Raw genomic sequence first — 52,653 nt, forward strand, 5'->3', positions numbered from 1 at the left:
ACACAGACACACAGACACACAGACACACATGGCTGACACATCACACACAGACACACAGACACACATGGCTGACACATCACACAGACACACATGGCTGACATCACACACAGACACAAACACACATGGCTGACATCACACACAGACACACAGACACACATGGCTGACACATCACAGACACACAGACACACATGGCTGACACATCACACAGACACACAGACACACATGGCTGACATCACACAGACACACAAACACACATGGCTGACACATCACACAGACACACAGACACACATGGCTGACACATCACACAGACACACAGACACACATGGCTGACATCACACACAGACACACAGACACACATGGCTGACACATCACACAGACACACATGGCTGACACATCACACAGACACACATGGCTGACATCACACAGACACAGATGACTGACATCACACACAGACACACATGGCTGACACATCACACACAGACACACATGGCTGACACATCACACACAGACACACAGACACATGGCTGATACATCACACACAGACACACATGGCTGACACATCACACACACACAACACACACACACATGGCTGACACATCACACACACACACACATGGCTGACACATCACACACACACACACACAGACACATGGCTGACACATCACACACAGACACACATGGCTGACACATCACACAGACACACACATGGCTGACATCACACACACACACATGGCTGACATCACACACAGATACACATGGCTGACACACACACAGACACACATGGCTGACACATCACACAGACACACATGGCTGACACATCACACACAGACACACATGGCTGACATCACACACAGACACACATGGCTGACATCACACAGACACACATGCCTGACATCACACACACACACGGCTGACATCACACACAGACACACATGGCTGACACATCACACACAGACACACATGGCTGACACATCACACACACATACCACACACACGGCTCACATCACACATATACCACACACGGCTCACATCACAGGTGCACACAGAAACACACCCATAGTTCACATCACATGCACACACATGCCACACACATAGCTCACATATCACACGTGCACACAGACACACATAGCTCACACATCACACGCACACATGCCACACACAGCTACACACCTGTGTCACACGCCCCTCTCACGAGTCCACACCTCCTGCAGTAACCGCGATGCTTGCTGGGTGTGTTAGCACACTCCTGTAACCGCGATGCTTGCTGGGTGTGTTAGCACACTCCTGTAACCATGATGCTTGCTGGGTGTGGTAGCACACTCCTGTAACCGCGATGCTTGCTGGGTGTGTTAGCACACTCCTGTAACGGTGATGCTTGCTGGGTGTGTTAGCACACTCCTGTAACCGCGATGCTTGCTGGGTGTGGTAGCACACTCCTGTATCCATGATGCTTGTTGGGTGTGTTAGCACACTCCTGTAACCGCGATGCTTGCTGGGAGTGTTAGCACACTCCTGTAACCGCGATGCTTGCTGGGTGTGTTAGCACACTCCTGTAACTCCAGCACTCAGGACGCTGAGGCAGGATTGGGACTTCCAGGCCATCCTGGAAGCCAGACTCTGTCTCAACAAAACAACAGAAAAATAAATCAGCAAATAAGTTTGCCTTGGATTTCCTATAGATTCCTAGATGTTTCTTTCTGCTGAGGATTGAACCCAGTATCCTAACTCTTAGTTTGTTAATTTTTTAATTTACATTTAATTTTATTGTTAAGCTAATGTACAGAGGGTTACATAATAAAGCAATTGGCACATTTCTTTTTTTATTTTATTTTTATTTTTTAATTAATAAGTTTTTTATTGTGAGAATACCATACGGAGGGGTTACAATTACATGGGCAAGGTAATGAGTACATTTCTTTCTGTTTATTTTATTTTATTTTTTGGGTCCGGTCGTGGGGCCTGAACTCCGGGCCTGGGCGCTGTCCCTCAGCTCTTCAGCTCAAGGCCAGCGCTCTACCACTGAGCCACCTTCCCAGCCCTGTTGTTGTTGTTTAGGAGACAGAGTCTCAACTATTTTCCCCAGGTATGCTATAACTGCTAGCACGAGTGATCCTCTTCAACTTGGGGACTGTACCACCAGCTGGGTTCTTTTAATAAATTGTATATTCGAATTATTTAGTCTATCTTCCTTTAATTCTTAAAAAATTATAAAGTTGGTCTGGGAAGGTGGCTCAGTGGTAGAGGGCTTGCCTTGCATGCATGAGGCCCTGAGTTCGATTCCTCAGCACCACATAAGCACAAAATGCTAGAAGTGGTGCTGTGGCTCAGTGGTAGAGCGCTAGCCTTGAGCAAAAGCAGCTCAGGGACAGCACCAGGCCCAGAGTTCAGGCCCCACAACTGGCACAAAAAAAATTATATATATATATACACACACACACACACATATATATATATATATATAAAGTTTATTTGTCTCTAGAGCTGATATCTGGTGCCACCAAAATCCGTCATAATTTTGAAGCAGTCTCCCAGTGCCTGTGCTGCCGCTCTCCATTCTTCCCATGACTACTTTTGTTTTACAACGCACTCATCCCACCGAAGACTGGCACAGGGACAGGAGCCCCAGCACGTGGCGACACCCCGACCCAGTCACCACCCCCACAGGTGTCCAGCAGAGCGCCTCACTCTGCTCCCGTGGAGGAGGGTTCCTGCAGAGAACCTCCCCATGTGTACGGGGCAGAGTGGAGGCTCAGGAAGGCGGCCGGGAGCGGGCTGAGTGGAGGCTCAGGAAGGCGGCCGGGAGCGGGCTGTGTGGAGGCTCAGGAAGGCGGCCGGGAGCGGGCTGTGTGGGCAGATTGAAGCAGATTGAAGCAGATTTCTGCTCAGCAAGAAGGGAACGCAGAGAGGAAGTGGTGCTGTGGCTCAACGTGGCACAGCACTGGCCTTGAGCGAAAAGAGCTCAGGGGCAGCACCCAGGCCTTGAGTTCAAGCCCCACCACTGCCAAAAACAGGAAGCAGAGGACCCTAGGACAGCATGGCCCTGCTTCTTCACACCTCCTCCACACCTCCAGACCTCCAGACCTCCAGACCTCCACACCTCCAGACCTCCCCCACCTCCACACATCCACACCTCCACACCTCCACACCTCCACACCTCCACACCTCCACACCTCCACACCTCCCCTCACCTCCAGACCTCCACACCTCCAGACCTCCACACCTCCACACCTCCACACCTCCACACATCCACACCTCCACACCTCCACACCTCCAGACCTCCAGACCTCCACACCTCCACACCTCCACACCTCCACACCTCCCCTCACCTCCACACCTCCACACCTCCACACCTCCCCTCACCTCCACACCTCCACACCTCCACACCTCCACACCTCCACACCTCCACACCTCCCCTCACCTCCACACCTCCACACCTCCACACCTCCCCCCACCTCCACACCTCCCCCCACACCTCCACACCTCCACACCTCCACACCTCCCCTCACCTCCACACCTCCACACCTCCACACCTCCAGACCTCCACACCTCCACACCTCCCCCACCTCCACACATCCACACCTCCCCTCACCTCCACACCTCCACACCTCCACACCCCCACACCTCCACACCTCCACACCCCCACACCCCCACACCTCCACACCTCCTCCACACCTCCACACCTCCACACCTCCCCCACCTCCACACATCCACACCTCCCCCCCACCTCCACACATCCACACCCCACACCTCCTCACCTCCACACCTCCCCCTCACCTCCACACCTCCACACCTCCACACCTCCTCACCTCCACACCTCCACACCTCCCCCTCACCTCCACACCTCCACACCTCCACACCTCCTCACCTTCACACCTCCACACCTCCACACCTCCACACCTCCACACCTCCACACCTCCACACCTCCCCACACCTCCACACCTCCACACCTCCCCACACCTCCACACCTCCCCCCACACCTCCACACCTCCACACCTCCCCACACCTCCCCTCACCTCCACACCTCCACCTCACCTCCACACCTCCACACCTCCCCCCACCTCCACACCTCCACACCTCCACACCTCCCCTCACCTCCACACCTCCACACATCCACACCTCCACACCTCCACACCTCCCCCCCACCTCCACACATCCACACCCCACACCTCCTCACCTCCACACCTCCCCCTCACCTCCACACCTCCACACCTCCACACCTCCTCACCTCCACACCTCCACACCTCCCCCTCACCTCCACACCTCCACACCTCCACACCTCCTCACCTCCACACCTCCACACCTCCACACCTCCCCACACCTCCACACCTCCACACATCCACACCTCCACACATCCACACCTCCACACCTCCCCACACCTCCCCTCACCTCCACACCTCCACCTCACCTCCACACCTCCACACCTCCACACCTCCACACCTCCACACCTCCACACCTCCACACCTCCCCCCACCTCCACACCTCCCCCCACACCTCCACACCTCCACACCTCCACACCTCCCCTCACCTCCACACCTCCACACCTCCACACCTCCTCACCTCCACACCTCCACACCTCCACACCTCCACACCTCCACACCTCCACACCTCCCCACACCTCCACACCTCCACACCTCCCCACACCTCCACACCTCCCCCCACACCTCCACACCTCCACACCTCCCCACACCTCCCCTCACCTCCACACCTCCACCTCACCTCCACACCTCCACACCTCCACACCTCCACACCTCCACACCTCCACACCTCCCCACCGCCACACCTCCACACCTCCACACCTCCACACCTCCACACCTCCCCCCACCTCCACACCTCCCACCCCCCACCCTCCCCCACCTCCGCCCACCCCCCCCCCACCTCCACCCCTCCCCACCTCCACACCACCCCACACCTCCACCCCTCCACACCTCCACACCTCCCGACCTCCACCCCTCCCCCACCACCACCTCCCCCACCTCCACACATCCCCCCCACACCCCACACCCCACCCCCCCCACCCCCTCCTCCACCCCACCACCACCCCACCTCCACACCTCCACACCCCCACACCTCCACACCTCCACACCTCCCCCCACCACCCCACCCCCACACCCCCACCTCCACACCTCCCCCACCACCTCCACCCACCCCCCCACACCTCCCACCCCACCCCTCACCCCACACCTCCCCACCCTCCAACCCCCACCTCCACACCTCCACACCTCCACACCTCCCCTCACCTCCACACCTCCACCACCCCACACCTCCCACCTCCCACACCTCCACACCTCCACCCCCCCCCACCCCACACCTCCACACCCCACACCTCCACACCACCACACCTCCACACCTCCACACCTCCACACCTCCACCTCCACACCTCCCCACACCTCCACACCTCCACACCTCCCCACACCTCCACCCTCCCCCCACACCTCCACACCTCACACCTCCCCACACCTCCACACCTCCCCCACACCTCCACACCTCCACACCTCCCACACCTCCACACCTCCCCTCACCTCCACACCTCCACACCTCCACACCTCCACACCTCCACACCTCCCCACACCTCCACACCTCCACACCTCCACACCTCCACACCTCCACACCTCCCACACCTCCCCACCTCCACACCTCCACACCTCCACACCTCCACACCTCCACACCTCCACACTCCACACCTCCACACCTCCACACCTCCACACCTCCCCCACCTCCACACCTCCACACTCCACACCTCCACACCTCCCCACCTCCACACCTCCACCCTCCACACCTCCACACCTCCACACCTCCACACCTCCACACCTCCACACCTCCACACTCCACACCTCCCCACCTCCACACCTCCACACCTCCACACTCCAAACCTCCACACCTCCACACCTCCACACCTCCACACCTCCCACCTCACACCTCCCCACTCCACCTCCACACCTCCACACCTCCCCACCTCCACACCTCCCCTCACCTCCACACCTCCACACCTCCACACCTCCACACCTCCACACCTCCCCCCACCTCCCCACCTCCACACCTCCCCCCTCACCTCCACACCTCCCCACCTCCACACCTCCCTCACCTCCACACCTCCACACCTCCACACCTCCCCACCTCCACACCTCCCCCACCTCCACACCTCCACACCTCCACACCTCCCCCACCTCCACACCTCCCCCCACCTCCACACCTCCACACCTCCACACCTCCCCACCTCCACACCTCCCCTCACCTCCACACCTCCACACCTCCACACCTCCACACCTCCACACCTCCCCCCACCTCCCCACCTCCACACCTCCCCCCTCACCTCCACACCTCCACACCTCCCCCCACCTCCACACCTCCCCTCACCTCCACACCTCCCCCTCACCTCCACACCTCCACACCTCCACACCTCCACACCTCCACACCTCCACACCTCCCCCCCCACCTCCACACCTCCACACCTCCCCTCACCTCCACACCTCCCCCTCACCTCCACACCTCCCCTCACCTCCACACCTCCACACCTCCTCCACACCTCCACACCTCCACACCTCCACACCTCCTCCACACCTCCACACCTCCTCCACACCTCCACACCTCCACACCTCCCCCCACCTCCCCACCTCCACACCTCCCCCCTACCTCCACACCTCCACACCTCCCCCCACCTCCACACCTCCACCACACCTCCACACCTCCACACCTCCACACCTCCACACCTCCCCACCTCCCCACCTCCCCACCTCCACACCTCCACACCTCCACACCTCCACACCTCCCCACACCTCCACACCTCCACACCTCCACACCTCCCCCACACCTCCACACCTCCACACCTCCACACCTCCCCACACCTCCACACCTCCACACCTCCCCCCACCTCCCCACCTCCCCACCTCCACACCTCCACACCTCCACACCTCCACACCTCCACACCTCCCCACACCTCCACACCTCCACACATCCACACCTCCACACCTCCACACATCCACACCTCCAACCTCCACACCTCCACACCTCCACACCTCCACACCTCCACACCTCCACACCTCCCCCACCTCCACACCTCCACACCTCCACACCTCCCCCACCTCCACACCTCCACACCTCCCCCACCTCCACACCTCCACACCTCCCCACACCTCCACACCTCCACACTTCCACACCTCCACACCTCCACACCTCCACACCTCCACACCTCCCCACACCTCCACACCTCCACACTTCCACACCTCCACACCTCCACACCTCCACACCTCCACACCTCCACACCCCACACCTCCACACCTCCACACCTCCACACCTCCACACCTCCCCACACCTCCACACCTCCACACTCCACACCTCCACACCTCCACACCTCCACACCTCCACACCTCCCCCACCTCCACACCTCCACACCTCCACACCTCCACACCTCCCCCACCTCCACCCCCCACCTCCCCCACACCTCCCCACACCTCCCCCCCACCTCCACACCTCCCCTCACCTCCACACCTCCACACCTCCACACCTCCACACCTCCTCACCTCCACACCTCCACACCTCCCCCCACACCTCCACACCCTCCCCCCACCTCCACACCTCCACACTTCCACACCTCCACACCTCCACACCTCCACACCTCCACACCTCCACACCTCCACACCTCCACACCTCCTCACCTCCACACCTCCACACCTCCACACACCTCCACACCTCCACACTTCCACACCTCCACACCTCCACACCTCCACACCTCCACACCTCCACACCTCCTCACCTCCACACCTCCACACCTCCCCACACCTCCACACCTCCACACTTCCACACCTCCACACCTCCACACCTCCACACCTCCACACCTCCACACCTCCACACCTCCACACCTCCCCACACCTCCACACCTCCACACTTCCACACCTCCACACCTCCACACCTCCACACCTCCACACCTCCACACCTCCACACCTCCCCCACCTCCACACCTCCACACCTCCCCACACCTCCCCACACCTCCACACCTCCCCCCACCTCCACACCTCCCCTCACCTCCACACCTCCACACCTCCACACCTCCACACCTCCCCACCTCCACACCTCCCCCCACCTCCACACCTCCACACCTCCACACCTCCCCTCACCTCCACACCTCCACACCTCCACACCTCCACACCTCCCCACCTCCACACCTCCCCCCCACCTCCACACCTCCACACCTCCACACCTCCCCCCACCTCCACACCTCCACACCTCCACACCTCCCCTCACCTCCACACCTCCACACCTCCACACCTCCACACCTCCACACCTCCACACCTCCCCCCACCTCCACACCTCCCCCCACACCTCCACACCTCCACACCTCCACACCTCCTCACCTCCACACCTCCACACCTCCACACCTCCACACCTCCTCACCTCCACACCTCCACACCTCCACACCTCCCCCCACCTCCACACCTCCACACCTCCACACCCCCACACCTCCACACCTCCACACCTCCACACCTCCACACCTCCACACCTCCACACCTCCACACTTCCACACCTCCCCCCACCTCCACACCTCCCCCCACACCTCCACACCTCCACACCTCCACACCTCCTCACCTCCACACCTCCACACCTCCACACCTCCACACCTCCTCACCTCCACACCTCCACACCTCCACACCTCCCCCCACCTCCACACCTCCACACCTCCACACCCCACACCTCCACACCTCCACACCTCCACACCTCCACACCTCCACACCTCCCCACACCTCCACACCTCCACACCTCCACACCTCCCCCACCTCCACACCTCCTCACCTCCACACCTCCACACTTCCACACCTCCACACCTCCACACCTCCACACCTCCCCCACCTCCACACCTCCACACCTCCCCCCACCTCCACACCTCCACACCTCCCCACACCTCCACACCTCCACACCTCCACACCTCCACACCTCCTCACCTCCACACCTTCACACCTCCACACCTCCACACCTCCCCCCCACCTCCACACATGGCTGCCTCTTTTTTTTTTTAAAGTAAGATTGTTGGGTTTTTTTTTTTTTTTTCTTTTGCCAGTCCTGGGGCCTGAACTCTGGGCCTGGGCGCTGTCCCTCAGCTCTTCAGCTCAAGGCTAGTACTCTACCACTTGAGCCACAGCGCCACTTCCAGCTTTTTTCTGCTTATGTGGTGCTGAGGAATCAAACCCAGGCCTCAGGCATGCAAGGCAAGCGCTCTACCACTGAGCCACCTTCCCAGCCCCATGGTTTCTTTCTTCTTCTTTTTTTTTGTTTTTAAAGCTGGGTGCTGGTGGCTGATGCCTATAATCCCAGTTACTTAGGAGGCTGAGATCTGATGATCAGTGTTCAAAGTCAGCTTGGGCCAGAAAAGCCATGGACCACCTAAAAACTGGATGTGGTGCTGTGGCTCAAAGTGGTAGAGCTCTAGCCTTGAACAAAAAAACCTCAGGGACAGCACCCAGGCCCCGAATTCAAGCCCCATGACCAAAAATAAAGATGTTTTATTAGTATATGTTAATTGAGCAAGGGAGTTTCATTGTGATATTTCCATTACAAGAATTCAGTGTGCAAGCCAGGTGCTGGTGGCTCACACCTGTAATCCTAGCTACTCAGGAGGCTGAGATCTGAGGATCGAGTTCAAAGCCAGCCCAGGCAGGAAAGTCCATGAGACTCTTATCTCCAGTACTCCACCAGAAAACCAGAAGTGGCGCTATGGCTCCTGTGGTAAAGCGCCAGCCTTGAGCTGAAGAGCTGAGGGACAGCGCCCAGGTCCAGAGTTCAAGCCTCATGACCAACAAAAACAACAATAAAAACAACAAAAAATACAGTGTGCCCCTGCACCCCCCCTGCACCTCCCCCCCTGCACCTCCCCCCCTGCATCTCCCCCCCTCCACCTCCCCCCCTCTACCCCCCGTAACTCCCCCCCTGCACCTTCCCCCTCCACCACCCCCCCTGCACCCCCCTGCACCTCCCTGCCTGCACCTCCCCCCTCCACCCCCCCTGCACCTTCCCCCTCCACCACCCCCCTCCACTACCACCCCCTCCACCTCCCCCCCTGCACCCCCCCTCTGCACCCCCCCTGCACCTCCACCCCCCCGCACCTTCCCCCTCCACCCCCCCTCCACCTCCCCCCCTGCACCTCCCCCTCTGCACCCCCCCTGCACCTCCCCCCTGCACCCCCCCACACCTCCCCCCTCCACCCCCCCTGCACCTCCCCCCTCCACCCCCCCTGCACCTCCCCCCTGTACCTCCTCCCCACTCCTCCCCCCCACACCTCCCCCCTGTACCTCCCCCCTGTACCTCCCCCCCACTCCTTCCCCCCACACCTCCCCCCTGCACCTCCCCCCTCCACCCCCCTGCACCCCCCCTGCACCTCCCCCCCACTCCTCCCCCCACACCTCCCCCCTGCACCTCCCCCCTCCACCCCCCTGCACCTCCCCCCTGTACCTCCTCCCCACTCCTCCCCCCCACACCTCCCCCCTGTACCTCCCCCCTGTACCTCCCCCCCACTCCTCCCCCCACACCTCCCCCCTGCACCTCCCCCCTCCACCCCCCTGCACCTCCCCCCTGTACCTCCCCCCCACACCTCCCCCCCACACCTCTCCCCCTGCACCCCCCCACACCTCCCCCCTGCACCCCCCCACACCTCCCCCCTCCACCCCCCCTGCACCTCCCCCCTGTACCTCCCCCCCACACCTCCCCCCTGCACCTCCCCCCCACACCTCCCCCCCTCATTTTCTCTCACCCCCTCCCAGCCCTCTCAGCTCTCCTGGCTCTGTGTCCACACATGCACAGAACGCTATTTCAGCATACTTGCCCTCTTTCTTTACCCCCTCACCTGTAGGGGTTTGAACTCGGGGGCTCTGTCCCCACTGGTCCTGCTCCCGGCTGGCACTGTAAGGATCAGGATGGACAGCTCTAAGATGTGGCTGTCAGGGGGAAGGTTTCTGCTGTCAGTGATTTTCCATGAAACACTTGAGCCATGCTTCCATTCTCCCTTTTTGCGGGTTAGTTGGAGATAGTTTCTAGAACTTTTCTGTTGTGACTGGCTTTGAACCACAGTCCTCTAGGTCTCAGCCTCCTGCATAGCTGGAGGACTGGCAATAAGCCACAAGCACCCAGCTTTCTCTTTACAGTATTTTTTTTTTTTGGTCGGTCGTGGGGCTTGAACTCTGGACCTGGGCAATGTCCATGAACTCTTCAGCTGAAGACGAGTGCTCTACCACTTGAGCCACAGCACCACTTCCTGTTTTCTAGTGATTAATTGGAGATAAGAGTTCTACCTGGGCTGGCTTTGAACCAGGGTCCTCAGATCTCAGCCTCCTGGGTAGCTAGGATTACAGACATGAGCCACCTTCCCAGCCCCTACAGTAATTCTTTAAACATGGTTTCCTTTAATATTGCTAACTGGACCCACTAAGAAATAGTCTCTAGTATCTGGTTTATTCTTCCTTCATATTGGTCACGTTGTTTCTTTGCAAGGCTTGTAATTTGGGGTTGAAAATAAATGTTTTAATGGGGTTGTCAATAGTAGTGAGTGAAGAGTATGAGCTGGAAATGCCCAGGGATGCGCATTCTGCATTTCCCACTGGGCTCATCTCTGCCCCCAGGGCAGTCTGCTGACATTCAGTGGAATGTCTTCACGGTGGGTTGGTTATTCTCTGGTCTGTCCCTGCCCACAGTTCTGCCGACACTCAGTGGAATGTCTTCACGGTGGGTTGGTGATTCTCTGCCCACAGTTCTGCCGACACTCAGTGGAATGTCTTCTCCGTGGGTTGGTGATTCTCTGGTCTGTCCCTGCCCACAGTTCTGCCGACACTCAGTGGAATGTCTTCACGGTGGGTTGGTGATTCTCTGCCCACAGTTCTGCCGACACTCAGTGGAATGTCTTCTCGGTGGGTTGGTGATTCTCTGGTCTGTCCCTGCCCACAGTTCTGCCATGGCTCTGCCTGCCAACCCGCCTCTCCGCTGGTCAGGGCTCTGGGCCTGTCCCAGAGGAACTGTGGGGAGCGGGTGCGGCTGTTCTTTCCCAGGATGTCTCTCACTTCTAGGCACGATTGGCAGATGGAAGGGGACAGAAGGAGGGTTGGGGAGGGGAGAGGGAGAAGGGGAGGGGGGACAGCAAGGGATGAGGGGGGGAGAGGGAAGGGGAGGGGGAGGGTGGCAGGACTGGCGGACTGGACAGGCGGGGGTGGCCAGGCTGGAACCTGGGAGGCAGCTCGGGGCCTGGGCTGGGTGCCAGGTTGGCGACTGCTGGCCCTGCCCTCGGCCAGACACACCCATGTGGGGGTGATAAAACTTCAGCAGCCTGCGTGGGAGGCCGAAGCCGGATCCTGTGCTCCGGGACGCGCAGCCCTGCGTGGAGGCCCCCGCTGCCCAGCCATGAGGTGACACCCCCACGGTCAGGGTCCCCTGGCTGTGGGTCTGAGACGGCTCCCGTTCCCACCCAGGGGAGGGTCTGGAGCAGGGCAGGGGGAGGCGCCTCTTCGGTAGACCATCTTCTGTGCATCCCACCCCCCAAATGCGAGAGCAGCCCTGCACAGCCGCGAGCCCACCCCCTCGAGCCTCTGACCCAGCGGACCATCACGGAGGGAGCCCTGGGACGGGGCGAGGCCAGAAAGAGGAGGGGTGGGAGCCCGGAGGCTGGGGGGGCTGGAGGCCCGCAGGGAGGCACCTCAGACAGCAGGGGACGGTCCCCAAAGGGGGTCCTTCAGGCCTTGCCCAGCACAGGAACTCGCCTCTGGGGACCCGACAGCCCAACCACTCCCTCCAGGGCTCCGTCCCAGGCCCCCGGGGCACCCCACCCCCCTCTGACCCCTACCTGAGGGGGGCCGTCCTGTGGGTGGGGGTGACGGGTCCCCTTGGGCCCTCCCCTCTGTGGGACGGCACCGCCGTGTCCACCCAGGTCCTCCCCGGGGTAGGGGTGATGGGAAGGTGGGCAGGGAAGCGGCTCACTCCCTCATGCCCGCCCCAATCCTGTAGACTCCTCCTGGTCACCGGTCTGGCGGCCATGCTGTTGTGGGAAGCTGCTGCAGGCCCACCACCCCAGGTACGCTGGCCTCTCCCTGGGGGTGCGGGGAAGGCCGCCGCCCCCTGGGGTCAGCTTGCTGGGGCACAGATATAAGTGAGACTGCAGGATGAGAAGCAGATGCCCTTCACTGGGTCTGACAGGCAGGGAGGGGATGTGGCCTCCGTGACACCCAGGTGGCCCCAGGGAGGGGACGTGGCCTCCAGGGGCCCCGGGGAGCAGAGGCTGTGTGCTGGGCCTCCGCTGCCCTGTGCTGAGAGGCTGTGCTGGACGGGGAAGGGCCTGTCACAGTCAGCTCCTCAGGGTAAGCCTGGGAGGGGTGAGGACACAGAGGTCAGCCATCCCTCCACGGCCTCCACGGCCCCCCACAGGCCTCCACAGGCCTCCACAGGCCTCCACGGCCCTCCACAGCCCCCACGGCCCTCCACAGCCGTCCACAGCCGTCCACGGCCCCCCACAGGCCTCCACGGCCGTCCACGGCCCTCCACAGCCGTCCACGGCCCTCCACAGCCGTCCACGGCCCTCCACAGCCGTCCACGGCCCCCCACAGGCCTCCACAGCCGTCCACGGCCCTCCATAGCCTCCACGGCCCTCCACAGGCCTCCACAGCCGTCCACGGCCTCCACGGCCGTCCACGGCCCTCCACGGCCCTCCACAGCCCTCCACAGCCGTCCACGGCCTCCACGGCCGTCCACGGCCCTCCGCAGCCGTCCATGGCCCTCCACGGCCTCCACGGCCCTCCACGGCCTCCACGGCCCTCCACAGCCGTCCACGGCCCTCCACGGCCTCCACGGCCGTCCACGGCCCTCCACAGCCGTCCACGGCCCTCCACGGCCTCCACGGCCGTCCACGGCCCTCCACGGCCGTCCACGGCCCTCCACAGTCCTCCACGGCCCCCATGGCCTCCGCGGCCTCCACGGGCCTCCCGAGCTGTCCTTCCCCAGTGTTCCCTTTGCTTTCACCCTGTCTGCTTTGTTCCCCAGGGTGCGGGCTCCGCCCAGGGCAGCCAGACTAGTGCTCAGGGCTCAGTAGGGTGCAGAGCTCAGGGCTGTGCCGGGGAGCTGGGCGGCCTCCCCCGTGCAGCCTCCGGGCTTCGCCCCACACACCATGCTGCGCAAGGTGCTCCTTACCCTCCCGGATGTGCACAGGTGGAGCCAAAGCCCGACCCTTAGCCCGGGGTGAGCTTGGGAGCTGTCCCTCCCTGGGTGACCTCTAACCCATGCTCCTGCGGGTGGACTCACACCTGTGCCTCACCGTCCAGGACTCCAAGACCAGAGGCACCCTCGGGGCAGCCCAGCCAGACACGCAGAAGTAAGTGCCTCAGACCTTTCTGCTCCTCCTCCAAAGCGTCAGGTATCTGCAGCGGGCCCTGGGTGTGGGAGAGCAGCCCCGCCTAGGAGTTTGGGGGGGGGTGCTGATGCTTGGACCCTGGATGCCTGAGACCAGCCCAGGAGCAGAGTCACCTGGGTCCCGGCCCCTCCCCCTCCCCCTCCAGCCCAGGAGCAGTCACCTGGGTCCCGGCCCCTCCCCCTCCCCCTCCAGCCCAGGAGCAGTCACCTGGGTCCCGGCCCCTCCCCTATCCCCTCCCCCTCCAGCCCAGGAGCAGTCACCTGGGTCCCGGCCCCTCCCCTATCCCCTCCCCCTCCAGCCCAGGAGCAGAGTCACCTGGGTCCCGGCCCCTCCCCTATCCCCTCCCCCTCCAGCCCAGGAGCAGAGTCACCTGGGTCCCGGCCCCTCCCCCTCCCCCTCCAGCCCAGGAGCAGAGTCACCTGGGTCCCGGCCCCTCCCCCTCCCCCTCCAGCCCAGGAGCAGTCACCTGGGTCCCGGCCCCTCCCCTATCCCCTCCCCCTCCAGCCCAGGAGCAGTCACCTGGGTCCCGGCCCCTCCCCTATCCCCTCCCCCTCCAGCCCAGGAGCAGAGTCACCTGGGTCCCGGCCCCTCCCCTATCCCCTCCCCCTCCAGCCCAGGAGCAGAGTCACCTGGGTCCCGGCCCCTCCCCTATCTCCTCCCCCTCCAGCCCAGGAGCAGTCACCTGGGTCCCGGCCCCTCCCCTATCCCCTCCCCCTCCAGCCCAGGAGCAGTCACCTGGGTCCCGGCCCCTCCCCTATCCCCTCCCCCTCCAGCCCAGGAGCAGAGTCACCTGGGTCCCGGCCCCTCCCCTATCTCCTCCCCCTCTAGCCCAGGAGCAGTCACCTGGGTCCCGGCCCCTCCCCTATCCCCTCCCCCTCCAGCCCAGGAGCAGTCACCTGGGTCCCGGCCCCTCCCCTATCCCCTCCCCCTCCAGCCCAGGAGCAGAGTCACCTGGGTCCCGGCCCCTCCCCTATCCCCTCCCCCTCCAGCCCAGGAGCAGAGTCACCTGGGTCCCTGCCCCTCCCCTCCCCCTCCAGCCCAGGAGCAGTCACCTGGGTCCCGGCCCCTCCCCTATCCCCTCCCCCTCCAGCCCAGGAGCAGTCACCTGGGTCCCGGCCCCGCCCCCCACTCCATCTCCTTGGCAGCCGCTGGTGGGCCATCTGGGCACAGCACAGGTTCTTTTGTTTTGTTTTGTTTTTTTGTTTTGTTTTTTTGTTTTTTGTCAGTTGTGGGCCTGAACTCTGGGCCTGGGCACTGTCCCTCAGCTCTTCAGCTCAAGGCTAGTGCTCTACCACTTGAGCCACAGCACCACTCCCGGCTTTTTCTGCTTATGTGGTGCTGAGGAATCGAACCCAGGGCCTCATGCATGCAAGGCAAGCGCTCTACCCCTGAGCCACCTTCCCAGCCCCACAGCACAGGTTCTTGTCCTTAAGAATCCTGCTGTGAAGCCGGCACCGGTGGCTCACACCGGTCATCCTAGTTACTCAGGAGACTGAGAGCTGAGGATCACAGTTCAAAGCCAGCCCAGGCAGGAAAGTCCCTGAGACTAGCTCCAAGAAATCACCAGAAAACCAGAAGTGGCGCTGTGGTTCAAGTGGCAGAGCGCTTGCCTTGAGCGGAAGAGCTGAGGAGCAGCACCAGGCCCAGAGTTCAAGCCCCAGCCGGGTCTCGCGCCCCAGGGGCAGAGCTCCGGGAAGGCCTGTCTGGGACAGGGCAGGTGTTGGCTGGCAGGCTGGACTGACTTCCTGGGACAGGGGGCACCCCCTGGGGCTGCCTAGTCCACTCCCCACCTGCACATGGACCTGACCAGCTGTGTTGCAGGGCCTGGGGCGCCCAAGCCATGGAGACTCACGAGGATGACCCGCTGGGGAGACTGCACCCTGAGCCCATCGGGACGCTGGCAGAGGAGCCGCTGCCAGGCCTGGGTGGGTTGAGGCCACCCCAGAGGGACCAGGGGGAAGGGGGGAGGGAAGGGGCTGGGAGGAAACTGAGGCCATACCTGCATTTACCTGTCTGCAGATGCCAAGGCCTGGGTGGAGATCAGGGACACTCTGGGCCCTCTTCGCCGCCCCCAGCGAGGTCCCGAGCCTGATCTTGACAGCCTGTACCACCCCCTGTCGGACGTCTAGGGAGGGGACGAGTCCCAGTCATAGGACAGTGTTGTCTGGAGGACCTAGGCCACACCTGCCACCCTGGTGGCGGGGAGCTCCAAAGGCACTAACCACCCTCCTGTCCCTGCCCACGGCCGAGGCCACGGGGTTGATCGATGATCCTTCCCGGCCAGAAAAATAAACACCTGCAAACAGATGCGCAGCCCGTGACCATCTACTAGACCAGTGGCTCAGGCCCAGCCGGCTCTGCCGGGAGGAGGCTGCTTCCGCCCCCGAAGGGCACCCGGGCTCCACTGACCCCCGGGCTCACGGCAGCCTGTGGGGCTGGGATGGGCAGTCAGCGTGGGACCAGCCTCAGCAAGAACGGCAGCCACCTCTCATGGAAGGGGCTAGAAGGGATGGGGACTGTGGCCGTGGGGGTCAAGTGGACAGGCACACACGTCCAGCGGGGACATCTGGCCGTTTTCAGGGCTCCTCGCTCTCTGAGATGCAAGGCCGCCTGCTCAGGGTCACCTAGCACAAGCCAGGCCACGGGAGTCACGTGCACACGGGTGCCTGGACGGGTGCCTGGACTGTGCTCCGACAGGGGCAGCGAGGGCTGTGGCCCGGCCTTCGGGACAGAGCCACGGCAGAGCGAGCACCCAGCAGAGGCCATCAGCTCCCCATTCTGCTGTGCCAGCCGGCCGTGGCTGCCCGGTTTGTCCCTGTGATGGCACGTGCCCTGCATTCTCCAGCACACCCCTCGCCCCCCACTCAAGCGGCAGTTGTGAAGACTCCTGCACACCCTGGCTTCAAGCCACATAAACTAGGGGCCGGTGCCCCCGTGAGGTCACGCTCACGGTCATGTGGTACACCGCACCTGCTGTCCTGCTAGCGTGTGTGGGCAGGCGAGGCAACATACCCCTGCCCCAGCCCAGGCAGGGCATAGATAGGCATCCTGCCAGGCCTCAGGCAGCCCAGTCCCTGGGCACCGAGGCTCCGTCTCCCAGTGTTAACCGGACTTTGACACCGTGACAGATTCTCCCACAGGAACAACGTGGCTCCGTTTCCGAGGCCTTTGTCCATCCTGGCAGGGAGGCGGTGGTCAGTAACCTCCAGCCTGACGGCTGGAAGCAGGGAAAGGAATGGGGGGTGCGGGCTTTCTTCTTTCCTTCACTTCACCCACCTGGACCCCAGCCCGTGGGATGGCCAGCTCCTCCCCAGGGCAAGTTTTCTTCCCTTAACCCTCCAGAAACTCCCTTAGAAACACACCCAGAGGCGTGATGTACTAATCTAGGCATTTCCCAATCCAAGTCTACATCAACGTTAACGTCACCCTCCCTCCAAGTCACCCATACCGGGTCAGGGACAGCCAAGGAGCACTTACTAGAGTGATTCACACAGCTGTGGTCAGGAGCCAGCGCCTTGAGCTCAGAGCCAGATGGGGTCGGTCAGACAGACAGACAGACAGGCTGGGATGAAGACTGCACCGGTGTTAGGGGAGAGGAGCCAGGCCAGGCCCCCTCCCCCCCCCCCCGCTGGTGGGAATATGCATTAGCAAAGCTGAACAGTCTAAAGGTCTTTTTTTCTTTCCTTTTCCTTTATTCCTTTTGCCTCCCTTCTCTTTTCTCTTTTGAGTCAGGGTCTTGCTATGCAGCCGACGCTAGTCCTGAACTTGCAGTCTCCCTGCCTCTACCTCCCTACTGTTGTGACTACAAGCGTATACCACCACCCTGGGCCAACTAAGCCCATGGAGACTACCATATGGCCTAGCCCTTTTCCTAGGCATGGCCCCAAAGCAACAGGAGCACACGTCCAGACAGACTGGTCTGTGAAGGCTGCCACTCAGAAATGACATTACTGGCACACACAACATGTACAAATCCCATAGCAACTGTCCGAAAGCCAAGTGCTGCTTGACTCAGTTCACCTAAAATCCTAGCTGTGCCAAGGAAGCCGGTGTTAGACGGCAGACCCCTGCTCCTGCAGGGCGAGCTCACAGGTGCACACTGTGTGTACCATGTGCACACCTGACGATGTGCCAAACTCAACAAAGCTGTCCAAAGGCCAAGTGTGGCAACGGTGGTTGTTGGGTCAGAAGCTGGCCATGGGCCAGTGGGTCACGAATGCAGAGCGAGCGGGAGAGGCCGGGGTCATGGGCAGGGGGAGGCCAGGGTCACCGCTGCAGAGCGAGCGGGAGAGGCTGGGGCCGTGGGCAGGGGGAGGCCGGGGTCGTGGGCAGGGGGAGGCTGGGGTCGTGGGCAGGGGGAGGCCGGGGTCGTGGGCAGGGGGAGGCCAGGGTCACCGCTGCAGAGCAAGCGGGGGAGGCCGGGGTCACCGCTGCAGAGCGAGCGGGGGAGGCCGGGGTCGTGGGCAGGGGGAGGCCGGGGTCGTGGGCAGGGGGAGGCCGGGGTCACCGCTGCAGAGCAAGCGGGGGAGGCCGGGGTCACCGCTGCAGAGCGAGCGGGGGAGGCCGGGGTCGTGGGCAGGGGGAGGCCGGGGTCGTGGGCAGGGGGAGGCCGGGGTCACGGGCAGGGGGAGGCCAGGGTCACCACTGCAGAGCGAGCAGGGGAAGCCGTCCTGCCGTGAGGAGGAGCAGACAGGAAGGACCACATGCCACAACGCCTTGCCAGGCCCCGCAGGCCCCGCAGCAAATCTGTCATGGCTTCCTTGTGATGCTGGCGTATGGCTTGGTAGCCTGTGTTTCTCCCTCTCCCCCCACTACCCCCCTCGTCCCCCCCCCCCGCCCCGCTCCGAGCAAGCCCTTGGCCACCCAAACTCCCAGCTTTTTAAAAATTTTTTACTCACATGCCCTCCCCTCCCTGCCTCCTAGAAGACTAAAAGCCTTCCAAAGTACCAGCTCCATCTCTCTTCCATTTTCTTCCATGGTTGAAGACAGGGAGAGGGACAGGAGCCTGGAAAGGCCTTTGCCTCTGGACAGGGCCTCAAGACCCACTCCAAGCACCTTCCGGTGTGGCAATGCCATTCCTGACCCTCCTCGGCCACCCACCTGCAAGCCACCCTTGAAGCTCGCTGATCTTCTGCCTGGAGCCAAGCACCAGGCTGACCTCACACCCTTTATGTCACAGGACGACAGAGGCTTCAAACAAGAAGCATCTGACCTCACCCCTGGATAGTCGTGGCCATTTATGCATCTGCAGTGGGCACTCAATCTGCCACACACGGGGACACCGGGCACTGGTGGCTCGTGCATGTAATCCTAGTTACACACGAGCCTGAGCTCTGAGGATCTTGGTTCCTGCCAGACCAGGCAGGAAAATCGATGAGACTCATTTCTCCAGTTAACCACAAAAAAGCCCGATGTGGAGCGGTAGTATAAGTGGGAGAACGCTAGCTTTAAGGGAAAAAACAAAACTGAGAAACAAAAACCTCAGGGACAGTGCTTAGGCCCTGAGTTCAAGCTCTGGGACTGACACACACATATCCACATACACACAAACAAAAAACCAGAGGGGAAGGCACACTCAGGCCTGTGGTCCTACAGCAGGGGGACTGGCACCCAATGTCATCTGCAAATTCCAGCAACCCTTCCTCCCCAAGCATCGTGCCGGGCCCGTACCTGCTCTCCTGCTTGAGGATGAGGAGCAACCCCGGCCAACACGAGCTCTCCCCACACTCAAGCCGCCAGTATCCAGTGCACCCCACCTGACCCCAGCCCCAGCCCTCTGCCCAGCACCCAGGTCCTTCCCAGCCACAGCCTCCTGCCCACTTCCCAGGTCTTTGCTGAGCTCCAACCCTCTGACCAGCTCCCAGGTCCTCATCCGTTTCCAAGATCCAGCACACCACAGACCCATGCTTCACTTCCCATGAGGGAATGAATCCCTAGGGATTCATCAGGATTTGGGGAGCATAAAACAGGCCTGGGTGAGAGAAGGTTGGAAGTGACTCATTTTAACATCATTTTTTCACATGGAGAGAATCTGTCTGGGCGGTGAGGGGCGTCCAAGGCTTGCCAGTTCCTGCGGCCCTGGGTGGGGTCCACGGCCTGGTGAATCACGGGGAAGTCACCGGTCGGGTGTTGTCACTTCTGGGTGCACAGTGGCCACCGCCAGGCCTACATCGGGGTGGGGGTCAGAGTCCCCTTCTTGAGGATGATGTTTCCGTAGAAGGCCGTCTCCCTGCAGGAGGACTGTGCTGGCCAGCGTGCTGAGACCCTGGCCCTGCCCTTTGGGGACAGAGATCCAGACACCAGCCACTCAGGGACACAAGGACCCCACAGTCCAAGTCCAAGTCCTTCCTGCTTTTCATAGGACCCCAAGTCTCCTCTAAGCAGAGTGGAATGGGGGACAGAGGGGGGCTTCCAGAGTGGAGTACCCAAGCCAGCGGCACACAGCCAACTCACCCAGTTGCAACAACCGCAAAAGCCTTCTTTGCTCGTTCATAAAACTCAAACCTCTCTATTGCCATCAAGGCTTTCTGGAAGATAAAACCACACAGTTGGGAGGACCCTGGACAGGCTGGACAGGCTGAGTCCCCGGCAGGTGGTGGTGCGGGAGGAGGGGCCCTCTAGGCCTCACTCTTGGGTACAGGGCTCTCAAAGTCGCCAACATGTGACTCAGACCTGGTGAGTGCGCGGGCATCTATCATGTCCCTGTTCAGGGTCCTGTGGTTGAAAGGTGTCTCCTGGGCCTGGCATCTCCTGCCAGGGGTCACTCAACTACCTCTCACCCCCCAGTCCCTCCAAACTACCCTGGGGCCAGAGGGAGGGAAGCAAGGCCCCCTGGTTCAACCCAGGATCCTGGAGGAGGTGGGCAGCCCTGGGGAATAGGAGGTGGCCCAGGCCCACTTCTGCCTGTGAGCAGATACCTGGCAGTCCCGGGGCTCCTCTCCCTTGTTTTACTCTTTCTGAGCCTTCTGGAGACAGAAGCTTCCTGCCCCGCCCTCCCCCCCCCCCCCCCCCAGCATTCCAGCCTGCAAGCTCACAGTGCATCCAGCCCTGAGCAGGAGGAGCTCATAATCTTCCCACACTGGAGTCTTCAGGCCCCTCTGCTTGTCGCTTGGCACAAGTTCCATGACAGCAACCTAGGAGACAGGGGTCAGCACATCAGCGCTGGATAGCTCCAGAGCTCTCCTGAGGCAGGGAGGGGCCCCTATGGGGTCATGTGCACCCTCCCCCCAAGCAAGTGGTCAGAGGCCCTGCCCTGCCTGTGAGGTTCTGGAGCCTGCCTGTGGGGTTCTGGGGAGCCTGCCTGTGAGGTTCTGGAGCCCTGCTTGTGGGGTTCTGGGGAGCCCTGCCTGTGGGGTTCTGGGGAGCCCTGCCTGTGGGGTTCTGGGGCCCTGCCTGTGGGGTTCTGGGGAGCCTGCCTGTGAGGTTCTAGAGTCCTGCCTGTGAGGCTCTGGGGTCCTGCCTGTGAGGTTCTGGAGCCCTGCTTGTGGGGTTCTGGGGAGCCCTGCCTGTGGGGTTCTGGGGAGCCCTGCCTGTGGGGTTCTGGAGCCCTGCTTGTGGGGTTCTGGGGAGCCCTGCCTGTGGGGTTCTGGGGCCCTGCCTGTGGGGTTCTGGGGAGCCTGCCTGTGAGGTTCTAGAGCCCTGCCTGTGGGGTTCTGCAGAACCTGTCTGTGGGGTGCAGGTTCCAGAACCTCACCGGGCTTTCCACATAGGTGTCCAGAGGCAGCAGCTTCAGCACAGCTTCCAGGAGGACCGGGATGCCCAGGCCTAGAGATCAAAGCTGGGGTCAGACCTCTGCCTCCCCACAGCCTGCCACTCTTCTGAGTCTTAGGACTCAGTGAGAGGCCAAAGAGCTGTTGGGGATGAGGACAGAGAAGAAGTCATAGGAAAAAGGCCAGTGCCAACCTGAGCCCAGCCTTGCTCACCGTCTGCTCGGATCTCCACAGGCCCACACTGACAGATGGAGGAGGTGGGGAAGTTAACATCTGCAAGAACTGAAGACAGAGGGCCAGGCCCGGTCAGTGGCACACCTTCTCTGCAGCCCGCCCCCCAGGTGGCCACACACCTGGCAGTAGGGGTGGGCTGTCGGTGTGCGTGGGCTGTGGTCCCCTTTCAGAGCCAGCGGGTAGGAAAGACAGGGAAGGAGGGTGAACCCCTTGCCTGGGACAGGAACAGTGAACAGTCTCACCGAGTCTCCTGTAGCCCAGCCTGCCCCAGGGCCAGTGGCCCCCAAAGGGGGAAACCAGCACCCCTCTTAGTTGCAGTCAGCCACTGGCTGCGGGGCCCTTTAGGCGCATTCTAAGTGTAAGGTCGCTCCTGGATGGCGAGCAGACTCCACCCTCCTCGCAGCAAAGTCTCCGCCCAGTACCTGTGTTACCTAGGCAACTGGCACACCTGGAAGAGGTCACAACTGCATCCGCTGAGGTCACATCTGGATTCGATGTGGCCACACCTTTCTCCCCCCCTATCCTAGATAAGGCCTAGCCCAGGCCCCGATGCTCTCTTTCCCAGCTCTTTCCCAGGTCTTTTCCCAGCCACGTGGCGGGCCAACATGGCCTGGTGCCAGCCGGAACGATGAATAAACAACCCCTTACCTGAATACCACATGCATGATGTGGTTCTTACACAGCTACCTCTTTTTAAAAACCTAACACCAAGAGGTGGTCTGTGTTAGGTATTTAATAGGTAGCCGGTAAAGAGAACACCACGTGCTGTTCAGGCAGGAAGAGGCGTTTATTTTACCCGTGGCTTGCCCTGGCCAGGAAAGGTAAGACCACGTGGCCTAAGGGGTGGGCTGAGGGCCGGCCTGGGTTTAAGTAGGGAAGGGGAGGGGGAGGGGGACAGGTGAGGGAGGGTGTGGCCACACTGGAGGCGGATGTGACCTTGGGGCCTGTGACCCTCCCCTGGTGTGTGTGTGTGTGTGGGGAAGATGGAGGGGGGCTGCCCGGGATGTGATCTCCAGGTATGCCAGTTACCTAGGTGGCACAGGTACTGGGCAGACAAATGAGAGGAGAGAGGAATCTGCGTGCCTTCCCAGACGACCTTACAGTCTGGAGCTGAGAGGGCACCTAGCCATAGGCCCAGCTTTCTGTGCCAGCCATTGTCCCAGGACACCTAGGTGGAGGGGCAGAATTTGCCAGGACAAAGCCTCAGCCTACATCAACAGCCACCTTGTGGCTGGTGGGCAAACACAGAATGCGGTGGACCAGGGCCTGGGCTGGCCATAATTACAGGCTTCCTGCTCCAAGGGCGGGCGGCTAGCTAGGTTGGACCCGCCTCCTCTTCCGTTTTGAACAAGAGCACCATTTTGGACTGTGCTTCTGCCCCAGGGTCCTCTTCCCACCCCTGCACTCACCAATCTCATCTCCATGCCCCATCCGTGCCAGTGCAAACAGGAGCTCCGGGGACAGCGCCCCGGGGATGCCCTTGAGTGCCACCATGGCTGCAGGCTCCACTAGGCTCTGAAGGACTGGGGCGGGGCTGGGGGACGGCCCCCTGAGAGGGCGGGGCCAAGGGCTGACAGGTAATTGTCGGAGCCCCGTGGAAGTCTACCATTGGCGTGGGCAGGCCACACCTGTGAAGGTGTCCGTGCACTTGCCCCCCCTCCTCCCCCACCCAGACACGGCCCTGGGAGGCCCACGGCCCCTCCCCCCACCCCGTCCCAGACAGGGCAGCAGGCCTGGAGGATGGCTAGGGGCTGCACAGGAAGGGCTCCTGCCTCAGCTTCCTCATTTAGTACTGAACTAAGACAAGGAGGGCTTCAGCTTCCAAAGTAAATAGAAGCCCAAACCCAAGTGGAGCCAGTGGCCAATTAGCTCAATGCAGGATGGGGTCTTCCTCCCCTCCTGGTAGCCTCCCCACACATCTGAAGCGGGGGCAGGGACAAGCCCAGGTTTAGACGTGGGCGGGCAGGCAGGAGGCTGGCAGAGGCTGTCTGCGATGCCCTCAGGGAGGTCTGCTGTGGAGCCCTTTCCTGTGGTCAGCGATGGCTGACAGGACAGCTAGCATCCAGTAGGTGTCTCAAAACCCACTCAAAATCAAATGACAGAGGCAGACGCCCAGTGCACACACAAAGTTACTAACGGGTTCTTCAAATTGTTTGCTCCGCTGGGCACCAGGATCTTTGGAAACCTCCTCTGCTCGCTTACTCGACTCTGGTCAGTAGTTTCCTTGTCCTGTGCTCGCCCTGTATATTCAGCTGAGGCTGCACCTGCCTGAGGGGCCCCATTCTGCCCTGCCAAGTGCTGTAAAGAAGCGTGTGCACAAGGTCCTCGGCCTGTGTGAGGGGGAACTGAGAACTCAGCAGATGCTCCTGCCCGTGCTGACTTCCAGAGAAGACAGGCAAGCCTGGCAGACGCAGAGCTGACCCCTGGCAGGCAAGTGCCACAGCAAGAGAGCTGCGCTGCAGCTGAACACAAGCGGCCATCAGAGCTTGGCAAAGGCCAGCTCTCAGTGGGCGGCCATTCCCTCCTCAGCTCAGGTCTGCCAGGCCGGGGTCTGCATGCTCTTGGCCCGTGCCGGCCCAAAGCCAAAAGATAATGCAGACTGCACACACCGAGTGGGTGTGTAAATGCCTGTAAATGCCATCTGACAGTCACAGGTGGGTGTGTGTAGGCTTCACCCGGGGAGACTGGTCCTGAGCGGCTCCCAGGTCAGATCACGTGTTCTTTGCTTTGTCTGAGCCTTTGCAGTGGGAGACCACACTAGTCTCTGTGGCTTTGTCACAAACCCTAAGTTCTGTTGTATGTTGCCTCTCTCCGGCTTGATGTCAGCGCAGCAGTCACTTTAAGGAGGGCACATACTGATGGGGTGCAGGTAGTGGCGGTTTTCAGTGAGTCCATGGCTGCCGTGTGGCTTGGGAGGTCTGGACTCACAGCACCCTTTACCTTATCCTAGGGTTAGCCCAGGCTCCAGGACCTGCGTGGATGCTCCTGACACTTGCTGCAGAACTGAGTTTGAATAGCATTAGTGTTCCTCAGACCTACTCCTACTACACAGCAACCTAGGGCCAGGACTAAGCTCCTGCCATCTGAATCCACCCTAAGAACCTCAGGGTATCTCTCCTGCCACTTGTTTGGTCTCCCAAACTCAAGCAACAAATGGCAGCGAGCACCGAATCACTGTGCATGATCCTAACTGGGCACTTCCTCGCTGGGGCTTCTCTGTGCCTTGGGAGCCACAGGTGACTTGAGCACTGAGGGCTCCAGGGTATCTCAGGTTTGGTTCTAGCCTAGACTAGTGATTACGTATTCTTGTCTCAGGGGGAAGCAATCCCCCGTGGACCTTGAAGCCCTCCCTGGCCTGGCACTGACAGGAAGTGCTGTTGCATGGCAGAGGCTCCTAGACCTGGTTAAGATGGTGAAACACGATTAAGACTACTCACAGTCTACAGGGTTGGGGGCGTGGCTCACCTGGTAAAGCACTTGCCTAGTAAATGGCTGGGTGACCAATTTCAAATTGTAGTACTACCAAAACCAACCAGAGACCAGACAAGCACATGGCAGAATAGAAAGGACCACTGCAGAAGTGGGCCTGGGACGGGACGTGGGGAGCACGCGTGCACTGGGCATGGCAGAGAGCCACCTCACAGCTGCCGGCTGCTGTGGGAACACGGTATGAGGAGGCTACGTCAGGATCATTTATAATGAGAACATCATTTGTGCGCATCAGCACTGGGTGGAACTCAAGGCCTCATGCTCTTGATCAGCTTTCTCACTTACAGCTGGCACGCTACCACTTGAGCCATGCTTCTACTTCTGGCTTTTTGCTGGTTAACTGGGGATGGCTTCAAACCTTCGGTCCTCAGATTTCAGCCTCCTCCTAGAGGATTCAAGAGGGCCTAACAGCTCTGAAGCAGTCACTTTAATCAGACAATCCTGTTCAAAATCAGCTGGCAGAGCCCCTCCCCTGAACAGTCAATGCACAGATGCAGCTGCTTCCCGCCCGACTCAGTGCCCAGAGACCATGGCTGCAAACACCGGTCCCTTGTGAAAACACCTCCAAGGCTCCTCAGCGGATTTGATTTGCAAGAAAGTACTCTGATCAGACCCAACATGATCAACCTTCCCTTCGGCATCAACGCAGCTGGCTACACAAGGGCTTGAGCAGAGGCCACGGCCCCGCCCCCTGGCTGGGAGGCTACAGTGGCCACACTGCCCTTTAGGGGGATGATTTGTTTGCTTCTAAACAGGCAGGCTGCACTTTCTGGCTCTCAGTGGTCTCTGAAGTTGGCCTTCCTCTTCTCCACAAAGGCAGCCATGCCTTCCCGCCGGTCATCCTGGCAGAAGAAGGAAGAAGAGCAGAGGTGACATTCACATCTTTCTGTAGAGCCCCACCACCTGCCCGAGGGCTGCTCTTGCTGCTGCCCCGGCCCTGGGGAGACGACTGTGCAGGGGCCTGCCCACCGCCCAGGACAGGAATCCGCACGCAGGCTAGGGCTAAAGATGGGGGTGACGGTCCCTCAGTAACCACACACACCAGCACCAGTAGAGACTCCGAGTCAAGAGGCAGAGTTAGAACTCTGCTCTGCACATGCCCCTTCTGTGGCTTAAGCACAAACTGCACTGTGAGCACACCCAAGAGCCCAAAACTGTGTTTAAGCTTCTTTTTAACACACCTGGGCAGTATGATTTTCTAATAATAAAAGAAGTTAATTATAACAGCCAACTAGGAGACAAGTTCCTTTAAGTTACTGGCAAGAATCATAGAAAATACTACTTGAAAGCATAAAATGAGAAAGGGGAGTTTTGACTCAAATGGTAGTGTGGGGCTGGGAAGGTGGCTCAGTGGTAGAGTGCTTGCTTGGCATGCATGAAGCCCTGGGTTGATTCCTCAGCACCATATATATAGAAAAAGCTGGAGGTGGCGCTATGGCTCAAGTGGTAGAGCACTAGCTTTGAGCTAGAGGGACAGCGCCCAAGCCCAGAGTTCAAGCCCCACGACCAACGCCCCCCTCCCCCCAAAAAAGTAGAGTTCTAGCCCTTGAACAAAAAAGCTTAAGGATAGTCCCCAGGTTCTGAGTTCAAGCCCAGTACTGACACACACACACCAAGTTGGTGAGACTCCTCTTCAATCAGTGGTGGGTGTGGTGGTATGTGCCTGTTACTATCTTAGCTACGGGGGAGCACAGAGGCTGGGTGTGGTTTCCTGGGGAGCACAGCTGAGAGAGGCACAAATAGAAGATTGGAGCCCGGCCAGCCCATGCATAAAGAGCGACTCTTCCTCAAAAATAAAAAATGGAGGGGTCGGTGTGCTCAAGTGGTGGAATGCCTGCCTAGCACGCAGGCCTTGAGTTCCATCCCTAGGCTTGCCCAAAAGAAAGAAAGAAATGAGGGGGCTGGGAATATGGCTCAGTGGTAGAGCGCTTGCCTAGCATGCATGAAGCCCTGGGTTTGATTCCTCAGTACCACATTAACAGAAAAAGCTGGAAATAGTGCTGTGGCTCAAGCGGTCAAGTGGTAAAGTGCTAGCCTTGAGCAAAAGAAGCTCAGGGACAGTGCCCAGTCGGAGTTCAAACCCCAAGACTGAAAAAAAAAAAAAAAAGAACCACCATATTACCAAATTACAGCATTATGCTATACATTTGAACCACATTCTGAATAAATGGAGTGATTCAGGGAAAATACAGGTAAAATGAATATGTCTTCTTGTTTTCGAGAGTGTCTCAAGTTGCTCACTGATCCTCAACTCCTGAGCTCAAGCAATCCTCTCCCCTCAGCCCTCAAGTACAAGGACTGTAAGCCCACCACTGTACCCAGCTATGAACTGCACTTTAAAGAAAGGAGCAGCTGGCTTAAGAGTACAAGCACAGGGCATTTTTGTTCTGTTTTTTGTTTTGGTTTTGGTCCAGTCGTGGGGCCTGAACTCTGGGCCTGGGCGCTGTCCCTCAGCTCTTCAGCTCAAGGTTAGCACTCTACCACTTGAGCCACAGCACCACTTCCGGCTTTTTTCTTTTTGCTTATGTGGTGCTGAGGAATCGAACCCAGGGCCTCATGCATGCAAGGCAAGCACTCTACCACTGAACCACCTTCCCAGCCCAGCACAGGGTATTTTTGCAATACAAAATGACCCGAAAAGCTTTCTATTCTCCCAGAACTGGAATACTCGAATTTCAAGCAGAATCTTGTTCACTCACAGTAGCGAAGGTTGAATAGAAGAGTTTCTTCTCCAATTTGTTTCCCTCTGTTAGTGTCATTTCAAAAGCTGAAAGAGAAACCTTACACTCACAAACTGGGATTCAGACTCTCAGAAGCAGAGATCACAGTGGTGGACCTTCTTGCTGCCCCCGACCCCTGGTGGCATGCCGAGGTCTGGCTTCCTCTGCAAAGGCCCCCTTGCTGGACACTTCTCTTCACTTTCAAACGCGTGGCCTCATCAGAGAAGGCCACATGAACAAAATACTTTCCCAGTCTTCCAAAATGATGCTGGCAGTGGCTCAGGGTATTCACAGGGGGAGAAATGCCCAAAGCTTGATAAAGGCAAAATGGCAAAATCTGCCCAGTTATAAGAATAGGAGCTGGCCGGACGCCGGTGGCTCCTGCCTGTCATCCTAGCTACTCAGCAGGCTGAGATCTGAGGATCGCAGTTCAAAGCCAGCCTGGGCAGGAAAGTCTGTGAGACTCTTATCTCCAATAAACCACTAGAAAACCAGAAGTGGCGTTGCGGCTCAAGCAGTAGAGCACTCGCCTTGAGCTGAAGAGCTGAGGGACAGTGCCCAGGCCCAGAGTTCAAGCCCCAGGCCCAACCAAAAAAAAAAAAAAAAAAAAATAGCTGGCTGATGAAAACAAAAGCACAGAAAATAGAACAGGATAAAAACCAGAAGAGAATGGCCAGACTGAACCAAGTGTCATCTCCTCGGGCCTTATCCTAGGCCTTTCTCTATTGGAGGGCACATGGCAGTGCTTTCCCAACACCTAAGACGTGAGCCCGCCGGAGCCTGGGTCATGCAGGGGTGTTTCCCTGTGGATATCACATGGCTGGTGCCCACAGGTCAGAGCATCCACCAAGGCTAGCGGCCACCGGGCTGGCATCCCTCTTGAGGGGGACAGGGTCACAGGGCTGTGCGGCCTGCAGCCCAGCCTGGGTCTCGCTTCCTCTACAGGCAACACAGAGCAGCATCACAGTGGGATGCTAAATGCTGAATAAACCATTACAGCGAGGCTCCAGCAGCTCTGAGAGAGATCAAACAAGCTTCACCCTTAGAGACAGCAGATGGCGCCTGTAAATGCTTCTTGTGAGCTGTGCCACTTGGGGCCCCACACTGCAGACTCTCTACATACATCACAGCCTGGTAAGAAGAGAAACTACAATTCAGGTCCTGGGAGACCTGCTTTGCCACAAACTAGAGAACAGCGTGGCTTTCGGGGTGGCGCCCCCTCCACTACACTGCCGTCCCCCGGCAGGCCTGGCCCAGTTTGGGGCCCTAGTACAAAAGGATATTCGACATTTGACTAAGACCTGGAACTCGAAGGCAGAAATCACAATCTTGAGAATACTCCCATTTATGCCCCAGACAGGCCAAGGTGCAGACATTCAAGGCCTCACGACTGTCTTCAGTACAGACAGACAGACTCTGACTGGGGACCCTCCCCGCTTTTCCCCTACCTGCATTCACAGATTCTTTGGCCATGGCTGTTATAATTTTGGAATTGCTGGCAATTTTTTCTGCACACTGGATGGCCTCTTCAACTAGTGTTTCAACAGGAAAAACCTTGCTTACCAAACCTAAAACAGAAAATGAGAGTAACATGCAGCGTAGTGCCAGCTCCATTTCTCCAACGGCCCGAACTCTGAGCGCTAAACAAGGACAAGGACATCTGGGCGGGGGTGGGGGCTGCTTCTCCACAGCCGCTGCCTCTGATACACCAAGGCCAGAGGTGGGAGAACGAGGGCTGAGGTCACTGAGGCGTGTGAAGGTCCCAGTGACCCCCACTGCCCACGCTGGGGTGTGGGGAGGGGTAGGGCCTTATTGCTCTCTAACCGGGACACTTGCAGTTATTCTGTCTTAGTACTGTGTTTGTGAGCACAGAGCCAAGGCCGCCAGGGGCAGCTGATGCAGTCCCCGAGGCTCCACCTGACTCCCACGGGCAGATGTGCCACCTGCTTGCTTTGCATCCTGGGCTGAGACCCGATCACCAGTAAGGACCATCTCCATTGCCAGGGACTTTCCAACTGCACGGGTGAGTCTCTGGGTGCCTCCAGCACCTGCGGGAAGAAGGCTGTGGTCACAGCTACCCTGTGTCAAGGGAGGCTGAGAAGAAAACCAGGGATGGGAAGTAACTTAGTCACAGAGCATGCACTTATTCAGCACGCGCAAAGCCCTGAAGAAAGAGAAGAAACGGTAGCCAGGCATAGGGACTCATACCTGTGAAACCTGGGGGAGGCCAAGATCAGGATTACAGTTTGAGGCCAGCCCAGGCAAAGTTTCCAAGCAACTGAAAGCGAGGCAAAAAGTTTGTAAGATCTGCTCGCCACAGAGGAAGCTGGGTGTAGTGGTGCATGCCTGTCGTGGGAAGCCTAGGGAGGAGAGCAGTCCAGGATGGCCCAGGCAAAAAGCAGGGCCTCAAAAACCAAACCCAAATGGGCTAGACAGATAATCCAAGTGGTAGAGTGCCTGTCTACTAAGCACAAAGCTCTGAGTTTACATGTCAGTAAAGAGGTAGATCTCTCCCTAGAGAGAGAGAAAAAAAAGAAGGAGGGAGAAAGAGAGAGAAAAAGGGGGAGAAAGAGGGTGAGAGGGAGAGGGAAAGAGAGAAAGGGAGAGAGTAAGAGGGAGAAGGAGGAGGGAAAGGGAGAGGGAGAGAGTAAAAGAGAGAGAGAATGTGCTGTTGGCAAGCTCACAGGAACCAAAGATAAAGCTAAGACATGCCCAGTTGGCAGGCGAGCAGAACCAAGGCAGCCAGCAAGAAGGTACTTTAGGACTAAGGTCCTCGTCTCAGTGGGGCCTGCAGATGCCTCTCTCCCCCCACAGCGTTCCAGTCCCAGGCATTCCTGCTCTCTCTGGGGCAGGTTCTGAACCTGTGTGCCAAGCTTTCTGCATGTGATGTGCGGCAGCAGAGGTCCTCTGAGCACGGCTCCCCACCAAGGAACTGGGCTACCGGCCTGCCAGGCCCAGCAAGGAAGAGCCCAGCTGTAGACAGCATTGTTCTTTCCCAGGACTTTCCTTGACTCCCTGCTGTGCCAAGCTCAGTGAGGCTGTGTGACCCACTGTGGCCAGTGATGTAGGGGTGGACAGGCTAGAGTCCCATATAACTCTCCCATTTCTGCCTGACAGGGCTCTGCTGGAACCATGGATAGGAGAAAACCGGTGTGGCTATAAGCCAGCACCCCTGTGGTGTGACACATCAGACACGGGGTCCATGGGATCATGGGAGCTGGACACCGCCTGGCATTCCAGTGCGGTCCTGAGCCTTCTCTTCCTCGTGTGTGTCTGCAGAGGGAGCACTGTGGTCAGTGCCCGAACCACCCATCTGGGCCTCGGGCTGGATGCAAGCCATGGCTCCAAAGGACCCGAGGGGTGTGCACTGAAGCAGCCACGCTCTCACCTGGGATGGTTCCCAGCAGGATTTCTGGTTGTCCAAACTGGGCTTTTTCACCAGCGTAGATGATGTCACACATCATTGCAAGCTCACAGCCCCCACCAAGCTGCAGAACAAAGGTTGGCAGCAGGTAGGTTTTACATAGGAGCCCAGGCAGAAGCATTATTCTTACAAACTTTTCCATTAAAATGAAACTGGGTACAATAAAGATGAATCTAGAAGAATAAAGTGAACCACCAGAAAACCGAAGTGGCACTGTGGCTCAAGTGGTAGAGCACTCACCTTGAGCTGAAGAGCTGGGGGACAGCGCCCAGGCCCAGAGTTCAAGCCCCACAACAGATAAATAAATATTCTAAGGCAAATACCGAGCTCTGCTGTGATGACTTCAAAGCAGCCACTGGGACAGGAAGGGCTCTGTGGGCCCACTTTATCATAGTGTAATACCTTCCACAACCCACAGGAGACCCTGAAGGGGACACTCACAGCAAAACCATTGACAGCAGCAATGACTGGCTTCTTCACGCGGGTGAGGTGGTCCCAGTGGCTCAGGAACTTGCTGGAGTAACAGTCCTGGAATGTCTGATTCTGCATTTCCTTGATATCAGCTCCAGCTAAAGGCAGAGGAGGTTCCAGCTACCAGAGAGCGGAGTCCAGCAGTCCTACAGACCCAAATCTACAGGCAGCTCTCAAGTGGATCGTGTATAGGGCTTAGGGGGAAGCAGGCAACACTGTAAGATGGCTGCTTGAATGAGGTCATGTAAAGGGGCCAAGCACAGGCAGGTGACAGATGTCAGGTGGACAGAGAAGCAGGACTTGTCAGTCATGTAAGCTACCAGTAAGCACCTGAGTTGCTTTGGAACAAACGAGCATTCAGCTGTTCTTCCAAGAAGCTCACTTTACATGAGACTAAGTCCTCAGCCACACACTACCATTTTTAAAATGAGTCCTAGCCTTGAACTCTGAGCCTGGTTGCTGTCCCTAAGCGCCTTTAGCTCAAGGCCATCAATCTACCACTTGAGCAACCACGTCAGGCTTTCTCTGTGAATAAATGGCGATAACAGTCTTAGGGACTTTTCCTGCTCAAGTCGGCTCTTGGAGTCATGATCCTCGATCTCAGCCTCCTGGGTAGCTAGGGTTACAAGTGCGGGCCGTCAGGGCCTGGCCAGAGGCACCTCTCACTACTCCCCATGGCCCATGGGCTTGTCTCCCACACCCGCACCCCGGCATCCAGCGTACCAGCAAATGCCTTATCACTGCCAGTGAGCACAATGGCGCCCACCTCTGGGTCCTCCTCAAAGGCCTCCAGGGCCTGGTTGAGCTCCTCGATCAGGCCATTGCAGAGGGCGTTGAGCGCCTTGGGGCGGTTCAGCCGGATGAGTCCCACACTGCTATTCCTACCCCTTTTCTCTGTAACGATGTACTCAAAGTTGGCCCCTAGGACAAAAAGGCAAAAATGATATCACACAGGCGTCAGAGGCCCAGGGTGCTACCTTAACCCTGTGGCTTTGTCCTGTATCTCCTACCTCACTCACTGCTTTCACATCTGCATGTTAAAACCACCACCCTCTCTCTCTGTGCCATAGGCCAGCTTGTCCCAGAACATGGCGAGAGGTCATGTGAGGTCATGAACATCACCCTGACTATGCTGGGTGGTAGTGTGGTGGGAGAACAGAGGTAACAAACAGGTCATATGAGATGCCAGCTAAAACCTAGAGTGGCATCCAGCTGACCCTGTAGACTTGGAGAGCCTGGCACAGCGAGTGTGTGGGAGGTGTTGGGTGACTGGCAGCGTGAGTACCCGTGTGTGTGTGTGTGGTTCACTGGCAAGTACCTGTGTGTGTCTGGGGGTGTGTGTGTGTGACTGGCAGAGTACCTGTGTGTCTGGGGTGTGTGTGTTGGGGTGTTGGCTGACTGGCAGAGTACCTGTGTGTGTGTGACTGGCAGGGTACCTGTGTGTGTGTGTGTGTGTGTGACTGGCAGAGTACCTGTGTATCTGGGGGGGGGGGTGTTGGCTGACTGGCAGAGTACCTGTGTGTGTCTGGGGGGAGGTGTTGGCTGACTGGCAGAGTACCTGTGTGTGTGTGTGTGTGTGTGTGACTGGCAGGGTACCTGTGTGTGTCTGGGGGTGTGTGTGTAACTGGCAGAGTACCTGTGTGTGTCTGGGGGGGGGGGGTTGGGTTGTTGGGTGACTGGCAGAGTGAGTACCTGGGTCCGGGGTTGGTCATGAACTGTCATGAAGTGCTGAGGGGCAGCAAGTGAAGGGCCCTCCAGGCTGCAGTGCAGGAGTGGCCGGGCCAGGCCACGGCTATGCATTGCGCCTAGCACAGGACAGGTAAAGGGCGCTATGGTCGGCAGGAGAGCGGGGACACCCGCTGAGCTTGGAGTTGGAGAGTGGATGGTCTGAGGGCGGAGTGCGGGGAACGCGGGAGGGGGGGGTGGGGGAGGGTACGTCACGAGCCGCAAACTCCACTGCCAATTCCCTGGCTGACCTGCTCGACATCTAAACACACACGGGATTTCACAACCAGAATCCAAGCGCGCAGCCGGCCAGAGGCCCCGGCCCGGGCGGGCGGCGCCACAGCCGGCGGGCGCTCGGAGCGGGCAGGGCCGGCGGGCGCTCGGGGCCCTCGGAGCGGGCAGGGCCGGCGGGCGCTCGGGGCCCTCGGAGCGGGCAGGCTGGCGGGCGCTCGGAGCGGGCAGGGCCGGCGGGCGCTCGGAGCGGGCAGGGCCGGCGGGCGCTCGGGGCCCTCGGAGCGGGCAGGCCGGCGGGCGCTCGGGGCCCTCGGAGCGGGCAGGCCGGCGGGCGCTCGGGGCCCTCGGAGCGGGCAGGCCGGCGGGCGCTCGGAGCGGGCAGGCCGGCGGGCGCTCGGGGCCCTCGGAGCGGGCAGGCCGGCGGGCGCTCGGGGCCCTCGGAGCGGGCAGGCCGGCGGGCGCTTTTGGCCCTCGGAGCGGGCAGGCCGGCGGGCGCGGCGCGGCGGGGCCTGGGCGCGAGGCCGGGGCGCGCGCGGGGCTCCCGCCGCAGCCGGGCTCAGACCTCGGCCCCCAAGCGGCCGGGGGTGACAGGACTCGGCGTGTGGGGTCCGGGCCGGGTGGCGGGTGCCCACGCCGCCGGGGCGCTACTCACGCGAGGCGAAGGGTCGCGGCGCCGGGAGGCCGGAGAGGAACCACAAGCGGCCGCGGGCGCCGGGGAGGAGGGCGCGGGCGCCGGGGAGGAGGGCACGCACGGCGGCCATGGCGCGGGGACAACTGGCGCCGCCCCGCCCGGCGCTGTCGCGAGACCCAGCCGGGAGCGGGGCGGGGCTCCGCGACGCCGCGCGCGTCACGGTCTCGCGAGACCGGGCTCTTCCCTATCGGGAGAGCGGGCGTTAGCGCGCTGCCGTAGGGAGAGCGTCGACGGGTCGGCGCGCACGGATGACATCACACTTCACTACGGAGGCGGGGCCAACGGATGAGACCAGCACTTCACTACTGAGGGGAGGGGGAACGGCGCAGACGGATGACGCCAACACTTCACCACGGAGGCGGGGCGGGAGGGGAGGTCCGGCCGCGCAGGCGCGGCTGGCCTTCCTCCAGGCGGCCGGCCCTTTCCTTACAGCCTGGTCCTCGGACCGGGGTGAGTGAGGATCCTGAGGCCTGGGTGACTCCATCTTGAGCTGGCGGTCATCTTCCGAGGTATGAGTTGTGCAGCTGACCATGAGCCGGCCTGGGAATGAACAGAAGAAGCAATCCGGGGCACTAGGCCGCAGGCAGGCGTGCTGGGGGCAGGGTGACCCGCAGTTCAGCAGGTCTCTCCTTGGCACCCCCTGTGGTGCCAGCCAGCCAGTTTAAAGTACCTCAGCCCTCTGATCTAACCAACAACCTGTTCCTGCCAATCATACTATAGAAGTGTATTAAGAGTTTCCCGCCATGTGTAATAGTTTGTTGTAAGATGCTATGATGTATACAAAGTCCCTGCCTTCCCTAAAAGTGTATAAAAAGTGCTATAACCCTGGGCTCGGGGCCTCTCAGCGTCATGGGCTGCTGCCATGTACGCGGGGGGACCAGGCTCGAGCTTGCAATAAAGACTACTTTGCTTATACATTGGTGAAGGTCTCTGGTGGTCTTTTGGGTAAGGATTTCCGAATTCGGTTTTACAGTGAGGGTTAGTGAAGCTGCCCTTTAAATGGAGGAACTCTTCACCTAGGGTCCTTGGCTGCCTTGCAGACTAGTCACAATGGTAAGAACACCCGGCAGAGCTTTATTGACCAAGTCAACAAGCAGACGGACCGAAGGGCAGGGGCTCGCTCCAGCAGAGTGTGGGTGCTCTCCTGGGGACAGAGACACATGCACAGGATCGCGAGCATGCAGAGAGACCCAGACCCCGAGAGAGACGCCGGCTCTTTGGGCGGTTGGGGTATTTATAGGGTAAAGGCAGGGGTCTTGGCTTTGTCTGCTCTAAGCACACTGGTGTTGCTTTCTGAGTTTGCAGGTAAGAATGCATCCTGTCATACAACAGATGGAGGGGTCACGCTCTCTGCCTTTTGGGTCAGGTGGCTTAAGTTTGGGGAAGCATTTTTCTCAGGAAGGCATACCACCTGTCAGTCAGGTGTTAATTCTTGGGGTAAGGAATGCAACTGTCAGGAATGAACACATCCTGTTGTCTCTTTGAAACAAAGATAGCACTTCTATGTTTCTAAATATCATACTTATGAGTTGCCTTTACCAGGCCTCAGTTTCCTTAAATTATCCTCCTGCTTCAGTTTGAGATTTTAGACTGAGTGAAAAGGTGCTGGGATCAGGCCAGTTTTGTGGAGAGCAGGCCTCAGGTTTAGCAAGGGCTGTGCCATCAGAGGAGTGTGTTTGTGCCTGCAGGAGGGAGGTATCCTGCTTGCCTTGGACAGTCCCTGGGTTGTCTGAGGGGGTCCTAGGCTGCTGCCCCAAGCTGGTGCCTCCTGGTACTGAGAGCACTGTAGCACACACCAGCACAGAATCAGCTCCACATCCACCAGGCCCCTCTTCCTCTTCTCTACCTACATGTAAACTCTTCACTTCATTGGGGGCACTCTGCCAGACTGCAGACCTATGTCCCTGGGGCTGGGAGCAAACTTGGCAGTTCTGGGAAACAGTTGACCTGTGAGTAGTAGGGATAGGGAAGTGTTAAAATATATTACACTTTGACAGAAAATCACACAGACATCCAGGTACAAAGAACAAAGGTTTATTGCCAGTAACGGGACTGGTGACACCCCTTCTCACAAGAGAGAAGTGAGAAGTGCCGGTTATTGTCTGAGGTGGTCTGTGTTACCTAGGAGGTTTAGACAGGCCTCGGAGGCAGAGATCTTGGTGTGGACGTGAGGGCCAGTGGCTTTGTCATAGTGGACTAGGATTGATGGACCCTGCAGCTGCCCAGACCTGAAGGTCACTCTAAGGGGCTCTTGCTGCCTTCTATGGTGGTGACTGCCCCAGAGCAGTGCCATCTTAAGGTAAAGGGGTTGGAGGCTGATTATTTACTGCTTTTACTACATGGGCCTAGTGTTGCCTAGGAAGGGAGTATGTCAAGCTGGGGGGGGGGCATGCTAAGCCATGGGAAGGGAGCAATGGGCCAACAGGAAGGTTGGGGAGTAAGAGAACGTATGCGTGGTGCCATACAAAAAAATTGACTTGTTTTTGTTTTGGCTATGCAAGCCCAGGCTGTCCTGGAACTTTTGATCCTCATACCTCAGTCTCCAGTGCTGGAATGGTGGACATACCACCCATTTTAAATATAAATTTCTGACTCCCCGAAATGAACCAACAGTCTTGTGTTTCCTCAGAGAAAAGTTCCCTGGGAGACTGGACATTTTGCCTTTCCCCCCCTTAATGTTGAACTTTGTTGTTTACCTATTAGGCCCTGCCAGCAAACCATGCAGACATCCAGGCACATAGAACAAGGAAAGGCTTATTGCCAGGAAAGGGGCCGGCCAAGCCCTCTCTCACACAGGAGGAGCCGCTTGCGAACCTAGGGGTGAGGTGGGGACGTCGGTGCGGTCCAGGGGCGCGTCACCGCGGGCTAAGGTGTATGGCAGCTGCCAAAGTAGTGGATAAGGGGCGAAGGCCCTGCTACCTGGTGTGGCTGTGGCTGCCGCCGTGGGTGCGTCTGCAGGGGAGGCGGGAGGAGGCCTACACGGAAGGGCCCGGAGCCGGCCGGGAGTGCGGGCCCGGTCCACGGGGGCTGTGACTCCCAGTTACACACCGGTAGCACCCGTCCGCAGGAGCCGGGCAGGGCGGGGTAGGGTCTGACACTTTCCTGTCCATGATCGGGACGATGCACCACCCACACTGCGCACAGTGGCCCGGTGACCTCCGGGTGACGCGCTCAGACCTCAGGGAGGCCCTCGCGCGCCACTCACGCACGGGCTTCCGTGCTCGCGCATGCGTGCGGGGCCGGCCTCCGGTGGTGTCTGAGGCGGTCCTGCGTCGGCCGGGAGGCCTGGCCCTGGCGGCTGCACACCACTCACACGGCTCCTTTTCCGGGCACGTGAGCACGTCCGGTAGGACGCTCGCGTTCCCTCACTGTGGGTGGGCGAGGCCACACCTTTGCGGACAGAGGCGGGCGGGGCTGGGGTGGAGGGAGGGAGGGGCGGGGCTGGGGTGGAGGGGGCGGGGCTGGGGTGGAGGGAGGGGCGGGGCTGGGGTGGAGGGGGCGGGGCGGGGCTGGGGTGGAGGGGGCGGGGCGGGGCTGGGGTAGGGAGGGAGGGGCGGGGCTGCCGGGCTCAGGTGGAGGGGCGGGGCTGGGGTGAATGGAGGGAGGGGCGGGGCCCGGGGTGAAGGGGCGGGGCTCAGGGGGAGGGGCGGGGCTCGGGGTGGAGGGGGCAGGGCGGGGCTGGGGTGAATGGAGGGAGGGGCGGGGCTCGAGGTGGAGGGGGCGGAGTTAGCAGAAGCCGACTTTGCCTTGCCAGGTTCCTTCCTAGCCGACGACCTTATTCCTGGTGACACCCCAACACCCCTATTTCTAAACCCTCCCTCTCACGACAGGAAGCTCTCCCGGGCCCCGTCACGACGACGCAGCAGATTTTCGCCCTTCTCCGTCCACTCTCGCCCGCGGGCCCCGCCCGTGGGAGATCGAGGCGGCGAGCTAGCGGACGGAACGCCCGGACCCCGCTGGGTGGGCCCGCCTGGCTCGGCTCGGCTCCGGGCTTTCGCCCCGCCGGTGCCCTGCGCCCACCTACGGCCCTGCGATTTCGCGGCCTTTGCCCCGCTCCCAAGCCAGCCTCACCTGCTGGCCCCGCCCCACCACTTTAGGCCCCGCCCTATAGGCCCCTCCCCTGCCAAAGGCTCCGCCCCGAACTCTCGCCCGGCCCCGCCGGCCCCGCCCCGGCCTCTCTAGGCCCCTCCCCTGCATCAGGCCCCGCCCCCGGAACTCTCTAGGCCCCTCCGCTGCCAAAGGCCCCGCCCCCGGAACTCTCGCCCGGCCCCGCCGGCCCCGCCCCGGCCTCTCTAGCCCCTCCCCTGCATCAGGCCCCGCCCCCGGAACTCTCTAGGCCCCTCCCCTGCCAAAGGCTCCGCCCCGAACTCTCGCCCGGCCCCGCCGGCCCCGCCCCGGCCTCTCTAGGCCCCTCCCCTGCATCAGGCCCCGCCCCCGGAACTCTCTAGGCCCCTCCGCTGCCAAAGGCCCCGCCCCGCCCGCCCTGCCCGCGGCTCCTGCGGGCCTCGCCGCGCCGGGCCGCGCCGCACGCCGGGAGCGCGCCTTGACGTCGGGCGGCATGGAGGTCCCGGGTGGCGGCGGCGCGGAGGCTGCGGGCCGCCGGCGGGTGCTGGTGGTGGGAGGCGGCATCGCGGGTCTGGGCGCGGCGCAGCGGCTCTGCCGCCACCCGGCCGTCCTTGACTTACGGGTGCTGGAGGCCACGGCCCGCGCCGGGGGCCGCATCCGTTCGGAGCGCAGCTTCGGTAACCGCCCCGGGCCCTGCGCCGACCTCTCCGACCCCGTCCCGAGCCGCCGAGCTCCGCCGAGCCCCGCTGGTCTCGGCCGTCCGGTCCTCAGGGCCCTCGGCTGCGCCCCGGGATGGGCGGCCGCGGGCGGGCGGGGGGGCTGTGACGGGGGGCAGCCCTCGGGAGGCCCTCCCTCGTGCCAGGGGTCCCCCAGTGGCCACTCTGTGCCCTCCAGGTGGCGTGGTGGAGCTGGGCGCGCACTGGATCCACGGGCCCTCCCGGGGCAACCCTGTCTTCCAGCTGGCTGCCGAGTTCGGGCTCCTGGGGGAGAAGGAGCTGTCGGAGGAGAACCAGCTGGTGGAGACGGGGGGCCACGTGGGCCTGCCCTCCGAGATCTGCACCAGCTCGGGCAGGAGGGTGAGCATGGAGCTGGTGGCCGAGCTGGCCCGTCTGTTCTATGGTCTGATAGACCAGACCCGAGAATTCCTGCATGCCACTGAGACTCCAGTGCCCAGCGTCGGCGAGTTCCTCAAGAAGGAGATCAGCCAGCAGATGGCCAGCTGGACGGGGGATGCGGAGACCAAGAAGCTCAAGTTAGCCGTCCTGAATTCCTTCTTCAATGTGGAGTGTTGCGTGAGCGGCACCCACAGTATGGACCTGGTGGCCCTGGCCCCCTTTGGGGAGTACATCGCGCTGCCAGGGTTGGACTGCACCTTCTCTCGGTACAGGACTAAGGCACCCCTGCCTGCAGGGTCCTCCATATACCTAAGGCTGAAGGGCTGGGGCTTTGGGGGTGGGGGTGGGGGGTGGTCATGAAGGGACAAGAGGCTGTGTCCACTTTGTTTAGAGAAATCAGTTTACTTTTCCCTGACTTTGCTCATTTTAAGACAAAAAGTTATATCCAAGAGAATGATTGTGAGGAAAGATGTCCTGAGGTGTGTCTCCTGGGGTCTGGTGGCTGCCCCCTGCCAGACACAGAAAGGCCCTCTGCCGGCCTGTTCCTAGACTCCTGTCTGTCTGTCTGTCTGTCTTTTGAAGTTTAGGCATTGTATGAACCCAGACTCTGGCTTGGGTAATGAGGGAGCTCTGGTTCTCTCTGGTTTACCTTTGTAGGCTGTGTTCATTAGCTTGTTTAATTTCCCCATCAGCCTGGTGAAGGTGGGTATTAGCATTCCTGTGGGTTAGGGGGAAAACCATAGGTTACTTGCCTTTCTAAGCCTGTTCCACACCTGCTCTTCCTGGTGGGAGTTATGCTCCCTTTGGTGTGGGTGGGACCAGTCTTCGCTTTCAGGGCCTAGTTCTCTAACTTCGACATCTGTCTCTTCTAGCGGCTATCAGGGACTCACGGACCGCATAATGGCCTCCTTGCCCAAGGACACAGTGGTCTTTAATAAGCCGGTGAAGACCATTCACTGGAACGGATCATTTCAGGAGGCAGCGTTTCCTGGGGAGACCTTCCCAGTGTTGGTGGAGTGCCAAGATGGTGCCTGCTTCCCGGCCCATCATGTCATCGTCACTGTGCCTCTAGGTAGAGTCCACTCCTTCTGATTAGGGTTCCAGTCCACAGCTCCATCCTAGCTGTTGCTAGCCTCTGGCTCTCTTTACCTAGCCTCCATTGGCTCTAGTCTGCTGAGCTCATGTCTTCATTCTAATGATTCTCAGGTATATGGAACCATTCATATGTTTTGTAGCAATTGCATGCTTTGGAAATAATAGTTCACAGTGAGAGAAGATTCAAGTAAGCATTTGCTTTGCTGTTGAAGGAAATTGGAAAGGGCTTAATGTGGTTGGCTGTAGAGGGACATGGAGGGCAGGAAGAACCTGGTGTCCAGGTAGGTCTTATGGTGGTCTGTGGGAGGAGCCAGATGTAAATTCTACCTCAGTCAGTTCTGGTGCTTTGTAAGTCCTTGAGTAGAAGTTGTTTGGCATTTTTATTTATTTGTTGCACACTAGGAAAGCTCTCTGACATGAATGCATGCTCCATGCCCCTTGTTTGGCTACTGACAGGAGATGGTAGAAATTCCTCCCCACAGGACACTCCCCCAGTGACCTGGGTCCCCCCCAAGGACACCCCTCCATGGACCCACGTCCTCCATCACCACCTCTCAGTAGAGTCAAAATGTGAATCTGTCAGTACATTCAACTACTGAGGGATAATTGAACGGGTTAATTAATTAATGCTTTAGATCAGAGCCCCAAGATCTGATTGACGTTCAATATACTGTCATAGACACCCCCAGAAGTCTGCTTAGCTAATCTTATCAATCCAGTCAAGTTGACAATCAACATTAACTATTATGAGGAACATAGAACTGCCACTGTCACAAAAAAGTCAACTCGTTGGAAAAAGTAGAGGATATGTTGGAGAAAACAATAAGTTGACAGAGTCTTAAACAGAAGGCAACCAGAGAAAGCAAAGTAAAAGCCTTGTCAACATGCAAATTTCAAAATACCCCTCTTCAGAATTCAAAGAGTTATATGCATAATTTGCCCTTGTAGATACAGAATTTGTGCTTACCTTGAAAGATTTAATAAATAAAGGCCCGTGGTGATTTACAACCATTGCTTAACCTACTATTTTTAAATGGGGAACTCTTTGGAGCAAGGGTTGCATCTGTATTGGTTCTTTCTGGAGCTGGAAATACAGTAAGTTTTCAGTAAATATCTGCCAATTATTCATGAAAAAAGCAAGGCCTTTTTTTTTAGTTGATGTGAGACTTGTGAACTTTCTGTCCAGGCTAGCCTCAAGCCAAACCATGCTCTTCCTGGTTTAGTCTCCAAAGCAGTTTAGGATTGCAGGCATGATTCTGACCCATGGAGACTTTTTTTCCCTTGGTTGTGGGGCTTGAACTCTGGGATTGGGCCCTGTCCTTGTGCTCTTCAGCTCAAGGCGAGTGCTCTACCGCTTGAGCCACAGCACCATTTCTGGTTTTCTAGTCTCGTGGACTTTCCTGCCCGGGCTGGCTTTGAACCGCAGTCCTCAGATCTCAGCCTCCTGAGTAGCTAGGATTACAGGCGTGAGCCACCAGTGCCCGGCTCCCATGGAGACTTTTATGTAGGTCTTGGTGGGCTGAGAGCGTAGCTCAGTGGTAGAGGTATATTTGCATGTACCAGGTCCCAGGATACGTCCTCAGGAACACATAGAAAGAAAATAGCTTCTGGATGAAGTTTGGGCAGTGTGAAGGTCAGGAGTGATCTGTCCCTACAGCGCTGTGTCTACAGGGACTCGCTATTCCTGAGTTACCAGCAGTGGCCACTGGTCTTGTTTTCCTCCACAGTGGTTTTGGTCACTATAGTCCCAGCAACTAGGTTCATCCCCAGAGTCTTGAATGAGTTTCTGGCATGTTAAGTGTTTTCATGTTTCTCTCTCTGATTTTCTGAGTGAAATCAGGGTGGGCTTCTCTTGGTGTGAGTCTAGCTTTAAACCTATCTAGGGCTGGAGGCATGACACTAGGTCCTGAATAGTAACACACACACACTCACTCACTACCTATCCGGTATAAACCTATGTCTTATTTTGCTTTCCAGGTTTTCTCAAAGCACATCAAGATATCTTCTTTGAGCCACCACTGCCTACCGAAAAGGTAGAAGCTATCAGGAAAATAGGTTTTGGAACCAATAACAAAATTTTCCTGGAGTTCAAGGAACCCTTTTGGGAACCAGACTGCCAGTTCATCCAAGTGGTGTGGGAGGACACATCACCCCTGGAGGACATGACCCCCACGCTGCAGGATTCCTGGTTCAAGAAGCTCATTGGCTTTGTGGTCCTGCCTGCCTTTGAGTACGTATATGTCCAGGGTCTCTGAAGAAGCCTCTGGCCAGCTCACTAATTGCAGTTGGCTTGCATCTAGAGCATGTCACTCTGTGCCCAGGCATGTCTGAGGGTCCATGAGTCCCCAAGGTACTGGCAACAGACACCCTGCCAGGGAAAGATGGATGCCTGCTGTGGTCAAGTTGCCAGCATGTCACAGGCCCAGAATATGTGGCGAACTTGAAGGGATGTGCAATCCAGAAGAAAGTACATACTGGCATTTGTAAGAATCTGGGCACACCTGGGGCATACTAAAAGAGGAGCCAGGGCTGGGGATGTGCCTTAGCACTAGAGTGCTTGCCTAGCACGCATGAAGCCCTGGGTTCCGTTCCTCAGTACCACATACAGAAAAAGCTGGAAGTAATGCTGTGGCTCAAGTGATAGAGCACCAGCCATGACAACAAAAGCTCAGGGGCAGTGCCAGGTCCAGGACCAGCAAAATGATCAAGGACTAGGAATCTGTGTGGACAGGAGAGCACTCATACACATGGAGGAAAGGATCCCACCTGTCCCCTAACTTTCAGGACTTTGGAAACAAGCTGAGGTTGCCTGTGGACAGTGGGAAGAGTGACTACTAAGCTGCTTGCCTGGATCAGTAGCCTGGGCCTTTCCTGAGGATGTGTAACTTATCAAGAGGCTGTCCCTAGCTGGGTCAGTGACTCAGACTGGTGGTTCAGGGTCCTTGTCCAGGGCTGGGTGAGTGACTCATACAGTTCAGGGTCCCTTGTCCACAGCTGGGTCTGTGACCCATACTTGTAGTTCAGGGTCTCTTTTTAAAATGATTTTTTTTTTTTTTTTTTGCCAGTCCTGGGGCTTGAACTCAGGGGTTGGGCACTGTCCCTGAGCTGGTTTTGCTCAAGGCTAGCACTCTACTACTTGAGCAATAGCGCCCTACCGGCTTTTTCTGTTTATGTGGTACTAAGGAGTCGAACCCAGGGCTTCATGCATACCAGGCAAGCACTGTACCGCCGAGCTACATTCCCAGCCCAATGATTAGAATCTTAAAGAGTTTTTGTTTATGTGGATTATGTTTACGTATTTACCTCATGAGAAATTGAAACAAATTTATTTCCTATTTAAGACAACAACAATAAACCTTTTCCATGCTAAGCATAAATAACATTTCATAAATGAAAAAAATAACCACATTATCTCAACTTTGATGAAAGCCATGTGCCAGTGACTCATGGTTGTACTCTTAGCTCCTAAGGAAGCTAAGATCTAAGGATTGCAGTTTGAAGCCAGCTTGAGCAGGAAAGTCCATGAAACTCTTTATTTCCAGTTAACCTTCAAGAAGTCCGAAGTGGAGCTGTGACTGAAGTTGTAGTGTTGGTCTTGAACAAAAATACCCAGGATAGCCAGGTGCTGGGTGGCTCAGACCTATAATCCTAACTATTCAGAAAGCTGAAATCTGAAGATTGCAGTTTGAAGTCAGCTTGGGCAGAAAAGTCTCTGTGAGCCTCTTATCTCCAATTAACCACTCAAAAACCAGAAGTGGTGTTGGGGTTTAAGTGGTAGAGTGCTAGCCTTGAGCAAAAAGAGGCCCTGAGTTCAAGTCCCACAAGGGACAAAAAAAAAAAAATACTCAGGTACAGAACCCAAACACTGAGTTCAAGCCCCAGGACTGGCATGAAAATAGAGAGGAGAGAGTAGTAGAGATTGGTCTTTTTTGCAAGTCTCTGGCATTTGGCTTGTGGAAGACCTAAGATTCTTAGCTGCTTGTGCATTCCTTTTGTTTTAGTTTTATCCTGGAGCAAAGATGAGTCCAGATCTGCGGAGGTACGAAATGGAAGGAAGGGACTAATGTTCAAATAGCTTTTCAGTAGCTCAAGCTGGGGTAGTTCTGAGAGGCTGGCCGGGTGTGGAGCCCGTGCAGTGTCAAGGGACTCTTCATTCCCCGGAAGTCCTATCTGATTTTTTTGTTGTTGTTGTTGGTTGTGGGGCCTGAAGTCTGGGCCTGGGCACTGTCCCTCAGTTCTTCAGCTCAAGGCTAACACTCTACCACTTGAGCCACAGCGCTACGCTTATGTGGTGTTGAGGAATCGAACCCAGAGCCTCATGCATGCAAGGCAAGCACCCTACCACTGAGCCACCCCTATCTGATTTTTGATCTTTGTGGAATATCAATTCATATAGTCGTTTAGATGCATTTATGTTCCATTATTTGTCAAAAAAAACCCTCTTTCAGTAAGGGGGGCTGTAATGCTGTTTGGTGGCACATAAAACTGTGCTAACATTCTTGTTTTGCTTGGGAGCTTAAGTTTCACTAGAACAGTCTGTTTTTCATTCATTGTTTTACTATGACAACCACATTTTGATTCTTTCCTTGGCCAGTCCTGCGGCTTGAACTCAGGGCCTGGGCACTGTCTGTGAGCTGCTGCTGCTTTTTTTTTTTTTTTGGTCTTGGGCCTGAACTCTGGGCCTGGGCGCTGTCCCTCAGCTCTTCATCGCAAGGCTAGCGCTCTACCACTTGAGCCATAATACCACTTCCAGCTTTTTCTGCTTATGTGGTGCTGAGGAATCGAACCCAGGGCCTCATGCATGCAAGGCAAGCGCTCTACCACTGTGTCACCTTCCCAGCCCCCTGAGCTTCTGTTGCTCAAGGCTAGCACTCTACCACTTGAGTCACAGTGCCACTTTGGCTTTTTCTGTGTATGTGGTACTGAGGAATCAAACCCAGGCTTCATGCATGCTAGGCAAGCGCTCTACCATTAAGCCACCTTCCCAGCCCTGTTTTGCTTATTTGGGAGAGGGGTCTGACTCAGCAGCTACCTTTTCAGCTACAGAGATGTTCATCAAGGAAGTGGTGTGGTCATCTGGTGCTCATTGTCACACAGGATGTGCATGCCGCTCATGCAAAGTGCTTTATGCTCCTTTTCATTTCTTCACAAGGTTAATAAAGTTAGAACTTTTACTGCTTCATTAAGGACCTTCTCAAGTAATACTGGTTCTTTTTGTTGCTGGTCCTGGGGCTTGGACTCTGCCTAAGCACTGTCCCTGAGCTGTTTTTTTTTGCTTGAGGCTAGAGCTCTATCACTTGCTTCAGGACCACTTCCAGCTTTTTCTAGGCTAATTGAAGATAAGAGATCATGGACTTCCTTGCTAAGGCTAGCTAGCTTTGAACTGCCATCCTCAGATTTCAGCCTCCTGTGTAGATGGCTAACATTACAGGTGTGAGCCACTATCACCTGACAGGACTGACAGTTTTAAGTTGTACATGCATGGTGGTAAGGACACAGAGCTTGCTGTGATTTTGGGGTGATTTTGTTCTGTGGGGACAGTTTACCCACCTCTGCCCTTACACGTGAGTTTGATACCATCTTAGACTTGTGAAAACAGTCTTATCTTGGGAAAGCTCATTGGGTTCTTGTGGAGAGATGGCAGGTCTGGATGGCTGTAGCTTTGTTGTTGTTTTAAAAATCTTAAGTAGTTTTACAGAGGAGTTTGAATTCAGCAAGTCAGATTATGAGTGCAATGACTCTTGCCCAGTGTCAACCCTTCCATCATTCCCCCGCATCTTTCCCAATCCCATTCATACCCGAAAGTTATGTAGTTCCATTTTTACATATGTGCAGTGAGTATAAAGAATGAATATACTTGCCTTTCCTCTCTCCACCTAACAAGACATGTTTCAGCTTCCTGGCATTCATTTTGTTAAACTGCCGGTTAGTTGTGTAACTCATCATGACAGTCCCTCTCTGTGCAGGTCTGTGCATGTGCTCTGTGGGTTCATCGCTGGTCTAGAGTCTGAGTATATGGAGACTCTGTCAGATGAAGAAGTGCTTTTGTCTTTAACCCAAGTCCTCCGGAAAGTAACAGGTAATAATCACCGTCTATGCTTCACAGTTCCTGTTGGCTGATCTCTCAACAGGAAGTAAACTTCACGGAACAGAGGCTAAAATTCCTCTCTGTACATCTGCCTCTATCTCTAGAACAACCTACCTCATGGTGGATACAATAGCAGGTTGCGAACACTTTCTAGTTGCTTTCTAAAATGAATGCTGTTGTCCCTCACCAGATCCTTTCAGACCAACAGTCTGTATCTTAGAAATACTGGACCGGCAGCCAAGAGTTGGCTTGGCAGAGGAGCTTGTGGTATTCATTGCCTATCCTGTGCGGTGCTTGGCTGCAGTTGGACAGGAGGCCTCTTAGAACACAGTGGCTCAGTTATCTTCCCAGCTAGTTTCTTTGATTGCAGACATGAAGGTGAGAATTCTGGGCTAATGTTCTCTCTCTGTGGTTTAGGGAATCCACAGCTGCCTGCACCTGAGAGCGTGTTGAGGTCTTGCTGGCACAGTGCCCCGTACACCTGCGGCTCTTACAGCTATGTGGCTGTGGGCAGTAATGGGGCTGACATAGACCTGCTGGCCCAGCCCCTCCCTGTGGATAATCCCAGCACCCAGGTAAGGTGGCCAGCCCTGCTCTTGGAAGGCTATGGGACCCTTCCAGACTCAGAATCATTTTCTTTTTAAAATTAAGAGTAATTAAGAAATGCATTACTCATATTGGTACTGGGGTTTGAACTTGGCCTTGTACCATCCCCATACCTTTTTGCGTTAGAGTTCTTGTCTGTTTGTGTCAGTGGATTGGAATTAAGGGCCTTAAGCTTGGTAGGAAGGTGCTCTACCACTGGTATCACATCACATTACCACTTTATACATTTGTGAAATATAACAATAGGGTCTTGCTCTCTTACTCAGGCTGCCTAGTTATGCCTCTGGAATAGCTGGAATGAGGCATGTACTACCGTGGTTGAGACCAGGGCTTGAGAACTTTTGCCCAGGCTTGCCTTGAACCGTGACCCCTCTGTCTCTGCCTTCTGAATAGCTAGGATTACAGGTGTGAGCCACACCCAGCTTGCTTTACTTGTTTTTTGATAGGGTCTTGCTTTATACCTGGGCCAGCTTGACCTTGATCTTCTGTTTTGTGCTTCATGTATAGCTGGAATAACAGGCATACATCACCATCTTGTCCAGCTTTTATTGGTTGAGATGGTGGTTTCTTGAACTTTTTTTTTTTTGCCAAGGTTAGCTTCAAACTATCATTCTGATATATATATATATATATATATATATATATATATATATATATATATATATATTTTGGTTGGTCATGGGGCTTGAACTCTGGGCTTGAATGCTGTCCCTCAGCTCTTCAGCTCAATGCTGCACCACTTCCGGTTTTCTGAGTGGTTTATTGGAGATGAGTCTAATGGACTTTCTTGCCCAGGCTGGCTTTGAACCAAGATCCTCAGATCTCAGCTTCCTGAGTAGCTAGGATTGCAGGCATGAGTCACTGGCGGCTGGCTGATCTGTTTCTTGAGTAGTTAGGATGGTTGGTATAGACCACTGTGACCAATTACATAGGAGCTTAGAATCAGAGACAGTGCTGGCTAACAAAACAAAACAGACTTTTTCTACCTGATTTACTTTCACTTTTTTAAACAAAATAAAAAACTTCATTACCACTTAAGAATTTTTTTTATTTTATTGTGGTTGGGTGTGGTGGCTTTTGTCTATAGCAGTTACTTGGGAGGTGAAGATCTGGAGGCTTTCAGTTTAAGGCCAGGCAAAAAGTTGTCAGAGCCAGGCGATGGTGGCTCACGTCTGTAATCCTAGCTACTCAGGAGGCTGGGATCTGAGGATCTCCGTTGAAGAGCTCAAGGACAGCACCCAGGCCCAGAGTTCAAGCCCCAAGACCGAGAAACTTAATTAGTAAGTGAAAATAAAGCTGGGAGCTTCATTTTTGCCTTGTATGGCCCAAGAGCGTTAATGTGGACTCAACAGGAGGGAGCTGCTGTGCCCTGCCCTCAGGAGGCTCCCCTGCTTTGTCCTGATTGCTACTGAACGTGCCACACGTGCAGATACTCCAGTATGAATCTCTAAAAGATAAGAACACTGTCAAGAGCATATGAGTATATTAATACCACACCCAATCAAGAGCCACTCCTCAGGGTGGAAATGTTTAAATGTTTGGTCTTCAGACATCTTGTTGTCTCAATACTGATATTATTGATGTCCGGCCACAGTGCAGGTTTAGCCTTCTTCTGCTCTGCCCACCCTGGCTCTCCAGTCTCCTCCTGCCTCCCCACAGCACTTGGACGACTACATGATGACCCTCCCAGCTGCCGCAGGGCAGTGGTGTCGTCCCCCCCACTGGTAGATTCCAGTGAGTGATTGTACAAGGCTCTGCTTTCTGGGTTTCTCTGGAGCAGTCCCTGGTACCTGCCTATCCTAATCCTGACTTTTTTTTGCAGCTTCAGATGCTGTTTGCTGGGGAAGCCACACATCGAACCTTCTATTCCACAACACATGGGGCCTTACTATCTGGCTGGAGGGAGGCTGACCGACTAATCGGCCTGTGGGACTCACAGGTGCAGCAGCCCCGGCCCAGGCTCTGATCTTGGCTTTGCTGTTCTGCTTCTCTGTGTGGGCAGACTTGGATCCTCCTTCCCTCTGACAGGTGATTTTTGGGATCTTACAGCCTTCCTTTTGTGTAACTGGTTACCATCTTGTTTCTCACATCTGTCTCAGGAGTCTGGCTTGGGCAGCACATGACTACACAGGATGCTGCTGCTAGCAGTGATGCTACATACATAAAACAGTTAAGGCCAGCTTTGTGTCCAGAGTGCTTCTTACACCTTAGAGCTGAAGCCTCTGTAGCCTGTGTTCTTTTTCTGTCCCAGGCCAGATTGGGGCTCCTGTGTCTCTGATCCCTAACTCTCAGCACCTACCCCGCATTCCTGGGTTCCCTGACCTTGGGTTTTACAGTTGTTCCTCTTCCCCAACTCCCATTGCTGGTGTCCAACACCACAGTATTGTTGATGAACCTACCTTGGACATTACATGCATTAGGGGCGGGGTGAGGTGGAGCTCTGGGGAGGCCGGCATGGGTTCCTGTCCTGACCAGGACCACACTGCTGTCTTGGGGTGATGAGGCCCCCTGGCACAAGGGCCAGGGGTTCCCAGCACCGACCCCACAGAGGCTTTCCTACCTCGGAGGCCAGCCAGGGTCCTTCACTTACAAACCACCATCTTGCTCTGAGAACACCTTAGCAGTAAGTAAGCCATTCCATTTCCTAGCAGTCGCCACAATCATCTACATGTCCTTTCCACAATCATTACAATAACCTTGTGCGTAAAAGTGCCTAAGACGGGAGCTTAGAGACATTTGGTTTTTGGACAAGATACCTGTCCTTAGTTGTCTTTAGTTGGTCATTTTATGATCAATTTTGCTTTAATACAATCTGTCTCTCATTTAAACAATCTATTAGAGTCTTCTGTTTGTCCTTCCCAAATTCTTTCTTGGGTGAGGAAAAGGACTTGCCATCTGTCTCTCTGACATTTGGACTATGGAAGAATTTAGCTTCTTTTTTTGGGGGGGGGGTCAGTCATGGGCCTAAACTCTGGGCCTGGGCCCTGTCCCTCAGCTTTTCAGCGCAAGGCTAGCGCTCTACCACTTGAGCCTCAGCCCCACTTCTGGCTTTTTCTGCTTATGTGTTGCTGTGGAGTTGAACCCAGGGCCTCATGCCTGCAAGGTAAGCACTCTACCACTGAGCCACCTTCCCAGCCCCAAGATCTTTATTATTGACATTTAGTTTCATTAGTCCACTGGCCTTGAGGCATTTCAGTTTTCAGTAACTTACACTGTCAGGAGAAACAGGCCCTAGGAGAGGAGAGCTCTGGTGGGTAGGGTACGGTGGCTTTGCCTTTCTCATGAGCGAAACCCCTAAAGCCCAGAAATGCGTACAAGTGGATGTGAGTGGCTAGTACATCAGAGCCACAGTGGCTGAGCAGAGCGCGTCTTAGGGAGGTTGTTGCAAAGATCTGGTACTGGTGGATATGTTCCACACATTCTTGTGCTTTGTACAATCTAAAATTGGAGCACTATCCCAACAGTGGGTAATAGAATATGCTTTTACCATGAAAAGAATGGCTTTTTTTTTTTTTTTTTTTTTTATAAGAAGTGACTGTATATCCCAGGAGAGGGATGTGGGACAGGCAGTTCATGAGAGGAAGCCTGAGTACGTAACTAGGGACAGCACATCTCAAAATGTGAAGAGGTCAGTTTGGACAAGTTCAGGTTGCTCCAAAGTTGGCAAGACTTGGGTGTTCTTACCCAAGAGGTGGGAGGTGAGCCTTTAGTCTTGCTGTGGTCCCTCCCAAGTGGTTAGGTCCTGCCCGGTGGCTGCCATGTGGGAGACCTCGACATGAGGCATTATTCAATGCTAGCCAGAATGTGGCTCCTGAAGCTGAAACGATTTAGGACCAAATTCTATGAGTTTCTTTGTTTTATTTTTGTTTGTTTTGTTTTCATTTCAGCCACTGGTATGACTACTAGACAGTGAATGGAAGAGAGGTCATATGATATGGCAGCCGTGGGAGACGGCAGTTCAATATACCTTTCAGCTGTCTTCAGCTGCGTTTTAGGCTATAGACATTGGCCTGAGGTCATAGAGAGAATTGGGGGCAGGGATGAGAAAGGAATGCCTAGCTGAAGCAGTCACACCTTCCTGGGATCCGCAGAGGTGGGCCGAGGTGGTATCACGTGGTCTCGCCATCTAGTCTCAAGTCTGCTTCTGGCTGCCTCAACCTGTTTCCACAGGGGACAAGGCAGTAAAGGAGACTGGACCATATAATTGAGGTTTGGGGTACCGGGGTATCTGTAGCTTTCTGCCAGCTTTCAGATCCCAAGGTTCTGTTAACCAAAGTTTTTATTGCATTTTATACAGGAAAATATGTGCTGAAAGTAAGGTATAAGCATCAACAAGTGACAATACTTTATATACAAGTTGTAGATGACTTCCTCATAGCTTATAATTTGCATAAACCTTTGTCTACCCCCAGGCTCCTAGGCAGTTTAGGGTCAAATTTAGAAAACTGAATTCCTGTTAAGACCGGACTGATTGACCTTTCCAGGAAGCTCTCAGCATTCTGAGAGTTAATTCGGGAGAAGGCCTTCCAGACTCCCAGTCCTTTGGGTGCAGCTCAGAGCTTTCTGGGCTCTCACAGTTCTGAAGACATTGTTAGGACTGTCACTAGCAAGTCTGTCAC

The 52,653-nt window shown here is 57.1% G+C and overlaps 4 protein-coding genes across 7 annotated transcripts; 2 read left to right on the plus strand and 2 right to left on the minus strand.

The window, feature by feature from the left end:
- Positions 1-11,859: 11,859 nt before the first annotated feature.
- Positions 11,860-16,673, plus strand: LOC138822581 (proline-rich acidic protein 1-like). The gene is made up of 6 exons (XM_070015400.1): positions 11,860-11,885; positions 12,264-12,377; positions 12,973-13,039; positions 14,280-14,329; positions 16,190-16,293; positions 16,388-16,673. The coding sequence occupies exons 1-6, from the start codon at positions 11,875-11,877 to the stop codon at positions 16,495-16,497; spliced, it is 456 nt and encodes a 151-aa protein (XP_069871501.1). The 5' UTR covers positions 11,860-11,874; the 3' UTR covers positions 16,498-16,673.
- Positions 16,674-20,354: 3,681 nt separating this feature from the next.
- On the minus strand, positions 20,355-23,838 carry LOC138822584 (fucose mutarotase-like). Of its 4 annotated transcripts, none has more exons than XM_070015402.1 (6): positions 23,721-23,838; positions 22,291-22,359; positions 22,062-22,132; positions 21,403-21,501; positions 20,822-20,895; positions 20,355-20,644 (listed from the first exon to the last, which is right to left on the minus strand). In XM_070015402.1, exons 1-6 carry the CDS (start codon positions 23,803-23,805, stop codon positions 20,551-20,553), a joined length of 492 nt encoding a protein of 163 aa, XP_069871503.1. In that variant the 5' UTR covers positions 23,806-23,838; the 3' UTR covers positions 20,355-20,550. The 4 variants fall into 4 exon arrangements, with proteins under 4 accessions (XP_069871503.1, XP_069871506.1, XP_069871504.1 ...); XM_070015405.1 differs by having other exon boundaries at positions 20,355-20,533; positions 23,721-23,836; XM_070015403.1 differs by having other exon boundaries at positions 20,355-20,597; positions 23,721-23,835.
- A 2,374-nt stretch (positions 23,839-26,212) lies between these two features.
- Positions 26,213-35,163, minus strand: LOC138822583 (enoyl-CoA hydratase, mitochondrial). Its single transcript, XM_070015401.1, has 8 exons — positions 35,027-35,163; positions 33,139-33,336; positions 32,386-32,513; positions 31,909-32,008; positions 30,464-30,568; positions 29,969-30,088; positions 28,500-28,567; positions 26,213-26,642 (listed from the first exon to the last, which is right to left on the minus strand). Exons 1-8 carry the CDS (start codon positions 35,133-35,135, stop codon positions 26,577-26,579), a joined length of 894 nt encoding a protein of 297 aa, XP_069871502.1. The 5' UTR covers positions 35,136-35,163; the 3' UTR covers positions 26,213-26,576.
- A 4,409-nt stretch (positions 35,164-39,572) lies between these two features.
- Positions 39,573-50,213, plus strand: LOC138822585 (peroxisomal N(1)-acetyl-spermine/spermidine oxidase-like). The gene is made up of 7 exons (XM_070015407.1): positions 39,573-39,807; positions 40,025-40,511; positions 41,118-41,317; positions 43,318-43,570; positions 47,307-47,419; positions 47,846-48,003; positions 49,857-50,213. The coding sequence occupies exons 1-7, from the start codon at positions 39,624-39,626 to the stop codon at positions 49,998-50,000; spliced, it is 1,539 nt and encodes a 512-aa protein (XP_069871508.1). The 5' UTR covers positions 39,573-39,623; the 3' UTR covers positions 50,001-50,213.
- Positions 50,214-52,653: the final 2,440 nt, after the last annotated feature.

Source organism: Dipodomys merriami, unplaced genomic scaffold, assembly GCF_024711535.1.
Source record: "Dipodomys merriami isolate MVZ:Mamm:240054 unplaced genomic scaffold, mDipMer1.0.p SCAF_1120, whole genome shotgun sequence".
In the NCBI taxonomy this organism is placed as follows: Eukaryota; Metazoa; Chordata; class Mammalia; order Rodentia; family Heteromyidae; genus Dipodomys; species Dipodomys merriami.

What these genes read in the sequence shown, in the direction of transcription:
- LOC138822581 (XM_070015400.1), top strand. An exon ending in CTGCAGGCCCACCACCCCAG is followed by an intron (nt 13,040 to 14,279) that starts GTACGCTGGCCT and finishes CTCACCGTCCAG; the next exon opens with GACTCCAAGACCAGAGGCAC. An exon ending in GGAGCCGCTGCCAGGCCTGG is followed by an intron (nt 16,294 to 16,387) that starts GTGGGTTGAGGC and finishes ACCTGTCTGCAG; the next exon opens with ATGCCAAGGCCTGGGTGGAG.
- LOC138822583 (XM_070015401.1), bottom strand. Translation starts at nt 35,135, where the DNA reads ATGGCCGCCGTGCGTGCCCTCCTCCCCGGCGCCCGCGCCCTCCTCCCC. An exon ending in CAGTGATAAGGCATTTGCTG is followed by an intron (nt 32,514 to 33,138) that starts GTACGCTGGATG and finishes CTCTGCCTTTAG; the next exon opens with CTGGAGCTGATATCAAGGAA. An exon ending in CCAGGATGCAAAGCAAGCAG is followed by an intron (nt 30,089 to 30,463) that starts GTGGCACATCTG and finishes TTTCTGTTTTAG; the next exon opens with GTTTGGTAAGCAAGGTTTTT.
- LOC138822584 (XM_070015402.1), bottom strand. Translation starts at nt 23,805, where the DNA reads ATGGTGGCACTCAAGGGCATCCCCGGGGCGCTGTCCCCGGAGCTCCTG. An exon ending in ACACCTATGTGGAAAGCCCG is followed by an intron (nt 21,502 to 22,061) that starts GTGAGGTTCTGG and finishes CCTGTCTCCTAG; the next exon opens with GTTGCTGTCATGGAACTTGT. An exon ending in TGCTCAGGGCTGGATGCACT is followed by an intron (nt 20,896 to 21,402) that starts GTGAGCTTGCAG and finishes TTTATCTTCCAG; the next exon opens with AAAGCCTTGATGGCAATAGA.
- LOC138822585 (XM_070015407.1), top strand. Translation starts at nt 39,624, where the DNA reads ATGGAGGTCCCGGGTGGCGGCGGCGCGGAGGCTGCGGGCCGCCGGCGG. An exon ending in TTGGACTGCACCTTCTCTCG is followed by an intron (nt 40,512 to 41,117) that starts GTACAGGACTAA and finishes TGTCTCTTCTAG; the next exon opens with CGGCTATCAGGGACTCACGG. An exon ending in TGGATAATCCCAGCACCCAG is followed by an intron (nt 48,004 to 49,856) that starts GTAAGGTGGCCA and finishes TTTTTTTTGCAG; the next exon opens with CTTCAGATGCTGTTTGCTGG.